We start from the raw sequence: 72,089 nt of genomic DNA, 5'->3' as shown, positions 1-72,089 counted from the left end.
AACTCAAGTTTATCACAGTGCTCCTGAGGCACTTCCATTCCATTGTGTTTATCTGTAAACTCTTCCCTATGCTCTCCTCCCCAACCAGTTAATCAGCTTTTTCCCCTAATCAGAATCTGTTAATTTGTGACGTCACATCCTTCTAGGACACTGAACTTGTATTGTAAGTTAATATTGCCTTTCTCCTCTCCTTATGTCTTATGAATAGTTTACTTTAAAGCAATGTTCTTTTTGTAGAGATACAGGAAGATAGTTAATATTATGCTTTCGTAACTTGGGATTTAATGGGCTTTGAATATTATTTTCATTCCCGGGCATCTGCTTTCTCAACTTAAGCCTCAGTTGCCCTTGGTTCCTAACACCCCAAAAGCAGGGTCCCGATGAGGGACTGAATGGACCCAGGGCAAGCAGTGAGCTACCCTGGCATCGAAATGGACCAGGCCAAAGTGCCACGATTCTTAACTATAAGTTAAGAGCTTGATCATGGACAAATGCTGTCATGATCCAAAAGAAACAATGAGACTAGGACCCTGCTAGGGATAGGAAAGACTATCCAGCCTGAGCACTGTAGTGTGAGATCGAGATGGCCCTAGGAGAGGAATTCTATAAGATTAATGTATCTCTTACTGTGCCCATAGAAAATGATTAATATTATGAGTGCTTATATATTTGTCGGACAAGGAGAGGAGAAAGACATCCATGGGATTTCGCTCTTGGGTGGGTCGTCCTGCTGAGAGGGTATTTATTTGTCCTAGAAGTATCCCCTGACGGAAAGAACTTTACCCCTATTGATTATGACCACACCTATATGTAAGCCCCAATCCCTCATGGATTTGAGATTTAACTAGACTGCAAGAGTGGGCTGGGGGATCCAGGGCCAGATTCCAGAGCTAGAAAGAGAATGAAGGGGGATCGAGAAGAAGAATGAAGTAGCATGGGGGAGGAAGAGGCAGGAGGAGAATCAGAGGAGAATGGAGATGGGAATGGAATACACTGCAACTGACACCAACCAGCCTGGCCCTTATGTCCTTCCTTCGCCTGCCCATCGCCATCAACCTCCCCAGGGTGCGGGAAGTGGCGTGAGACTACCAACAGGCAGCAGGAGAGATAGAGCGCTGCTCTTTTTGAGTTTACACACCCCACCACCAATACCCTCGGTACACCCTCCCCCTGCCTCCATGGCAGACACTATTCCCCATACTCTCTCTCTCTAATTTTGGGCATTATGGTTTGCAATACAGGCACTGAGAGGTTATCATGTTTGATCCTTTATCTACTTTCTGCACACTTCTCCCATCCCAACCGGTTCCTCAAGCCATCATTTTCTTAGTGATCCCTTCTCTATTCCAGCTGCCTTCTCCCCTTTGCTCATGAGGCAGGCTTCCAGCTATGGAGCAATCTATCTATCCCGTGTATCTACTTGCATTGAAGGAGTTGGCCAAAACTCATTCATGGGGACCCTGGGGTTCCTTGACACATCTGGAAGAGCCACGAAAAAGGGCTAATCAGAAAGAACACCAAACTACTGAACTTGTATTGCTTTCAGGCACTAGGTTTGCGATCATTTGTTATAGTCACTATAGGAATCTAACACAGTGATAAAACCAAAAGTCTATAGAAAGGCAAAATGAGAAAAAATGTCAGAGTAACTTATCAAAAGCAGGAAATAACCAAAAAAATGCGTAAAGAAATAGGAAATAGGAAATAGGAAAACAAATATCAAGAACCATAACTGTTAAAGGGCTTAAATCTTACAAAGATGTCCTCTGACCTCCATACAATTATTTTAAATCAAATTTTAAACCCAGAGTCTCCCAGTTGGATATTTGAGTTGTTCCATATCCTGGTTGATATACTAGGTAAGAACTGCAATGAACATAGGTGTGCTTGTATCTTTTTAAATTAATGTTTCTGTGTTCATGGGGCATAGATAACCTAGACAAGAGATAAATGGGTCAAACAGGACCTCCATTTGTATATTTTTTAGAAGTCTTCATATTGTTTTTCATAAAGGCTGGACCAGGTGATATTTCCACTAGCAATGAATGAAGATTCCTCTTTGCCACAGCCCCATCAACACTTGTTTTCATGTTTTTTGATTTATACCATTTTTACTGGTTTGAGATACCTCACTTTCTTTTTATTTGTGTTTCCCTGATACTTAAGTTATAACACTAAGGGAGGTAAAAGTCTGCACAAAAATCATAACTGTCAATTAACAATGAGTGAGGAAAGGGATAGGAGGAAAGGTCTGATGGGAGGTGATATAGGGACGGGCTCAAAGGGTCACGAGGATTTCTAGGGTGAGGTGTGCAGTTAATCTGTTTATCAATACCATAAACTTGAGCACTACTACAGTCCAATTACATAAACTATAGTTTAAAACTAAGTCATGCTTTAAACAACCATGAATCCAAGAAGTCCCAGAAAAATTATAAAACATTTCAAATCAAACAGAAATGTAAATGTATGAAGCAGCTAAAGCTGCACTTAGCAAGAAAATCATAGCTTTTAATGCTTCTCTGATGTCAGAACAAAGATCTAAAATCATCTGGATTTTCACGTTAAGAAACTAAAATGTAACGGATCAATTTAAATTCAAAATAAGTGCAAGGGAGAGTCTGTAAAGAGAAGAAATAAAATGAAAAACAGACAAATAATAATGAAAATTAACTAAGTTTTGTAGTTTTCTCTTAAATATTACAAAATTTCTTAACCCTTAGCCAGAATAAATAAGTTGAAAAGAATGAACAGAAGGAAAAAAGCATACACACAAATAGCCAAGTTGGCAGTCTCTAATGAAATTATTCTGTGACCCAAAATTTCCATTTCTAGATTTTCTTCTGAAATTAAAGTGTATTTTTCACAAAAAGATCTAGAGAGGGTTGATAATGTCAGCTTTATTCATAGGAGTAGGGAACTGGAAATGTCCCAAAAGTCCATCAAATGAAAAATGATAGAAAATTTCTTTATAAAGAAATAGTACAGTACTGAGCTATTAAAAAGAACAATTGATAAACACAGTAATATAGGCAGAGCTCAAAAACAAAAAGCTAAGTGAAAGAAACTAGACAAATAAAAGTACATACTACATGATTCCATTTGGATCAAGTTCAAAAATAATAACTTAGCAAGTCTATATTTAAATATTGTAATATTTAACATGGCAATTACACAAAAAGGTCTCTAATTACATAAAAAGTTGCCTTCTAGAATTTTGGTAAGAATTTAAAGATTCATTTCTTTTGTTATCATATCTTTTATACATCTAAATACATTAATTTTTAGGAGTTTGAAATCGTCATAAGATTCCATGGAACAAATTAGTTAATAATTCGTGAAAAAAATAAAAATTTTTCCTTGACATAAGTATACAAAATGGAGCCATTTCATATTATTTTGTGTTGTTTTAGAAATTCTGCTTCTTAACGAATAACGTCATGACTTAGTATTCTACAATACTATTATTTTTATTTAACTGTATCATGCCTTTTTTCCAGATATTCATGATTTTATCGGTCCCTGGTATTTAGATAATCAAGATATGTTTAACCATACCCCTATTTGAAAGAACATTTTTTCAATAGTTGAAATATAACCTCTTCATATATTTTTATAATGATAGGTGAGAAGTTTGATGGATGGGAAATTTGCTCCTTGGTGGATAAGGATGACTTAGCAAAGCTTAACCTTGTGTGAGGTTCTGAGCTTGGTTTCTGGGGTCACCCACCAGAAAGGGGCTGTTTCAGTGGCTTTGCTTTCTAAGAACCGCCTTTCTCAACAGAATATACACTCCACATGCCCATCCAGGCATGTGTGAATATGTCTACTTCACTGTCACTGTCACTGTCACTGTCCTCCCGTTGTTCATCGATTTGCTCGAGCAGGTCCAGTAACGTCTCCATTTTGAGACTTGTTACTGTGTTCAGCATACTGAATACGTCACGGGTAGCTTGCCAGGCTCTGCCGTTTGGGTGAGATACTCTTGGTAGCTTGCCAGGCTCTCCGAGAGGGGCGGAGGAATCGAACCCAGCTCTGCCGGGCTGGCTGTGCACAAGGCAAATGCCCTACTGCTGTGCTATCTCTCCAGCTCTACCTAAAAAAAAAAAATATGTGTGAGCACAGCAGCCAAGAATGAAACCCCCAGTGAGCACGTGTGCAAGTATCACAACCAAAAGTGTTAGCCTTGGGGAACTCAGCAGCCACTATTGCAAGCACCTCCACTGGGTGTCCAAGAATTGCAGGGACGCAAACCAAATGTGTGTATGAGCCTTGCCCTCACAGCAACATCATATACATATACATATAGAGATATGGCCTGGAGCAATAGCACAGCGGATAGGGCGTCTGCCTTGCACACAGCCAACATGGCCGACCCGAGTTCGATTCCTCCGCCCCTCTCGGAGAGCCCGGCAAGCTACCGAGAGTATTCGATATGCCAGACACAGTAACAACAAAGTCTCCAATGGAGACGTTACTGGGCCCGCTCGAGCAAATCGACGATCAACGGGAGGGCCTTTACTTTACTTTTACTTTATAGAGATATAGAGGTATGGGGAGACAGAAACTTTTTTTCTGTTTGGGGCTACATCTTGCAGTGCTGTTGGCTTACTCTTAACTTTGTGCTCAGAAATCATTCCTGCAGGGATACAGAAGACCATATAGGGTGCTGTGACCCTGGTTGGCCACATCCCAGGCCCTACCCACTGGGCTATCTGAGAGAGAAGCTAATTGTAAAATAGATGAAGCAGCGAGCTTACAGACTTAACACCTTAACATGTTCTGGAAACAAGGTGGTCAAAATGTCTAGAGGATTCTGAACGACGGAGTGAAGAGGTGCTACGTGAAGAAAAGAAATATGATACGATGGGTGTTAGGATCACTGTGTGGCAAGGCTAAATTGAAGACAAGCAAAGGCAAGATTAAGAAAATTGGATTAAGAGACTATTGCAGAACGAAGGTAAGTGGAGTTGTTGATCTGAGCCAGGTGAGAGGTGTTTTTGAACCTGTTTGGAAAATGGGGTCAAAGGATGTGCTTGTGGATTGTATGAAGGTTGTAGGATAAAGTGTCACTAATGACTCCAAAGTTTCCAACTGAGTAAACTGAAATTTGAAGTTGTCATTTTCTAAATTAAAAACAACTGTGGGCAAAGTCAGCTCTGGCTGGACAGAATCAGGAGACCATTTTAGACATGATGAGGCCCCTCTTCTCTATCAAAGTAGAAATGTTGGTTTGACATTTGGAGATACTTGTTGGGGGTGCAGGGGAATGTTTAGAGCTAGAGATATAAGGAGTGAATTTGAGAGTAAATATCTGACATGTAAATCCATCAGGTCAAAATGCAGCAATAAGGAATAACTGAGGTCAGATAATCAGATCCAAGGAAAATCCTAGGCTCCACCTTTGTATAAACTACAAGGAAATGAAAGGCACGACAGGAAACTTATGACAGTCAAGTGAAGAATTCTTTTCAAGAAAGAAGACGTTATCAGTTGGTGGTAATTGAAATGCTCCTGAGAAATGATTGTGCTGAAAACAATCATTTCCCAGAAAATGTAAGTCATTCTGGTTCCAAGAATTAGCAACCTGTAACAATCTAACCTAAACAAAAGCATTTTAAAGGTTGAAGTAAAGTGAGGCATACATGGATTTGAGGGCAAGTCCCATTTCTTGATGACTGTATGCTCTGGGAAAATCATGATTTCCTGCAACATTATCTGTACCATTCATGAGGAATAACAGAAATAGAGCACTAGCATAATTCCAAACAAGAAATAGGCACTTACCAGCTTCCTCTTTGTTATTTAAATTAAATTGCTGGGGTCAATGTAATGGGCAGAAATAGGGGTAGACCCTATATTATATTTTGAACTCTACAAAATTAGTCCTCAGTGATCCAATTCCTCACGTGTCCCTTAATTAACATTATTTTTGTAGTACCAGGGCCAAACTCAAGATCTCATACATGCAAGGTAAGTGCTCTACCGCTGAGCTAAACACCCAGCCCTTTATAAACTTTACCTTTTCTCAAACAAACAAGCAAACAAAAACCCAAATGAGGGAATATTTATAAAATAACTAGTTCACATTTGACACAGTTAATGTTATAGAAGCAAAGAAGTGGAACCAGAGCAATAGGACAGTGGGGAGGGCACTTGCTTTGCATGAGGCAAACCTGGGTTCAATCCCTGGCAATCCATATGGTCTCCCAGTCCCTCTAGGAGTTATCCCCAAGCACAATGACAGGAGTAAGCCCTGAGCACTTCCCAACCACCCTTAGGGGGAAAAAAAAGCAAAGATGGTCTTAAAAACTGGTCCTGATTAAAAGAAAGTAAAAGGGGGCCGGAAGAATAGTACAGCGGGTAGGGCATTTCCCTTGCATGTGGCCGACCAGAATTCGATCCTCTGCATCCCATGTGGTCCCTCAAGCACCACCAGTAGTAATTTCTGAGTGTAGAGCCTGGGATATATCCTGAGAATAGCTGAGTGTGGCCCCAAATAAAAACACCATGTGTACTTGCCCTGCACATGACCAACCCAGGTTTGATTCCTCTGCCCCTCTCAGAGAGCTCAGCAAGCTACCGAGAATATCTCTCCTACATGGCAAAGCCTGGATAGCTACCCGTGACATATTCAATATGCCAAAAAAAAAAAAAGTAACAACAAGTCTCACCATTTGTTGTGAGACATTACTGGTGCCCGCTGGAGCAAATTAATGAATAATGGGAGGGCAGTGCTACAGACTTTCCTCCCGTTGTTTATAGAAATGCAACACACATCATCATCACTTCATAGCATCTTCTGATATTAAAGTAGGAGCGATAGCACAGCGGTAGGGCGTTTGCCTTGCACGCAGCCAACATGGCCAACCCGAGTTCGATTCCTCCGCCCCTCTCGGAGAGCCCAGCAAGCTACCGAGAGTATCTCGCCCGCATGGCAGAGCCTGGCAAGCTCCCTGTGACATATTCGATATGCCAGACACAGTAACAACAAAGTCTCCAATGGAGACGTTACTGATGTTAAAAAGTTCCAAATTTTTATAAAGTGCAGTTTATTTATTTTTTTGTTCCTCACACTTTTGGTGTCATAACTAAAACATTTCTACTCACTGCAATGTCATGAATTAAAAAAAAAAAAACAGAAGAACAGGGTGTCAGGGAATAGGCCCTGCATTCACCAAGCATCGCCGCAATCAACCCCACCTCCCTGTTCCCAGCTCCACCAGACGTGGCCCCACAGGTATGAACATCAGTGCGGTCCTGAGGTTCCAGACCCAGCGGCCAGAGCAGCCCCTCTTCTTTGGACACTCACCTTGAATTGCAAAAAATTGCCACAGGAGGGGCCCCTAAGCCTCCCAAGCATAATTTGGGGCCGAAAATAAATACAAAAATAATAAGCAGCAACAATTATATCTTACTAAAGTTGTTCATCCAGATCAAGTCTGTCCTTCCATTGTTCATCGATTTGCTCGAGAGGGCCCAGTAACATCTCCATTTTTGAGACTTGTTGTTACTGTGTTTGGCATATAGAATACATCATGGGTAGCTTGCCAGGCTTTGCCACGCAGGCAAGATACTCTTAGTAGCTTGCCAGGATCTCCGAGAGGGGCTGAGAAATCGAACCTGGCTCAGCCGGGCTGGCTGTGCACAAGGCAAACACCCTACCGCTGTGCTACTACTGGATCAAGTCTATACTGAGTATTATTCTCACAGCTTTTCACTAAGTTTGAAATGTTTTCCAAATGAAAAGTTGGAAACATTTTTTTCAATGGCCAAAGAAGCAGAGACATGCAGAGGACAGATAGTTACATCACTGTCAGTGTCAGGGAAAATACTAATTAAACAACAATGCAATCTCACCTCACACCCTTTAACAACAACCTAATAAATAGGAGACAACATATGACAAGGATGAGGAGAAAAGAGTGTGTGTGCCCATCTGGCAGGCTGTAAGTTGGCCCACTCATTATGGAAAACAGGATGGTGGTGTGTTGCCTAAAAAAAATTAAAAATAGTATAAGCACCTGACCCAGCAATTTCACATCAGGCACATAACCAAATGAGATGAAGTCTGTATCTCAAAGACGTATCTGCACTCCCAGATTCAGTAACCTAATTCAATATAGCCAAGATATGGAAACAACCTAAGTAAAATAGCAGCAGATTAATGGGTAAAGAAAACATGACATATAACTGTGTCATGGAATATGACGCCACCACAAAGAAGGAAATAAATTTAAAAATCCAGGTGGTGACAGACAAACACTACCTCATATGTGGAATCTTAAGGAAAGAAGAAAGAAAGAAAGAAAGAAAGAAAGAAAGAAAGAAAGAAAGAGAGAGAGAGAGAGAAGAAGGAAGGAAGGAAAGAAAGAAAGAAAGAAAGAAAGAAAGAAAGAAAGAAAGAAAGAAAGAAAGAGGGCAAGGAAGAAAGGAAGGAGGGAGGGAGGGAGGGAGGGAGGGAGGGAGGGAAGGAGGGAAGGAGGGAGGGAAGGAGGGAGGGAGGGAGGGAAGGAGGGAGGGAGGGAAGGAGGGAAGGAGGGAGGGAGGGAGGGAGGGAGAAAAGAAACATTAAAAGATAGTGCAGTGGACCAGGCTCTTGCCTTGCATTCAACTGCCCCAGGGTTAGTCCCCAACACTCCCTATGGTCCCTCCCCCAAGGACCAACAGGTGTAATCCCTCAGCACAGAGCCAGGAGTAAGCTCAGAGCACTGATGCGTGTGGCCCCAAAACCAAACAAGCAAAAGCACAAAACAAAACAAAATTAAACTTGAATTTATTTGAATTTACAGTAACAGAGAGAGTTGTGGTTTGCAAGGCCAGGGGTATGGGGAAAATGGAGCAAGGTGTGTCAAAGCCACCAACTTCCAGTTATTCATTTAATAAGTTCTAAGAATTCAACCTACAGCAGGGGAACTGTGGTTAACAATTCTGTCCAGTTGAAATTTGCTCCAAAACTGACTTTTAAGTTTTGTTGCCAACAAAAGAGGTGGAGTGATTTTATAAAGTGCTAAATGCTAGTTAACATTTTAAATGGTTTGCACTGTTGTTTGTTAATTGCACCTCAGTAAAGCCAGGGGTAAAAGAGAAAAAAAATCTAGCAGAAATTCAGCTTACAAGTATTTGTTTCTCTTCTAGATTATAAACTTGAGAATAGTTACAATTGGGGGGTAGGAGAGGTGGGGTGGAGTGAATAATATTTAACCCATATTTTTTAATTTCTTAAAATTACTATCCTTCATTCATTTTTAAATGCAACACATTTATGATTGATTTTTATCTGTAAATAATTCTATCAAATTAAAGGGCTTAGATTTATACCTCAAGTAAATGTTATGACTTACCACACCCACCACCAAAATTCCAGTGCATCCCACCACCAATAGCCAAGGGTTATTTTTGGCATAGAAAAGTTGTACCAGGGATTGAACCCAGAATTTCAACCATTCGAAGTATTTCCTCTGCCAAAATATGAGCTACATACATAGTCTCTAGCTCATACTAATATCGTTCTGCAGGTATGAACCAAACTAAATGAAATAAGCTAGAAAAATGCAGGGGCAACTATCAGTCATTAGCAGCAGCGGTTAAGCTATTAAATGATGGTCAATACACACTTTGGAGTAAGGCAGAACCTAGATTTGCTCTTGTTCGTAGCAAGTTACTAAACCATTTTGGGATTCCATTGTCACATTTAAGATAGATATTTCAGGTGACGCTGTGGAAGAAATTTGAGTGCAGAGGAAATGAAGGGGCAGAGATTTTTTTTTAGTCAGCCAGGAAGAGAAAACGCCCTTTTCCTTTTTCAGCTGAGAAAAGTCTGGTGGTCTCAGCTCAACTATACTTCAACCCCTACAGCGCCCCTGCCCCAGACCAGCCGCAGAGCCCAAAGAAGAGGCCCTTCTGAGCACAACAATTGTGATGAGTTTGGGTCACTTCTTTAGCATCTCCTAACACGTAGAATACATCAAAATATGCATAATTCTTGTTCATCCAGGATGTCAGGAATTACCACCTGCCCTTTCAAGACAAATGCCCAGTTACTTTAAAGATTCATGTAAATTTCTCCTCTAGTGTAAGCATAGCTCATGTGCTCCAACTGTATATATATATACACACGAACCCACTGTGGTGAGGGGAAGTAGTTCGTCTGTGTTGGCTTATACTTCCTAGAAACCCTCAAGTTAAACTCTTAGAAGTAAAGATTTTCTCTTCCTTTCCTCCACGCAGAGGTTACAGAGTATTGTGTGAAAGGAACACCTAATTAATTCATAGAGCTGTCTCAGGGTGAGTGACATAGTCACCACACAGTGCTTGGCAATGGTATCTGGTTTGTGGGGGTGTCTTCATGAACCTTCTAGAGAGCATGAAATAGGTTTGCACTAGGTGGCCTGTGAGAGGTCCACACCATGTTGTGAGTCTTCAGTGAGTATTCAGTTTGTCAAGAGTGGGAAAAATAAAGGAAAGTAGTAATCTCTAGAATAGAAGTAGGTTACAGGTGGCACATATGCATAAAGTGAGAGAGAACTGTGCTCTTCTATCCTTAAGCCAAAGACCCCATTGTATAGATGAGCTAGGAGCACGGCATGGCTAAATTCGGGTCTCCTAACTTATGCCTGATCTGACTCAGTGATTCATACATCCACCTGATATTCATGACAATTTACCAAGCTCCATTGCGCCTACAGAAATAACCCAAGTTTGTAGAAGTCAGTTAATGACCAAAAAGATCTGGCCCATTTGCATAGCTAGATGTGTCACCAATGGTCCAGTCTGTCAAAATGTATCCACATGAAAGGACTAGAGCTAGGGTCATTATATGAGTGAAAGATTAATGTTGATTTTCTTGGCTTTACTTGGGTTTAAAATCAGAAGCTTAACTCTTCATTAACACAGGTGATTAAGCTGATTACACCATTGTAACTGGCAATCGGTCAGATGACTTGATTAGACTAATTCATGGTCGTTACTCAGAAAAGCATTTCTTGGAGATGTTCCTACTTCTACACAACAAAAAACAAATAGGAGAGTTTGTATATGTAGTTCACAATCCCTGATCAAAAATTCCCAGAATGGTATTCTTTGGGGAAATAAGAAAATTGAAATTTCAGAAAGAAAATTTGATATCTATGCTTTTCAGTAACTAATACTCCTACCAAGATCTGGAGAAACATACTTTGATCCAACAGCAAGACAGACAAATATGCCTCCCCCCGATGGAACCCCGGTGACCAGAAGCCTCTACAAGCATAGCTCGAGTATGCGGGAACTAGGACTTTTCCTCCAAACTGCCGGGACCATCCCGGCTCCCAGGTAACCTCTGACTCCGGAAGTCATGCCCACGGCCCGCCCCCCAGCGCCATCTTTACAGCACACTGCCGCAGAGAAGAAGGGCCACGTGGAGGGCTGGCAACACAGCTCCCGGAGAAGACACCAGGTTCCAAAAAGAGCCGAGACCACTGGGAAGTCCCAGATGGGGTAGGTGCCGCATCCCGCCTCCCCCAGATGGAACCCCGGTGACCAGAAGCCTCTACAAGCATAGCTCGAGTATGTGGGGACATCTCCGTATATACAAAGTGATCAATGGGAAGTAAATCACCCAACATTTCTCCCTGAAAATCAGAGTTAAGCTTGGAGCAGAAAAGTGAACGGACTATGCGTTAATCCAGGCCATCATGTCTGCCCAGAGGGGAAAGGGTGTTGCCCCATTCGCCCTCTCCTCTCTGGAAAGAAAGATGGCGGCCGCATGGGAGCCTTGTAGACAGCAGGTATCAGACGGGGGTGTGGGGGCGACTAAAACCTCATGGGAAGGGGGGCGTTCTGGTCCGTCCTTCATGCCCTACCGAGGTCACCAGTTGCCCCCCAGAAGCGGCTCTCCGGCACGGCCATGACTCCAGAGCACAGAAACCAATCTCTTAATTATCTGACTTTCAGTAGAAATACTTCCAGGATTAATAAGTAAAATAGCGGAAATCTAAAACCAACATTTAATTCTTGAACCCAGCTGTAGAAAGCAAATCATTTCACAATGCTTTTTCAGCATGTCTCATTTGGGGTGGGGGGGGTAAACTCTAAATAATAGTGGTGCATCTTTTATTGAAACAATGAATCTAATCAAAGCAGATAGAGTGTTAACTAGAATTCATCTGCCTCACAGGCATTGGGGGGGGGGTGGGGGGGCTTATTGGGATTCTTCGTGGTAAAAAATAAGTATTGGTAAAGGGAAATGTGTTTGATATTTGCATGACTGAGACCTAAACCTGAAAACTTTATAACTTTTCCCACAGTGATTCAATAAATAAATAAATAAATTATTTTTTAAAAAAAGACAGACAAATAATTGTAATCTTGGGTGGAGTAAGGAAAGATTCCAAAACTTCATATCCATTCAAACCAGGTTTAGTTGCTAAATGAATTCAGGCCAACTCAGGTTCTGTTGCCTATAACAAAATACCTTGGATTTTTAACCATTTTTAGGATTTTCATTTCAGTGGATAAAGGATGATGAGCTATCTTAATTTATGTATCACTGTCACTGTCCTCCTGTTGTTCATAGATTTGCTCGAGCAGGCCCAGTAACAATTGTGACAATTGTTACTGTGTTTGGCGTATCGAATACGTCACAGGTAGCTTGCCAGGCTTTGCCATGAGGGCGAGATACTCTCGGTAGCATGCCAGGCTCTCCGAGAGGGGTGGAGGAATCGAACTCCGGTTGGCCATGTTGGCCGCTTGCAAGGCAAATGCCCTACCCGCTTTGCTATCGCTCCAGCCCAATTTATGTATAAAGCATATTATATTCTTTTCTAAAGCCTCTATTGATATTTCAAGATTATACACACCAGTCAATAACAAGAATGATTGAGAAGAAGCAAGTTTTGGTACTGCATATTATTAGCCACCTACTGAGAAGGAAGAAAGGGCACCTGTAGTGCCAAGTCATGCCTCCATACCCATGGTCATTACTAGGTTAGCCGTTACTTCTGAACCTGAAGCAAAGGTTGGCAAACTGCAGCTCATGCACTAATTTGGCCCCCAACTTTTATAAAGAAAGTTTGTTTGAAACAAAGCCATGAATGTCCTGTGATTTACTTTTTAACATTTTTATGCCATAACAGGGCTAGAGAGATAGCCCAGCGGGTAAGGCGTTTGCCTTGCATGCAGCCAACCCTGCCGACCCAGGTTTGATTCCTCTGCCCATCTTGGAGAGCCTGGCAAGCTACCAAGTGTATCTCGCCCGCACGGCAAAGTCTGGCAAGCTACCTGTGATGTATTCGATATGCCAAACACGGTAACAACAAGTCTCACAATGAAGACATTACTGGGCCCGCTCAAGCAACCTGATGAACAACAGGAGGACAGTGCTACAGTGATATGCTATAACAGTAAATTGTGTACTTTCAAGAAACCCATATGGCCCTCAGCACCTAAAATATTTACTGCATGGTCATTCTGGACAGTTTGCTGACTTCTTATCCAGAGGTGACCTCATAATCTTCATCCCAGTCCACAACTTAGTCAAACTACTACAGACAAGGTAGAGTTGGTAGTTAAGATAAAATCTATTTCTAGCCCTGAATTAGTGGATTAAAGTTACTCAGAGTATCTGCCATTAATATATAATGTGCAATATCCCAGTTAAAAGAAATGCGATGAACCCACTATTTTAAGATTCATTTGTAATAAAAATTTGTTAATAATAATTACCCAGGAAACTTTTAATGTGATGTATACAAACATCTCAAGTTTCCTTACTATCATTAGAATTATTTCCACTTAAATATGAAAGGTCAAAAGTTTCTCTCAGAACAAACTGGCAAATATGCATTTCATTTTATATTTAGCCATAAGAAAATTGTTAATTCCTCTGATTTTTCTACCACAGCTTATCTTGGCCTGGTAGCTTATTACCCGAGGCATATGTACCAGCTGAGCCATAGAGTAAATATTCCTACCATTAGATTCACCTCAAAGTGAAGCATGAATTATCTTGACAAAACGGAGTTCAACATCAGTGGTTAATAGTTGGCCTATTCAAGTTTGTGTCAACATGAAAGACTTTTAATCTTGTCTCTGTTTTTATTCAATGTAACACAACCTGTAGGGTTAATTACAATGTAACGAATGAATGGATGTTCTTCACATAACCTAGAGCTGTTTCCACACATAATTCACTCTCCTCCAAGGCCACTGCTGACTGACCATCCACAGAACACAAAAGCCAATATTGGAAGAAATACAATGCCTCTTGCTCAATGATTCTGTCCACAGCCTTTCCCCTCAGCATGTGCAGAACTCTGTCCTCATCACTGAGAGATTTCTGGGAGCGGAGCCTTTGCTTCTTGGCCCCCAGAATCTCACAATTAAATAAAAGCACACACTCATAAGAATTAAGCAAGCATAAAGATCTAAAAAATTCCAGGCAATTTGTGATCATTTGCTAAATTTCAGGCCAACTTTCTAAATACTTATGCATAAATCACATCACTGCAAGAGTTCAGAACTGTCTGCAAAACCTTTCCCATTTAATATCATTAATGCATGTTTCAAACAGTGAGACTTCTATTTATTTTGACAAATACCCCCAGTGTCAGGATGTGGCAAGCAAGTATAAAAAGATGAGTAGACAGGAACTTGACAACCTAATTTAACAATATGGATTTTTGAAATATTTATGGGAGAATTTTCTCATCCTATTTACTGTATTTTCTTACAATAATTCTTGGAGTCCCCAGATATTACAGGTGGAAGCAGTTTAAATGTGGGAACACCACACCTTTATTTTCAAAACTGGAAATGAGGAAGCAGAGAATTTGGGTAGATTCTCCATTGTTTCATTTCAAGCAGCAAAATTTGGCTGGGTGTACTTGATCTTCTCCAAAATGAGAAAGGGTTGAAGGGAGCACAGCTTATAATAGTCCAGACCACATAAAATTTCAGTAATCTTCTGAATCTTCAGTAATCTGAAGACATTACTGAAAGGTCAGATTGCAGTTGAATCTCAAGAAGATAATGTTTATGAGAAACGGACTCGTTCCTGATGTTTCATTCACTCTCAATGGAATGAACATCTCCGAATGCAACAGTTATGTGTACCTAGGTCGAGAAGTCAACATGACAAATGACCTGGCACCTGAATTGCGCAGGAGGAAGAGAGCGACTTGGAATGCCTTCAAGAGTGTCGAAGAAATAGCTAAGAGAACAAAGAACCTCCGGCTCTGGGCACATCTCTTCGATTCCACTGTTATTCCTGCATTAACATATACCTCAAAGACCTGGGCCCTATGCAAACAGGATGAGAATGCTATTCGGGTCTCCCAAAGAGGAATCGAAAGAGCTATGCTTGGAATATCACGCTTCACTCAAGTGAGAGAATCCTGAGTTCTGACCTCCGTCGACGATTGAGAATCAGGGATGCTGTCTAATTTGCCAACGCATTAAAAATCAGGTAGGCTGGACACGTAATGCAGTTTGGAGACGACTGCTGGACTAGAGTCGTTACTGAATGGATTGCACAGAACGTCAAAAGATTGCATGGCCACCCACCTACAAGATGGTCAGACTTCTTCGTCAAGACCCTGAATGATGGGTTTGAGGCTCTTTGTGTTCCTGTAGTGAGAAGACAACATTGGGCTACACTAGCACACGAAAGGGACAAATGGAGATGTAACTGGTGCCTGCTTGAGCAAATCAATGAGTGTCAGGATATCACGTGATCAAGTGAATCTTCCTTATAGTGTTCAGGTCACTTATATGAAGTGGGAAGACTTCACATAAGATAGTGGCCTCATAGGGAGTCTACGACTTTCCTCTTTACCCACTCTTGTCACGGGGAAGTTCCTGGGAGAGTTAGGATGGTAAATAGCTTCTATCTGCTATTTAGATAACAGATCTCACCAGCGGGGCAGGCATCAGTCTGTGTCTGATCTTGATCTTCATGGACTTTTCAGAAATAAATCCTCACCACCAAACTCCTTAAGGAGTCATAGCCTCAAGCTGGAGCAAGGAATTAGTTCTTTTCAGGAAAAGATTGGTTCATCACCTATCCTCACAGAGAAGAATTTCAGGAAAGAAACAAATCATTAAGTAGCACTGTTGTCCCATTGTTCACTGATTTGCTCGAGAGGGCACCAGTAAGGTCTCCGTTGTGAGACTTGTTACTGTTTTCGACATATCGAATATGCCACGGGGAGCTTGCCAGGCTCTGCCATTGGGGCGGGATAGCTTGTCGGGCTCTCCAAGAGGGACGGGGGAATTGAACCCAGGACTACCACGTGCAAGGCAAATGCCCTACCCGCTGTGTTACCACTCCAACCCAATCATTAAGTAAGATAAGTTTATTTGGGAAATATGGAGAGGAGAGAGAGAGAGAGAAAGAGAAGAGAGAGAGAGAGAGAGAGAGAGAGATGCCCTTAAGAGAGAGCAAAAGCTTCTCCAAAATAGAGAAAGCCAGGTACACATCCTAAGCAGTGCTGCAGGTGACCAAAATGGGAAAGTGCCCATATTTTGGAGGAAATGACCTGTGATGGATCATTTTACATACCCTAATTTGCATCTGCGCTTCAACTGATTATCCTCCAGACTTTATTTGCATGCAGGTATAAGGGATCATTTTTCAGAAACCCATGTAAGAGCATATGTGATCTGATTGGTCACTGCACAATCCCTAAATTTCATACAAAACCAGATTGGTTTGTCGAATCAGATGATCTCATAGGGTACAATCAATAAGATAGCAGAAACAACTAATAGGCAGGGATTAGGTAATGTATCTAATTAGGTCACCTAGGTGACCATGTAGGGCTGTGCTGCTGCTCTAACAATACTACGTGGGGTTGCTGCTTTTGGCTTGAGGAGAAAAAGAGAATATCGTGTGGAAGAAGAAGAAAACTCAATGAATGGTGAGCAACAAACAGAGAGCAATGAAGCAACAAGAAGAGAAGGGATGGCATCAGAATTACTGTTCAAGATGTTGAATTTCCTGTTTGTGTGTTTGTTATAGCCTGTAGAGAGATGCCTACATGAGCTGTTAAATAAAGAACTGTTAAATAAAAGACCTGTACCATAGAAGACCTGTGGTGGACAGCATGCTAATTTTGCATTCCAGTCATAGGAAACCCAGAGCTGGTTGCTATCTACTGTCATCCTAAGAGTACAGATATGAGGCAGAGATGTGGGTGACCCAGACTGAGGAGTGAAAGAAATGATACATCTCAAGTAGGTAATCTCCATAATGGGGAAACTGTACTGAGATACACACTCAAAAGATGTAGGTGATCCCCCAAGTGGGAGGGTGGGAAATCCACATCTTTGCCTCTGCCAAGTTAATTTTTATGAAAATGACTCTCCAGAGTCTGTTGCTAGGATGTTGCTAAGGAAGAGAGCTTAGAACTGTTGATGATTTTCTTTGATAGTTTTTGCATGTCCTTTGTTCTTGCATGTCCTTTGTTCTGTTCTACTTCAACTGGTACTCTGACCCTGAAATTTTGCAACTCAGAAGTTTTCCAAGCTCTTCAGAAGGGCCCAATATTAGTTAAAAGACTTCCTGCTTTTGGACCTTTTGCTTGGAGACACAGTGCCTTTCTCAACCCACTAGCACCGCCATTACCAACATGCCCTACATCTCCTTGTCTGCAGCAATAAGAAAATAACCTATGTGGATCCCTGGGACTTTAGGTGGTAGAATACTTGATACAACTTTGGAGAAAGAGCACCTACAATGAATACTAGCTTCCAAGAAAAGATGGAGTGATATAGGGTAAACTAGAAAGCAGTGTCTGGGTTCATGAGTTCTTTTCCTATGAACAGAACTAGAAAGAGCTTTTCTCACCATAGAAAAAAAGAGCTCTACCTTTCTCTCACAAGGTAGAGTGTCAGGGGATAAACCACTTCAGCTTTCCCAGAGTCCTCCAATCTGGCACTATTCATCCTATTCATCCAGGGTATTTAGCATCCTTACCAAAACTCCAGCTATCGCTGGAGTGCTAGCACTGCTGGTAGGGTGTCTGTCTTGCACGCGGCTGACCTGGGTTCGATTCCTTCTTCCCTCTCGGAGAGCCCAGCAAGCTACCAAGAGTATCCTGCCTGGCAAGCTCCAAGAGTATCCTGCCTGGCAAGCTCCCTGTGGCATATTCTATATGCCAAACACAGTAACAACAAATCTCACGTTACTGGTGTCCACTCAGGCAAGCAGCAATGGTTGGTCAGCCTTGTAGGACAGGCCAGTGTCACCAGTCAACAAGAACACCTGTTTAGCTTGAAATTGGATAGACAAGTCTGCTACTTTATAAGCATCCTCTTTGGATATATGAAAATCCCTTTTACTCTACCTGTGGCCATTATGTTGTTTAAGTTTCTGTAAGAAAGCTATCACTACACAGCAATTCCGCATCTGGAGATAGTCACACTGGTTGTCCAAGTCACACAAGCAAAAAATCCTTCTCTGAAATAATCTCTGCATGACTCAGTCTGAGATTTGTTTTTTAACCAATTTAACATGGAAGAAAAAGATATCTTTGTTTCTCCTTCTACTATTTCTTGCTTAAATGGTACCTTTGTCAAAATGTCTGTGATTATACGGTGACAAGCACAATGTAAGTCCTTAGAGGTACTTTTCCTTAAAGTTCCTCAGTATCTTAGAAACTTTATTTTTAGCAAAGTGCTTTTAATAAGAGGTTTCTAAAATGAAAGTATCGAATGCACAGGTAAGAACAATTCTGTTCTGTGCTCTGCCTGGCTGGCCTCTTTCCACAGAAACTCTTTCCTGGGGCCATCCCCTCTCTATCAGTCCCCGTCAGGGAAACACAAGCCAATTCCGATATTGGCCTTCACCCAGCATCACCACAGATGAGATTCTTCTGCACTGGCAACAAGACTCTGTCTGCCAAAGTCAACTCGGCAGCAGCAAATGGAAGCTTGCACACTCACGGTGGGTTGATGAAATAGTTGGGTCTGGGTAAGTGTTCTGGCCCCATCTCTAACACAGGACCCCTGCATATTCAGGAGAAAGTCATTGACATATCTCTGTCTGGACCTTTCTAATGCAAGATCACTGATGCCATCTAACTTCTAGTGATCTCTAGCCAGATACACACACAACACACACACACACACACACACACACACACACACACACACTTGATAATAGGATCTATGTCGCTGTATTAAGCAGTTTGTCTTAATGATTTAAGCAGTTAACATTGGGGTATCTTGGCTCAGGTAGACCTAAACCCTGTGCTGGATGCCACTGTTGAAAATTACAAAACATGGAATGAGACAACGGAACCCACCAGTAAGACTGGAGGAGCATAGGAAGGAAATAAGTTTGAGAGAAACTAATCTAACAGTAATCCAGAGTAGACAGAGATATGTATCCACATGGGAATTATCTGTGATCCAAAATCAAGAATTAAAGGAACCTAGTCTGCTTACCTGTGGTTTTCTCCAATCAGACTCAGAATCTCAGAGCATACCAGACAACTGGGTTCATGGGGCCTAAGTTTACAGCACAGACTGGCTCTTAGAATCATCCAATCACTTTAAAGAAAAATACTGCCGAGCGCAAAAATAGCTTAACAGCAAAGGCATGTCTCTTGTGAATGGCAGCCAGCGAATTCCATTTCCTGGTGCTGCTTACCTTGGCTGGGTAGGTCCTGGTTCTTTAGCTGCTGGGAACCCCCAGCACCACAAGAGTGTGAATTCTGGCACACAACTAGGTATGTATAAGCACCACAATGAAAAAAGCATGCAACCGCTGGGGACCACTGCAACCAAAGATGTGTGAGAACCGGTGCCAGAAATGCACCCCTGGCAAGCATGTGTTGACCCCACAGTATTTCATGGCAAGCAGAGCAACCACAACATGTACGAGCACTACACCCAAACAAGTATAACCATTGCTGGGTAGGTGTTCACGGACTGCCACTAAGGCTAGAACCATCCTAGAGCAGAGAGAGTGCTTGCCTTATACGCCACCAACCCCACTTCAATCCTCAGCACCATCTATGGTCCTAAGAACACCACCAGGAGCGATTCCTGGGCACAGAATCAGGTGCAAACCTCGAACATGGACAGATGTGGCCCCAAAGCAAAAACAAAGCAAGCAAATAAAAAGCTTAACTAAAGTGTACAACTCCTGGGGAAGATCACAGCTGAGGATGCACAAGCACTGCAAGCAGATGTACACTCTCCAGCAAACTGTGCACGTACAATGAACAAGTATGTCCATGAGAAGACCCATCTGTCATCGCAATAAAGGGAAGGAAGTGGAGAAAGTACTGACCCCCAGCTTTCACTCTGAAAACTGATACCATGGACTGCAATAGAGCACGGCATGGGTGATTTTTAAAGTGCTCAGGTATTCTTGAAATTTTTTAGGAGGAGTGAAGTGTGGGGTGAAGGCTGGAGTGAGTACAGTCAGCAAGATATTTGCTTTGCATGCAGTCAACCTTGAGTTCAATACTCAGCTCAGATACAGTCTCCCAAACCCTGCCAGGAGTAACCCCTGAGTGTAGCACCAGGATAAAGCTCTAAGCACTTCCCGGTGTGCCCTGCCTTCAGAAGAAAAAAATGAAAGGAAAAAGAAACATTTTAGAGGTTTGGAAAGTAAATGACCAAAAAGAAGATGCCCACAAGAGAATATTACTGATTGGGCGAGTAACATATTGGATGAAATATATATATACATATATATATATTTTAAAAAAGAGGTTTGGTGGTAACAAATGAACGAGAAACTATGACATACAATGGACCACAATGAGGCCAAATAATTATTATAGTGGGCTAGGCTCCAAGAATGGGGATTAAAAAAAAAAAAAGCCCTTGACAGGTATGTTGTTACTGGCACTCAGACATTTAAGAGACTTTCAAAAAGGTATTGTGGTTCAGAAATCTAAGAGGTTATCATGGGGGCATGTGGCTAACCAATACAGAAAGAAAGAAAATATTACAGGTAAGGGAATCGGGCCTGGAGCAATAGCACGGCAGGTAGGGCGTTTGCCTTGCATGCGGCTGACCCAGGTTTGATTCCCAGCATCCTATGTGTCCCCTGAGCATCTCCAGGAGTGATTCCTGAGTGCAAAGCCAGAAGTAACTCCTGAGCATCACCAGATATGACCCAAAAAGCAAAATAAATAAATAAATAAAATAAAGTAAGGGAACCAAGAGGCTAGATGCAGAGCAGCTCATCCACCCGGATGCTGGTGGGCTGGAAGAGTCACAGCAGCTGAAGTCGGAAGGGCTTTGAACCAGAAATTAGATTCCTGAAGGAGATCATGGAATTAGAGCAGGTGATAAGGATATAATCAGAGACAGCACCAGTGCACCAGCAGAGCTGAGTCTTCTAGGAAATCAGGCTGAAATCAAGGGCCTCCAGAGGCTTAAGGATCCAAACTGGGTCAATAACATCCCAGACAAATGGGCTGAGGTATAGATTAATTTGAGAAAGAAGGACGGATTTCTAGCTTCTCCTTGCAGCCCTGCCCCACTGATTCAAAGGTGTGGTCAATATCTGCACTGGGTATCTAATTGCCATCTCAGCTGAACCTGTCAAAAATTAGGCACCAAGTACCCCTCTGTGTGGCTCCAGAATCTCCTCAGATCAGTTTATGACCTTTTTATGGTCCATCATTTGAGGAAACTACCCTGGGAGCACCTTGTCCCTTTTCTTTCTCTCACTTCCTGCATTCCCTTCACCACCTGAAGCCAGCACTGTCTTTTCTGCAATACTCCAAGCAAGCCTCCTCACTTTCGCTTCTGGCCTTTACTCAGTCTACTCTTCACTCAGCAGCCAGAAGAGAACTTGGAAGAGCGAAGTCAGATTGCTCCTCCTGAAAGTCCCGCCAGTCACTCCCCTGATCTCAGGGGAAAACCTTGTCCCTCCAAGTCGCTCAGAATCTCATACCCTGAGGTTTCCACCCCACCTTGAACCATTCTTAATCTTTTGCTCACTCGGCTCCAGTCAGATGTCTTCTTGTGTTTAAATTTTAATCACATTTGTGATTGCTGTTTTCTCTCTCTGACACAGAGCCACGTAGCTTCCTCTAAGTCACCTTCTTAGTGAGGTCTTCACAAGCCACCCCAGTTACCAGCAAAGTGGAAAGCGAGGAAGTCCCAATGCTCATCTTTGAAAGAACAATTTTTAAAATCACATGAATAATTTCAAACTGATTTTTAAAAAAAAGCTTTGAGAAAGCATTTCATGCAAAACAAAGCTGCCCCATAAACCCTGTGGAGCTGAGGGTGACCTCAGAGAAAACTGAAGTAGGCATTTTTGTGGAGGCCTCATGGGGTGGTACTCAAGGATAACTCCTGGCTCAGGACCAAGGATCACTCCTGGAAGGTATCCAGGGAGCATCTGTGGTACCAGGGATTCAACTCGGGTCTGTTACGTGCAAGGCAAATGCTTTAATCACTGTACCATCTTTCTGGAAGCATTTTACCTGCCTCTCCCTTTCTCCCAGTTCAGAGCAATACAGTGCCTAGAGGAATTGGCCTGGAGTCACTTCACCCTATACCCCGTGGGGTAAAAAAGGAAAGTGGTATCCCGCAAGGCACAGAGTCATTAAGACGAACAACTTCTGCTCCAAGAACCTCAGGGCCTTCCTCAGTACTCACCAAACTGATAGCATTGCTGATGGCTTCAATGTGGATTCCACTGTGGCGATTCCCTAAGGCAACTCTTTGACAGGGATAGCAAGCTGCATTTCCAGTGACCCCAGACATTGCTGTGGCCCATTCTCTGATGTCAATCTATCACAGAGCCTCATTATCTGTGGGACTGGACCTGCCTGGACTTTGTGTCTACCTCCTGGTGCTGACATACAAGCTCCATCATGATGGCCTTGCTGCTGCTTGTTCTGTCACTACCTCTGAGGCCATACTTAAGACCTTACTGTACCATCCCCATAGGAATGCTGGCTCTGTACTCATTAGCAAGCTACTACTTGGATGACAGGACCCAGGCCACGACTATGCCTGACTCCCCTGGGACCCAAGTCACTATAGTGAGTCCCAGCATCTACATTTCACTTGAATAGGCCTCCATATTCCAGCGCCCTCTTGGAGAGGGCAGTTTCTCCCTCTCGGAGAGCCCAGCAAACTACTGAGAGTATCCTTCCCGCACGGCAGAGCCTGGCAAACTACCGTGATGTATTTGATATGCCCAAAACAGTAACAATAATGGGTCTCATTCCCCTGACCCTGAAAGAGCCCCCAATACACCACTGGGCTACGCTAGCATGTGACAGGGATGAATGGAGACATTACTGGTGCCCTCTCAAGCAAATCTATGAACAACGGTTTGACAAGTGATACAAGTGATCCCAGCACCATATACACCAGTGCCACTAGCACAGCCAGAGCCTCTGCATCTCATAGAACTCAGACCCCATAGTCCTCTTTATGCCTGTTGCCTGACTTTATTGCAACTCTGCCAATGTGTCAGATTGGGTGCCGGAAGAATAGACCCACTGACAAAGAATAGAAGAAGCTCATCAACTTCACCTTTGAAGACCTCGATAACCTTAGCCATCACTAACACCCATGGAAATCCTCAGGGACCGTGGACACTGAAGATTCTCATGATCTTCACTGATACAGACTTCAGCTGATGGAGTTCTTTAGGGTCTCTGCCACCTTGTCCTTCCAAGAAGCAGAAATGCTTTCTCCCACCTCGCTAAAGCTCTCACAACCACTTTCTGTGGAATGTCTTTTCCTTACCAAAACCAGTTCAAAAGGTCTAGAATAAGAGACAATTGAGACTCAAAAATGCAGGCATCAACACAAAGCCATTCAACCCACAAAACTCAAGGAAACATAACACAACCAATAGAACACAAGTTTCTGATAATGTCAAGAAATGGGTAACTTCAGCCAGATAGTACAGAGGCTAAATTGCTTCCCTTTCATGCTGCCAACCCAGGCTTGATCCCTGCTCCTCCTGAGCACAGAGATATCCAGGAATATCCTCTGAGCACTGCTATGTTAAACTCAGTTCCCTTGAAAATTAATGGAGAGCTGTAACTTACCTAAAAAAGAAATTTGGAAAATACAGATTTGAATAAAACTTAGTGAAATTCATGTAAATACAGGAAAGCAAAGAAAGACAACTTGAGAAGTTCATTCAAAATATTATTTTAAATGAAGGGATATTTTCAAACTCTCATTTAATTTTAGGTATGATGGTTTACATCACTGTTAGTGGTAGGATTTCATGCATAAAACATTATAGCACTGCACTCTCCACCTGAATTGCGACTTTCTTCCAATATTGTCCCAATGTCTTATCCTTTCCCCTCAGTCTATACCCTCATTCTGTCCTGTGGCAAGCTTCCTGCTAAAGACTAGTTCTCCATTTCTGTTGATGTTATTCCCCTGTGCTGTTTCTTTCTTTCCCACGTATGAAAATTCTAGATAAAAGAATAAAATAAAATGGGGAAAATATGCAATAGAAAGTTTAAAGAAGCATGCTTAATCAAGCAGGAGAAAGAACATGTGAACTCAAAGACAGATCTCTTTATATTATCTATCCAGGAAAGAAAAATAAAATAAGAATTTTTAAAAAGAGTGTAGAAAATCTATATTAACTATAGGATACTCGTAACTAAAGCAGTTTTTACATCATAGAAGTTCTAGAAAAATAAGAGAGAAAGGAGCACAAAAAAGTGGTATTTTTTTAAATATGACCAAAAATTGCCCAAGTCTGGGAAGATATATAACCAACAAAATCATAAAGTTCAAACCAATTGTCAAAGGACCTTTACAGTGATATATTCTAGTCAAACTGAAATTCAAAGGTAAATATAAAGTTTTGAAAGCAATAAGAGAAAGACTGTTTACACACAAGGGGAGTCAAACATAACAATGAGCAGATTTTTTTTCAGCAAAAAAAAAAAACTGCAGGCAAGGAGAGAATGGAATAATAACTCAAAGTTTTCAAAGTAGAAAAAAATGCATACAATGATACTTAACCCAAAAAAATTATCCTTTCGGGCACAAAAGAAAGATGAAGACTTTCCAAGATAAAAAAAAAAAAAAAACCCTCAGGGAACTTAACTACCGTTGCACATGTGTGCAAGAAATTCTAAGGGAAACTTTTTGTATTGGCATTAAAGGATGCTAATTAGTATCAAGAATAGATATAGAAGTGAAAATCACTTGCAAAGATAATTATATAGTCTAATTCCAAATATTCTAATACTACCAATAGTGATATGTAAATAATTTTAGGTAATGTTAACTATAACATTAAGATAAAGACTAGAGTTTTCAAAAACACTCAGGCTATAATATTTTATAAGTGGATATATGTAGGATAACATTGTTTTGTCCTTCTTGCAAAGCCTCAGGTAGTTTAGGTTTATTGGGTTGCTCCCATTACAGTGCTCCAATTCCTCTGTGTTTATTTGTAACTTCTTTTCTTTGTGCTCTGTTGACTTGTAAATATTGTTTTTCTCTTCTCCTTAAGTTCTTTGCATAGTTTATTTAGAGAAATGTCCTTTTTGTATGAGCACAGGAAGACAGTATTAAATGCTATCCTTTTGTAATGTCATTTTGACTCTAAATGAAATTTTCCTCCTGGGCATCTATTCTCTCTACCTAAGCCTCAGTTGACCTTACTTCCTAGAAGCCCCAAAGGCAGAGTACCAACGAGGGACTGGATGGACCCAGGGCAAGCAGCGATCTATGTGCTACTCTGGCATTGAGATGGGCCTGGTCAAAGTGCCTAATGCTTAACCATAAGTTAAGAGCTTGGGCATGGACAAATGCTGTTATGATGTAAAAAGTAATAACTAGATTCGAACCCTGCTAGGGTTAGGAAAGATTAATCTGGCCTGAGCACTGTAGTCTTGAGTCTGTGGCAAAGTGTTCCCAGAAGAGCTTCCCTACAAGTCTCAATACATCTCTTACTATAACCATACAAAAATAACTAATATTAAGATGTTGATTAAGTTATTGGACTGAGGAAAGGAGAAAAGCACCTGAAGAAGTATTTTGCCCGTGGGCAGTCAGGAAGGACTTTGAAATACCCCTAGGTGGTGTTTCCGCCCTTGGGCCTGATGGGCAGTCAGGAAGGGCTTTCTGATGTTGATTTTGTACCTGACTGGGTGTGATGTCTGCCCCCAGTTCTGGAGAGTTGGAGGAGAGATGGGAGAGAGAGAGCAGGGCAGCAAGATGGAGTGTGGAGAGACTAGCAAGGAGGACACGGAGAGAAGAATGTAGAAGAATACAGGAGCAGGCATGTGGAGAGAGAGAGCCCAGACTGTGAGATAGAGCATGGAGATGAGCGGGAGAGACAGAAGGAGACAGGAATAAGGAGCAGTGTGGGAGGCTCAGAGAGACTGGGGCAGGCACATGGGGAGAATGGAATAAAGGGCAACTGATCAATCAACAAGCGTGGCCCTCGTTTACTCCTCCATCTGCCCCATGGCCTGGGCCACCCCAGCTGGCGGGATGGCCTGAGGCCCTCCAAACCCGGGTGTTCAGGGGGAGAGCCGCCAGGGCCTTCCCTGGCTGCCTGGAGATTTTAGACAGATATGCAATGTAAAATATACAAATTGTAATGTCGACAATATCCACTGAAGAGACAAAAGAAATTTCTATGAGGCTATTTTGCTGCTTAAAAGTTGCTGTTTTAAATGGAGTATATTATGAAAGCCTCATAGTAAACACAAAGTAAATCCTATAAAGTTTCACAAATAATTATGGAAAAAAAAAAGAAACTGGGGATGGAGATATAGTGCTGTCAGTTTGCCTTTCATGGAGCAAACTCAGGTCTTATCCTCGGCACCCCATCTGTTCCCCTGAGCCCACCTGGGGTGAGTCCTGAGTACCACTGGGGGTAGCCCCTTCAAAAAAAGAAAAAATTTATCTCTACAAAAACATATCAGTTAGCAGAAGAAGTAATAGAGGAATAGAGGAACAAAGGAACTCCCAAATAATCACAAACTAATTAACAAAATATAATTTTTGTTCATTTGTAACCCATCAATGATTACTCTAAATCCGAAAGACATAAAATTTCCCATTAAAGTTATATAGAGTAAATAAATGGATTTTTAAAATATTCAACTATATGTTACCTAAAAGAAACTTTTCTTTAAGGTTATATAGTATATTTAAAAATTATATACTATATATTTAAAAAATAGGGCTGAAGCAATAGCACAGAAGTAGGGCTTTTGCCTTGCACGCAGCCGGCCAGATCAACCCAGGTTCGATTCCTCCATTCCTCTTGGAGAGCCTGGAAAGCTACCAAGAGTATCTCACCCACATAGCAAAGCCTGGCAAGCTACCCATGATGTATTCGATATGCCAAACACAGTAACAACAAGTCTCACAATGGAGCCATTACTGGACCCGCTCGAGCAAAATCGATGAACAACGGGAGGACAGTACTATAATAGTGACAGTGCTATTTAAAAATATACTATATATTTAAAAATATATAGTATATTAAAAATCATTAAGGATATATAGTATATTTAAAAATTGAAATTATGGGAAATGATATTGCATGTAAATAGAAAAGAGTAGGGGTAGATATACTTTGTATATCAAAACAAAAGAACAAGTCAGAAGATTTCTATGCATCAAGGCGATATAACTATTATAAACATATTTACACACAATGTCAGATCACCCAAATGTATTAAATAAGTATTAACAAATATCAGGGCAATATTAATATGGTTCTTCAATATACCTCTTACAATATCCAGAAAATGTCATCCAGAAAATCAATCAGAGCATAATGGATTTGAATTATCCTTTAGACCAGCATTTCTCAGTCTTTTTTCAACCATGGCCCCTTTCAATTTTGTTTTCTTCCTATGGTCCCTTCTTGTAACAGTTGGCCCCCTAGTCTCATTCAGCTCCCCGCACTTATGTGCTGTTCACAGTACCCCCCCCCCCCTTGGAAAACACTGGGAGCTCAGAGAGAGGGCATATGGCCGCAGCACAGAAATGTTGCCTTAAACAGACCTAACAGACATACTCACTCCACAGTAGCAGCAAAACGTACATTCTGCTCAAGCACACATAGAACATTCGTGTGTGTGTGTGTGTGTGTGTGTGTGTGTGTGTGTGTGTGTTTATGCATGCTTTTGTGGCTGTTTGAGCCACATCCAGTAGTGTTCCTGGTTCTATCCTCGGGGTTACTCATGGGGTGGTGCGGAAAATCAAACTGTGATCAGTTACATCCAAAGCAAGTGTCTTACCTCCTGTACTATCTCTCAGCCCATCAAACACACATGGAACGTTCTCTTAGATACATCATATGTTAGTGCATAAATTCTTAAGGTAATTCTTAATTTTTAAAAGAATTAGAATAACACCACATATTTTTCTGACCACCCCGCTTCAAGGCAGCCCTGGTGAAGACAGTCTGGGGTGCAGGCAGAAGATTCTGCATCCCTCTCTCCCAGGAGCTTTGTTTTATAGTCTCTGTATCTCAGCCGTTTATGGGATTTTATGGAGCCGGGGGGCAGTTGGTGGGTGTAACACCTAGTTACTGAAAAACTGGGGATCTGGGTGGAGGAGGCCTAGTCCCCATCCGAGCAAGCGTGGAGATCTCAGACCCGGGACACACGCACCTGGGTTCCTCTGCAGGTTCCTTCCTGTGTGAGGCTCGTCTGAGCACGTGGAGAGTGGCCTTGAGCACGGCTGTGACTGGTACCGGAGGTCTGCCAGGGCTCTGCTCATGGTGGGGAGAGAAACTCAACCCCTCAAAGGGGGTTCCACATGACCTCTTATAGTCTAGTTCTCCTCGGAGAACCTGGCAAGCTACCGAGAGTATTCTGCCCACACGGCAGAGCCTGTAAAGCTCCTATGGCATATTCGATCTGCCAAAAATGGTAACAATGCTGTGTCTCATTCCCCTGGCCCCGAAAGAGCCTCCAATGCAGCACTATTGGGGAGGACAAGTAAGGAGAGGCTGCTAAAATCTCAGGGCTAGGACAAATGCAGACGTTACTGGTGCCCACTAGAGCAAATCGATGAATAATAGGATTACCAGTGAAAAATACAGTGATACAGTGATTTTTCTGACCACAGCAGTATGAAACTGGAGGTTAGCAGGTAAAGAAAGTTGGAAAACCCATAAATATAATGAAATTAAACAACACACTGAAGGAAAACTAAGAAGAAAACTAAAGTTATTTTTTTTTAATCTGGAAAAAAGCAGAAATAAAAGATTTCAAAACCTAAGGACTGCAGCAAAAGCAATTATGGAAGGGAATTTTTTAGTAACAAATCCTGCAGTAAGAAAAAAGAAAAGAAAATAACAGTCTAAATTTACGCCTCACAGAATTAGAAATAATAACTAAATATTAAGATTAGAAGAAATAAAAAAGAAATATTAGGCAGAAATAAGTAAAACAGAGACTAGGAAGACCATAGAAAACTCAACTAAACAAAAAGTTGCTTTTAAAGAAGGATAAAACTGGAAAACTCTTAAATAGACTAAGCAGCAAAGAGTGGCTATTTAAGTTAATGAAACTATAAATTAAGGAGCTAGAGAGATATTTCAAGGCACCTGCCTTGCAAATGTGAAGCCCCGAGGTCAATGACCAGCACCACTGGCTTTCCAGGCCCTGTCAGACACTGCCCTGGTGGTCCCCACACACTACTGGGTATGTCACTGATGGTAATCTGCTATGTGCTTTTGTTCTATGTGGTGTAAAAAATTATATTCAAAAGAAAGAAAGAAAGAAAGAAAGAAAGAAAGATAGATCTGAGTATTAAAAGTAGGTAAATGGATATTCTTGATAACCTTTCAGTATCAATATTGCAAACCATACCATAAAAATGCCCAAAAGGGGGGAGAGAGAAGGAGGAGGAGGAGGAGGAGGAGGAGGAGGAGGAGGAAAGAAAGAAGGAAGGAAGAAGAAAAAAAGGAAGAAGAAAGAAGGAAGAAAAAGAAGAAAAGAAGAAGAAGAAGAAGAAGAAGAAGAAGAAGAAGACGGAAGAAGAAGAAGAAGAAGAAGAAGAAGAAGAAGAAGAAGAAGAAGAAGAAGAAGAAGAAGAAGAAGACGAAGAAGAAGAAGAAGAAGAAGAAGAAGAAGAAGAAGAAGAAGAAGAAGAAGAAGAAGAAGAAGAAGAAGAAGAAGAAAGGAAGAAGAAGAAAGAAGGAAGAAGAAGAAGGAGAAGAGGAAGAAGAAGAAGAGCACTTGCCCTAGAGGCATGCAGGAGGTGGGGGGTCATGGGAGGGAAAGTGGGGAGACTGGTGCTGTGAAAATGTACACTGGTGTAGGGATGGATGTTGGAATACTTTATGATTGAAATCTAATCAAGAACTGCTTTGTAAGTGTAATCATTATCTCACAATGATTTAATAAAATAGTAAAAAAAAGGAGAGAAAGAGAGAGAGAGAGAGAGAGAGAGAGAGAAAGAGAGGAGAGAGAGAGAAAAGGAGGAGGAAAGTAGGATTATCTTAATCTTGGTAATCATTCCACAATGTATAACAAATCATGACCTTTATGCTTTAAGAATAGAAATTCCTTTTGTCAATTATTTCTCAGTAAAACAGGGAAAATAAAATATAATTTCAAGCCTTGCACCTGACATTTCTTGCGCCATTCCTTGAGCACTTATTTTGGTTTGGTTTGGTTTTGGAGCCACATCTGGCAGTGCTCAGAGGCTATGAATAACTTCTGACAGACTCATGGGATCATAACAGATGCCAGGGATCAAACCTAGGTCAGCCACAAGCAAGGCAACTGCCCTACCTACTGTACTTTCTCTCTGCCCACCCACTTCAAGCACTTTTTTGCATAGCCCTTATCACCTACAATTATTGATGCTCACATCACACCACATAATGTAACAAACACAGTACTTAAGTTTGCAATCCATATTCACACCCTAAGAGAAAACTGCTTGTAGACAGGGATTTTTGTCTGTTTGGTTCCCAGCTACATTTCCTGTGCTTGGAACAGTGCAAGACATAAGAGGTTTTCAGGACATATTTATTATACAGATACACAAATGAAACAGACCACAAAGAGAGATGGATTAATCAGTGTCCAGAGTTCACTCAAAGCATGGCAGAGCTGAGTTTTTATTGGCGATTGAGAAACGTAGGTCAAAGAACATGAGGTGGAACCAAAATTGTGATTAACATTTTTCAATCCTTGACTAGAGAATGTGACTTTATTCTGCCACCCACCAGTTGAGGGAGTGAAGAATATTAATGTGCACTTCTCCATCTGGGAGGCAGACGATGTGGGTGGGAGACAAGAGAAATCAGGCAAGGACTAATGTAGAAATCTACTCTAAGAAAAATCCGAAAACATTTGCAAGCATAATGTTGTGCCGGATGCTTCAGCAGGGGTGGGGGGAGGGAGACAGAGAGAGAGAGAAAGAGAGAGAGAGAGAGAGAGAGAGAGAGAGAGAGAGAGGAAGAGAGAGAGACAGAGACAGAGGAGTGGGGAGAGAGGGAGATGGTCATGTGAATGTTATGGTTTGCTGGATAAAATGTGGTCTCCAAACATGAGTCAGAGTCCCCTAGAAAGTCTGGAATTTCTAATAATTAAGTTTCCTCAGCGAAATAGAAAAACATGATCTCATCTCTCCCTATAAGCAGTTATGTTTTCCAGGGTAACAGAGCTCAAATTTTCTCTTAAAAGGATTTTATCGAATGAGATAAAAGGAAAGCAATGCTCATCTGCATTTCTCTGCATAATGTCATTATTATTGCTGGGTTAAAATCCTTGAATATCCATCTCCAGTTTTGATAGATTAACATTATTTTAGCTTGCAAAAATATTTTCAAAAGTCAAAGAGAGTCCAGATTATCCTCTCATGCTTAAGATTCTCATTACAACTAAGATGATATGGGTGATACTAGTTCATCACTTGGAATTTCGTGTCCCAAAGAGAAAATCCATATTTTCAATTGGTCCTTGATCTACAGCCTATAAGAGATCAGACAATGTTTAAATACAGCAAAGAAGCTTCAATATAACCAAGGCTCAAAGACAGAAAGGAAGTATTGAGCTGGTCCTCCAAGAGAAGGTATTTTTTGGGAATAAAAAAAATAAAAGAGTTTGGGGTTTAGGAGTAGATGAATTAATATTTGTGTTTATATAGAGGAAAGTATACATGTTAATTTTTATTTATTTGTTATTTTTTTTGTTTGGGGGCCATACCTGGCAATGCTCAGGGGTTACTCCTCCCTCGGTACTCAGGAATTACTCCTGACAGTGCTTGGGGATGAGATGGTAGAGACTGAACCTAGTCAACTGTGTGCAAGGCAAACACCCTATTCACCGTCCTATCACTCCAGCTCCCCGAGAGAGTAGCACTGTAGCACTCTTCTCCCATTATTCATAGAGTTGCATTAGTGGGCACCAGTAACATCTCCATTGTGAGACTTATTGTTATTGTTTTGGGCATATCAAATATGCCATGGGGAACTTGCCAGGCTCTGCCGTGTGGGCAGGATATTCTCAGTAGCTTGCCGGGCTCCACATGTGTTTAATGCAAAGTACAATTGAGCTACTTTCTGCCAACAACACCAATAACACCAATGCAACAACAAAATCTGAAAGTACAACCAATGTATGAAATGTGTGTGTTTTACTTACATGTGGAGCAGCATAACTATACCATTTTATAAGTCAATGCCGGTACTTAAAGTGAACGATAACTACGGAGAATGAGGGGAATGGGAGATTGTGATAAAGCAGAAAATTTCAAAGATCCTGACAGTTAAAAAACTGAAAGAAAACGAGGATAAAAGGGGCCAGTTTTAAAAAGAGGAAAAAATGGCCCCTATAGTAGAGAACGGAGAAAAGTGATTTCCTGCCAGACATGAATAAATCTGCAGGAACCTGTAATTAAAGGAAGAGTTCCTGTGTCTCCATGGACAGGTCAGGGAACATAAAGCCACATCAGATGCCTCAGGGGTTGTAGCACGGGCCGTTAATGTGGACCAACTGTAGACCCTTGTCCTATTTCACCTGTTAGGTTTGGAAGAGAATGATCTGGGGAAGGGGCATGAGTTCATCCCTTCATCCCTGCACACGCTCACCTGCAGTCACAGCAGACATTTAATTGCTCTTCTGCAATAAGTCATTCCCCTGCCTTCATGGAACCCTCCCAAACTGATCCTTAACAGTGCTGCTGGTTTCGGCCAAAAAGACGTGGGCAATTATGATATAGAAGAGACTCACTAAGCTCTATCCTCAGAGAGCACTCTCTTCATCATCCTGGGTTGGGTACACTAGAAACTAGACCATATGAAAAAGGAGAACTGCAGGAAAAAACTGAAGAGACAACTGGGGAGAGCTGGGTGGGGGGAGGCAGAACCAAAGACTGAGAAGTAGGACATCACTGGAGCACATCTCTCTGCAGCATTGGTCTAAGAGTGCACACAAGCTGGGCATCCAACCTCTGGAGGCAGGAAGAGGGCGAGGTCTCACTTCCCGGGATTTTGAAAGAGTAAGAATGACATAAATGGCCACAATCAGGGACCCACCTTATTATGAAGCCTATGAAAACAGTCTCAGATCCTCCCTCGCTGAACACCTATGTGCACTTCATCCCATTAGGAGAGTTTAATTTTCTCCTCTCCGCATGTGGCAGAGCTCTGTGCTTGACTAGTAGATGCAGCCCAGTTGACATTCTGGGGCTTCCACCCTCAGGTTTGAAATGTATTTGTGGAATCTACTTCCTTCCTTCTTAGAAAGCTTGCTCTTGGGATACTTCCTCTCAGAACCCAGTTTCCACACTCTCCGGAGCTCAAGCCACATAAAAAGAACATCGAGAAGAAAACTGTGGGAATGGGGCCAAAACTGTGGGAAAGGGCTACACTCCTGGCTGACAGCCACCATCCACCGCCAGTCTTAGAGGCAAGTTGTCTCAGAAGTTCCAGCCTAAACAGCCCCCAAAAGACGGCAGCTTCTGCCAACATGAAGCAATGCCGAAGTACTACCCTGCTGAGCTCAGTCAACCCAGAAAACTGATAGAAAAAAAAAGGGTGTGATTTTAAGCAACTAATTTTGGGGGTGATTTGTTGCAGAGCTTTGAGTTTCCAAAATCATGACATATTCATCCTTGGGATTCAGAAATGGGAATTTGGACTTCTTGCAAATTCCTTGAGATTATTTCTAATACTCTCAATATCCTTCATCATCTCTGTTCATTAGCATAGTTTAAAGATGTTTAGTAAATGAGAAATGAATTTAGTAGTATTTTTAAAGAGCTACAGCATAGAAAAATATCCAAATACAGAAATTTGTCAGCAAACATCATTGGGTTCTATTCAAATAAATATAACATTCAAATCTAGCCAGCACTAACAGAATCATGTGTCTAAATAGAAAATTTGAAGCTTATATTACTTCCAAAATAGGGTTTTTTTCCTTGGAATACTTCTCATAGGACTTGTAGAAAATATACTAGCATATAAACATTTTGCATTTCATTTTTAAGAAATATTCACCATTAAAAGAGTTGGGCTATAAACACACATGGCTTCAGTGCCTGCAAGAATGACTGATTAAGTTGTGACCAATTACCACACAGCCACATTCGCAGCCTCGAGACACTTCATAGCACACACCCTACCCATACTCCAAGAGTACTGCACCACATTTGATGGAGTTCAAAGTAGGAGGCAACCAATCATAGAGGGAAATATTTTTCCTCCAGATATACATTTATAAAAGCACACAAGACTCAACTCCTAACATGTTAGTGATCTCTTATAGAAGGGCTTACTGACTCCTGGGTGGAATGCAACAATCCTCACCCTCTTTTCTCTAAGGGTACATTTTTCTGGCATTTTCAGCATTTTTTTAACAAACAATACAAAGTATATTATTTCAGTTCTGCTAAGGGGCAGGGATTGGGGTTCAGGATGGAAATACCTGATATACAGTGGTGGGAAGGTGTACCCAATATATGGTGGTGGGAAGGTGTAATGGTGATATGATTGGTGTTTGAATATTAAATGTAATAAAATATTATGAACTACTTAATTTTGCTCGAGCGGGCCCAGTAACGTCTCCATTGGAGACTTTGTTGTTACTGTGTTTGGCATATCGAATACTCTCGGTAGCTTGCCAGGCTCTCCGAGAGGGGCGGAGGAATCGAACTCGGGTTGGCCATGTTGGCCGCTTGTAAGGCAAACGCCCTACCGCTGTGCTATCGCTCCAGCTCATGGACTACTTAATAAAATTTAAAAATTATAAAAAGAAATAAATAGAATAATTGTGGCCAATTATCTTCAGTCTGTCCATGTCCTAGCTTCCTCTGATGCTGACCTCTATCATCAACTCCACACATCAGAGCTTTCTGCTTCCACCCTCTTTCTCTGGATTCCTTCAAGACAGAAACAGTCTCCATTTTATGTTGTGTCAGTCTTGCTAAATCGCATTTCCCTGATGATAGGAATGATTTGTTTTAGGATTCTTGACTCAAAAAAAACCATGTCTAAGTGGGAGATAGTACAGGGGTTAAGACGTATGCCTTGCATGCAACACATCCCAATTCTATCCCCAGTTTGATTCCTGGAACCACATATGGTCCCCTAAACCCACCACCCTGAGCACAAAGCCAGGAATATTCCCTGAGCACAGTCGGGTGTAACCCCAGAACAAAACAAAAACACAAATTTCCCCGGAAATACCAGGAAACCATTCTCCCATGCAAACAGCTGCAGTAGCATAGAACAGCATCCTCCATCAGCCTATGTTTCTGGGTAGCCAAAATGTCAACAAAACAAATATAGTTCCTGCATCACGGAGCTTCCAGCTGAGCAAGGAAAAGACGTGAAACAAATGAAGCAGAGAATTAACTCTATGATCACAAACCACCGCAGACTCAGTAAATGTGTGAAATGTCAGGTAAAATGGTAAAGATTGGATATTACATAGATGGCCTTAACAACAAGTCCACAAATCTTTGTAGTGATCCAGAAGTTACTCAGAAGAAGCAACAATAAGAATTTAGTTAAGAGGACATTTTTTGCTGAGAGCTGCTTTGCCATGGAGAAATCCAATATGGTCACCAACCGGAGCCAAAAATTCTGGACTATGGCAGCCTTTTTAGAAGTGGAAGAGTCTGTTCAATGAAATGTGACAGTGAATTCCTTTTCCACATTGTTACTGTAGGGCCTCACAATTTGCACCTTTTTGGTTGGGCCATTTCCTGTTTCTTTAAGAACACAATGCAGTATCATGATTAATGCTACATTTCCTGTAATTTGTGGTCATTTCTCATAAATCTTCAACAGATACTTCTGCTGCTACTAATAATTAGTCTGGAGGAAAAGACACGGCATATAACACCTTCTTTAGAGATGCTCCTTCACCAAGTTAGTCTCCAGTGATTCATTCCACTGCCTGATGGCCTCCTGAGTTAATGACCTGCCTAACAATAGAGATGGCACCTCTATTACCCCTAAGGACCTGAGTAGGTTCTATCTTGTGAAATTTTCTAGAAATTTTCTGAGTTTAATTAAGTCTGAATATAAAGTATCATAAGAAAAACACCTAACTAATTCTCCAGATGGGATAGATGCTGTCTCCTCGCCTTCTCCAGACGGAATCCCAGCAATCATGAGCTTCACTGGGATTCATGAGAATGGCTCCTGTATGCGGGTACCAGGACTATTTTCCGAACTGCATGGGGACTGCCTCGATTCCCAGGCAGCCTCTGATCCTGGAAGTCACACCCACAACCCGCCCCCAGCGCCACCTTACAGCACACAGCAGCAAAGGAAACAGGCTGGCGGGCTCCACAACTCCCAGAGAATTCTCCGGGCCCCCTACTGAACCGATATCACTGGGAGGTCCCAGATGGGGTAGGTGCTGTCTCTCCATCTTCTTCAGATGGAATCCCGGCGACCATGAGCTCTGGTATTCAGATACCAGGACTATTTTCCAAACCGTGTGGCTGCTTATGTGGCCATGTGACATTTCCTGCAAAGTGATCAATGGAAAGTAAATGATCTAGCATTTGTCCCTGAAAAACAGGCTTGAGTGGTCGTGGGGAAAATCTGAGCAAAATATAATGCCCAACTGAAATACATCTGGACTGTGCATTTTATTATGGTGCTATGCTGCTCTGGGAAGGGAAAGGGTGTCTCTCCCTCCACCTGCCCCCTCTTGTGGTGGTGGCATGGTGGCCTGTATCTTTTAGAGCCTAATGAACAGCCAGGTATGAGACTGCGTTGACTAGGCACGTGGGGCCTCATGGTATAGGGGTGGAATCGGCCCTGCTCCCCACCATAACAATGCTCCAGGTTGCCACTTTCAAATGCCTCCTCTGGTTTCTGAACGACCATGATCCCAGAGGTACACAAACCAATCTCGGAAACCAGGGGCTTTTGGCAGTAATCCCTCTAGGTTAATTACTAGCATATAAGAAATCCAAATTCGCATGGCTGCCATTGTGGCCACTGGACATCATATGCTCTTCATAATCAGCAATAGAAAACAAATTATCTAATGATGTCTTTTTGGCAGGTCAGAATGTTGGGGAAAATTCCAAATAATAATGTTGGGTCTTTTGTCGTAATATTTAATATTTAATGTGATCAACATAGAGAGAGAGAGTAAAGTGGAAATCTGCCACACAGGCGGGGGAGTGGGCGGGAAGGGGGTATACTGGGTTTCTTGGTGGTGGAAAATGTGCACTGGTGAAGGGACGGGTGTTTCATCATTGTATGACTAACCAAGACTTGAACTGAAAGGCGTTGTGACTGTTCTCACAGTGATTCAATAAATTAAAAGAAAAGAAAGTTTTGTAACTGTATCTCATAGTGATTCCATAAGGAAGAAAGAAAGAAAGAAGAAAGAAAGAGAGAGAGAAAGAAAGAAAGAAAGAAAGAAAGAAAGAAAGAAAGAAAGAAAGAAAGAAACCTAACTAATTTAAGAGTTTCTTGAGTTTACACTATTTTGACCCATATTAAAAAAAAAAAACCCTCTTCACCATATGATAATTTCCCACGACAGACAAAGGTCTCATAGTGACCAGAGCAGGACTTAACACCATGGAACAACCTATTCTGCCTGGTCCTTCACTCATTCCTGTAGCTAAGCCTTGTTCTCTCCTTGTCCAAAGCTACATAGTAGCCATGAGAAACCACAACATTGGGCCAATTTTGAGAGCCCCAAACTGTCAGTTGAATTGATGGTGAGGAGGATGAATAGAGGAAGTGAAGGAAGTGGACAAAGAGAATAAAGGTCAGGAGTTGATGATGTCCACAATGGCTAAGAACTCAGACTCAAGTCAGGCCCATGATTTAAGGCTGGCATGGCTTCATAAAAATCTCTCCAATTTCTGACAGAGCCAATAAGGACGCTGTGACTTTATACAATGAATTGGTTCCCAGGAAGCCAGATGATTTCCAGCTGAAGGATCCCAACATCTTGCTATGGCAAGAGACCTGGGTCGGAACCTACGGCATTAGGTTGGCAGGCACTTGGTCTCCAGCTCCATCTTCACCATCTGCAGTGCCAAGCGCAATTTTCCTACCACCTGGCTCTCCACCACAAAAGGCAGTTCCGAACTAATGAATCCATTCACCTCTCACTTACTCACTTATCATGTTGGCCTGTGATTCAAGAGATCCCTCTGCCTGCCTCTCCTGACCCAACCTCACAACATTAACCATGATCAGAGACTAACCTGAGAGTGAACTTTGAGGAGGGACTTTCAGGGAGTCCGTTTATTTGAGATTTAACCAGATGAATTTCGATTTCATTAGGCATCTTGAAACACAATGTAAAATTTTATATGGGTTATTCGATCCTCACACCTCATAAATTGAATGGAATGAATTCTGATCTGCCTAACTCCTCTGGGGGAGAGACTGCTGAGAGTGGTCAAAGGGGCTCCAGAATGTTTGGTCTGCGTGTCCCTCTGGGAAAGCTCTGACAAGCCTGCTTACAAACACTGGGAACAGCGGGATTGAAACTGTGGACTGTGTCAGATAATGTCTTTGAAGCAGCCAGAAGGAAAAAGGCACAAGGATTTAGTTCTAACCTCCCAGAATCATCTGGAATATCACAGTTTCCTCAAGCACTATAGCACTGTCCTCCCGTCGTTCATTGATTTGCTGGAGCGGGCCCAGTAACATCTCCATTGTGAGACTTGTTGTTACTGTGTTTGTCATATAAAATACATCACGGGGAGCTTGCCAGGCTCTGCCGTGCAGGTGAGATACTCTCAGTAGCTTGCCGGGCTCTCCGAGAGGGGTGGAGGAATCAAACCCAGGTCGGTCGGACCAGCCGTGTGCAAGGCAAACGCCCTACTCACTGTGCTATCACTCCAGGCTAGTTTCCTCATGCTCCTTGCAAATCCATGAATCCATGTCTGCGCCCGGCTTGGGGATTCCTTGACCTCTGGTTTTCCCTATCAGTATTTTGTCTTTGCTCAATGATTCTCTCTTTTCCCACACTCCATTTATTTGGGCTCTTTGATGCAACCAAGCCAACTTCTTAGCCCTTTCTCCATCTTTTTTGATGCCTTAAGAAAACCTTGGTAAGAACCCTCCCAAATTACATTGCACAAAAAATATGAATAGTTCAGAGCCAGAGAGGTAGGTCAGTAGTTAAGACACTTGCCTTGCACGTAGATCACTCCAAGTTGAATTCCAGCACTGCAGATAGTCCACCGAGCACCACCAGGAGTGCTCCCTGAGCACAAAGCTAGGAGTAAGCCAGGAGCATTTCAGTGTGAGAAAAACGCAGCACACACACACACTTTTTAAAAATTCCACATGACTACAGGAGAGTGGTGACAAGAGAACGACATTTCTTGGTGCAGAAACCTGTGTGATTGCAGGCCCACACAGCCCATACAGCTGCCGTTCCCGCCTCACCCAATATGAGAAGAAAGAATCTGCTCCTCTATCTTCATCACTTAAACCCAATCTCCACTAGATCAGAGAGCAAAGGTGACATGTTGATGTTCACATGTAAGTATTTCTTTGCCAATTCAGGGGTTGGGGTGGAGCCATTCCTTTTCCTCTCCTGCCCCAATGAGACCCCAAGATGCTGCCTACAGATGGCCTTTCTGGCTGCTTCTTAAACTCCGTTACAGTTATGATTTCCCCAGAGACACACAAACGAATCTCGGAATCTCGGCTTTTGGCAGAAATCTCTCCAGATTTAATTATTAAAATTTCAGAATTCCAAGATTATGCAGCCGCTAGCACAGCCACACGACATCATATGCTATTCATAATCAGCAATAGAAAAAAAGATTGTCTAATGTTCCCTTTTCAGCAGGTCTGAGCTTTGAGGGGAAATCCCAAATAATAATGGTGGGACTGGTGTCGAAATATTGAATGTAATCTAAGTAGAGAGAGAGAGAGTAATGTGGAATTTATCTGCCACACAGGTAGGGGGAGGGGGTGGGATGGGGGTATATTGTGGTTTTTGGTGGTGGAAAATGTGTACTGGTGAAGGGATCGGTGTTTGATCATTGTATGACCAGTACTTAAACCCAAAAGCTTTGTAATTGTTCTCACGGTGATGCAATAAATAAATTTATAAAAGAAAAAAAACTGCTTTCTAATCTTTAATCCCTCAGTAGTCATAGTACAATGCTTGGTTTAGAGTAGGCATTAATAAAAATGTTGCTTTTTAGAATTCAACCTCGGAATAACTGTGAACTGCACTCTTCAATAGCGCTTCTATGCTTGGCTCCAACTCAAGATGCAGTGCTGCTTCTGTTTAGCAAGTGCTACTACATAACTGGATCACAGGGAGAGCTCCACGAGAGGTTAGGATCATGGGCGGAGGGCAGGCTGTAGAGTACACGTGCACCTGGACTCCATTTATTAGGTGAGCAGAAAGGATAGTCCCTGCCAGGAAGTCAAACATCCAACCTGGTTTGAACCTGTAGCAGTAAGAGATGGGGCTGGGGGCCGTGAACTGACAGTATGGCTCCTCAGAGGCCAGCTGCAATGCCCCAGGGGTCCAGGGGGATGGACTGTTGTCCACAAAGTATTTTTCTTTTAAGCCTATGTGCATTCTTGTTATCACAGGCTGGAACTTCCCCATTAAACAACATGGCCAGGTCTCATCAGGGTGCATGTCTGAATGCAGCTGTCAATCATCCCCTCTCAGTGCCCCTCACTGACTGCAGCTTACAGGGTGGAGGGGATGCCTGCCCCCAGCTCTATTGATGCTGGTTATTTTTATTATATTATTTTTCTCTCATGCCTTGATACCTATCAAGTTCTCGAATCTGTAGTGAGCAGGGGTTATCCAAGCATCAAAGCACAGAGTTGGTGCAGTTGAAGCGATGTTGATGGGAACTTGTGTGATTTAGTTCAAAGAGATTTACCATCATCCCTCATTCCTGGAACAACAAGGGCGATGCTGTGCCCAATGGCACCTCGGGTGGAGAGAGAGCCAAATCTTTGCAAGCACAACTTCCCTATTCTCCATCTGAAAGGAGTCCTGTTTTAATTTTTGATGTTCCTATTTGGCTTTAGACAAATAGAGAGATGCCTCATTTTCCTAACAGTCCTTCTCTGCCATCCTCCGCTACCCAATATGAACAGAAGAAGCAAGAAGACTTGAGCTGGCCAAAACATATGCACCCCCCCTCCACACCTAATGCCCGATTCATGGAGGTGGTCTTTTCTTTGCAACTGATTATTGTTATTTTAAATGCTCTTCTGTCAACTTTAGATATCTAATTTCATAACCAAGAGTTGAAGGGCTTTACTACAGAAAGAAGAGGTGGCTATGGGAAGGCCAACTGACAGCAAAGTCATATTACCAGTTAGAGTCCTGGGGCAGAGAATTAGATTCTCATCTCTCAGAATCTGGGGCATATCCAGCCTTCCAGGAATGTGGATCTTTGCTCACCCTGGCCATGGTTTTTCAGGTCCATATACCTGTGAACTGACTAGATTAGGTACCTGAAATACCCCTTCTGGGGACATCTGCTGGTCATCCACCTTTCTTCCCTCATCCTCCAAGACCTAACCCAATGGCCAGGCTAGGGGAGACCTTCCCATTACACATTTGTCCTGCCCCACCCAACATCACAGGAGTGAAAAGTCTTAATGGATGTGTCCACTTCTGGGCCAATTCCTGATGGCAGAGACGGTTCTATCTCTCCACCCACACAGTAAGCCCTCCATAAATATTTGCTAAAGGAAAGATGGGATTACCTGTGGAGAGTGGATGGAGCTGACACAAGTCCTTGGAATTATCACCTGAAATGCAGCCACTAGACTAACTGACAGTCACAATGATCCCAATCAATTATTTAGAAAAGGCTCAGAAATTTTCCATACCCTTTGTGTTAAAAGGCAAATAAATTTGTGGCCTATTTTTGGAAAGATTTTATAATAGCTATAGAAAACTCATTTCTTTGAAACACCCCACCTGAGTTAATATTTAATAAGTGGAGAGCTATGAGCCAAGTTATTTACTCAGTGTTTTCACTAAAAGGAATTGATGTTTCTGAGACAGGAACTCTGACCCACAATTTCAAGTTTTTGCTTCCCCAGTCTGCCTTGGCCATGGCTGGCGAGGAGGCATCTGCTCACCTCCACAGGGAAAGAATGCAGGTACCTCTTTTTCTGCAAGAACAGGACTGTTGTGTACGAGTATGTCAAGGTATCCATGCATATAGGTGGTCTCCACAAACAAATGGAGCTTTTCTGCTCTTGGGGTGAGGAGATTGTGTTCCTTTTCTTTCAACACTAGGCCCATTTCTCTTTACTGTCTATGCAGTTCTATTTTATATTCTATAAAAGCATATGGGGCTATTGAAATATTTATTCTAAGCATACTTGTCCGAACAAAAAGGTCTTTTATGGGGCTACAGAGAGAGTTCGATGGGCTGAGTCCTTGCTTCATAAGCAGAAGGCCGGTTCAGTCTCAGGCATGGCCTGATCCCCTGAGAACTGCTACATATAACTCTCTGAGCACAGAGCTAGGAGCAGTTTTAAAATGTTTGCTAGGTGTGCAGCTTTCCAGACAAACAAACAAACCAGCAAGTAGCTATTTTGTGTCCTGCTTTTCAAAAGTCAAATGTGTGTGTGGGGAGGGAGGGTGAGTGGGGCACTTGAGGCCACCTGTCCCTTCATCCCTTCACCCATTCATGCGAGTACGCTGGGCACATATTTCAGAGTTATTCCTCCTCACCTCAGTGGCAGCAGATTTTGAAATGGTAATTCAGTCCCTTGGGGGAGGTGACATCACCTGAGCACAGCTGGGGTTTGGCACCCTTCTGGATTGTGGGTCGCTTTTTGTTCAGCAGTAAGTCACCTGGGGAGCATAAAGTAACAAAATAGGAGACTAACATCCAAGAATGGCCGAGATTAGTACCAGGAATTTTGCTCCATGGCTTGGAGGCCAGCCACACATGCTAGGGGAAAAGGGAGCTCAGATAGAGAAGGAGCACCAAATAAAGAGTGTTGGGAGGATCCTCCCACGATGGGAGAACCATGCTGAAAGTAGACTGTAGACCGAACATGATTGCCACTCAATGCCTGTTTTGCAAATCACAACACCCAAAAAGGAGAGAGAGAACAAAAGGGAATGCCCCACCACAGGGATGGAATGGGATGGGGAGGATGGGGGATGGGAGGGATACTGGGACCCGTGGTGGTGGAAAATGGCCACTGGTGAAGGGATGGCTACTTGATCATTGTATAACTGAGACCCAAGCACAAAAATCTGTAAGTCTACAACTGTACCTCACGGTGTTTCACTAATAAAAAAAAAGTCTGTCGTTCAGAAAGACACCCAGTGGGTGGGAGGGCGTTTACCTAGCAGGGCGTTTACCGACCCGGGTTCGATCCGCAGCATCCCATAGGGTCCCCCAAGCACCACCAGGAGTTATTCCTGAGCGCAGAGCTAGGCATAAACCCTGAGTATGGCTGGGTATAACCCAAAAAGAAAGGAAAGCAAAACAAAACAAACAAACAGAAAACCAGAAAGATACTCGGATGTTGCATGGGACCCTGTCTAAGTGAAACAGGCCACTGTAACTGCAGGAGGGACTGGCCTTGTCCACAGTCCACGTGACTCCAACCTGGACACCCTGATCCTTGGCCTTCCCTACAGCTGTGGTCCAAAAGCAGGGGAGATGGTGGAGAGGATGGCCACGCAGGGCAGAGAAGTGGAACACCTGGCAGTGCCCCACTTGCCGGTGGCCAGCCCCACCGATGCTCCAGATGAAAGCACCGCCCCCTTATCAACCCAGGCCCTGGGCAGACTGAAGGCAGCTCTGACCAACACACTCCAGTCCTGACAGTCTGCTCGCTGCCCCCACTTGAGAAAACGGGCCGCTTTCATCTCCGGGAGATTGGCAGGCCCACAGCGAGTCCCAGCAGGTTGGAGCAGAGCCCAAACCTGCGGGCTGTGTTTATCAAGAGGCAAACACCTGGACCCCGAGCTGAAAGCAAAAAGCTGAAACTGGGAGAGGAAGAGGGCTGGGAGCAACTTCCCTGGGCCAGGAGGAGGGTGACTCTCCGTACCTACAGAAAGCACCCCAGGGGCTCCCAGAAAAAGCTCTGGGCTGGAACCAGCACTGCTGATGATGCTGGAGGAAGAGGCATTTCACGCAAGCCCGTGTAGAGGAAAATGAAGAACGACAACGGCAATGCTCAAAACCTTTCCCCTCTGACCAAAACACCAAAAAGACAAGAATGAGGGAAAGTCACCTCGCAGTGCCAGTTACCCCACACCCTGAAACAGTGGAGACTTCTGGGGCTCCGGGTGGGGTGCAAGGGACAAGCATCCCTGAACTGGAGTGTGGGCGGGTGAGCACTGGCTTTCTAAAACACTCCTCGCCTGGGAACTGGCACAGACTAACTCTCAGGAATACTTAAAAGCCATTGACTTAAGCAAAAAACAACAACAAAAATAATCTTGGGACCAGAGCAGTATAGTACAGCGAGTAGGGTGTTTGCCTTGCACATGCCCAACCAGGGTTCAATCCCCGGCATCCCATATGGTCCCCCAAGCACCGCCAGGAGTAATTCCTGAGTTCATGAGCCAGGAGTAACCCCTGAGCATCGCTGGGTGTGACCCACAAAAGCAAACAAAAAACAAAACAAAACAAAAAAAGCCATCGACTTGCCTGCCTGGGTCTGACCTGTTTGCTGCCTTTGAAAGGAAGTTCAGAGATGATCTCACCCAGGGTTCGCTGCCCATGGGGTACTGGAACAATCCTGCTGGGGGTGGGGGAGGGGAGGATCAATAGTTGCCCAAGCAAACTTGGGCATCACTTTTTTATGTGTCCTAAAGACACTTTGATGTGTCTAAGGAGCTTCCTGGATCATTTTGTTTTCTGAAAAGAGGAGCATGGGGGGGCCTCTGAGGACCACTAAGGACAATGTGCAGGACACACCCGGGCTAGGCTTTGTTCTCTGGTCTCGGCCTCTGAGGCCAGGCCTGTAGGTGAGCTAGTCAGCCGAAGTCTGAGAGGATCCGAGCTAAGGAGAGCAGGGCCAGTGTGGGCTCTTCTTCGCCTCAGTCTGTGGGAGGTCTTGGCAGGGGCCGCGTTTCCTCTAGCACTCAGGCCTGGGCAGGGCCCCTTGGCGAGGCGAGGCTCCCTCCGGGCACCTTACTGCAGTGTCAGCACTGGTCAGAACCATCTGCTCTGTGTCTGGGCCCTGAACCCTCCATCCCCTCCATCCCTCAGGCTAAAGGAGGCTCCTTCTCTTTTCATTCCAATCTCCAGATTGCTTTTTGGTCATTTTAATTTTTTAAAAAATTTTTATTCTGTAATGAATCACCCTGAGGTACAGTTACAGATTTACAAACTTTCGCTTTTACGTTTCAGTCATACAGTGATCAAGCATCCCTCCCTCCACCAGTGCCCGATCTCTTTTAAGTCACCATGAGATGACAAAGTTACTCACAATAGGGTTTCAAGCTTCCATCATTTCAACACCCTTCCCTCCACCAATATCCCCCTTTCCCCCTGTTTGCCTTCAACCCACCAGTCGGCCTCAAAGAGAAAAACAATGAATTTATGTCTTTTTAAACGTATGTTTTTCTCCATGGTTTACAGTCTTGTTGCCAACAGGGTTTCATCCTTGACACTTGACCACCTTTTGGCACTTCCTGAAAATATCCTTGGCCAGGTTGATGTTCCCCTAACCATAGCAGCTGCCCACTCCTAGTCCTGCCCCCCAGCCCACTCGGGTGTGGTATGTCTCTGGATTGCTTTACTGGCCAGCGTCACCTGGTCTGAGTGTCCCCCTGGGTACAATCCCTCCCGTGCGTGTCCTTGGCCTCCTCACTTGGCAGATGATGTTTCTCCATTTCATTCTTCTCTGGGAGCTCCTGAACTTAGTTTCGGCATGTCCCGGGACCGACCGGGAGCTCAGGACCAAAGCAAGCCCTCCTCAGTGGGCTGAATCCCCCTTTCATGCCTTTGCCAACACCACGCAACCCCCAAGCCCCACCCAAGTCTCTTGCTGAGCTCCCAGCAGCCCCAGGCACACAGATGAGCCTTAACTTCATGACCAGTTTTGCAGGCCACTCGGAAGAGTCGGTCTCTGTGCTCAAGGCGTTTCTAAAGGCTGGAACTGAGGCAGCGGGAGCAGGAGACCCCGAGTCTCCCCAGGCTGGACAAGAGCCCAGCACTTTGGAAATGAGGTCTGGATGAAATGAGGCAAGGGTTTGGGAGAAGTCAGAGTGTCTGGGTGGAGGCAACATGGGACAGGGCCCCAGGCAGGGACTGTTGGAGGGCTTGAGGCGGAGTGGCCAAGGAGAAGCAAGGTCCTTGGAGGGAGAAATGAAGAGAAGAGGCAAGGGAGAGAGAGAGAGAGAGAGAGAGAGGCCACTATGACTGTGTCGTCTCCGCCTCAGCCACTCTCCAGCCCACTGATGCCACCTGAGAGCAGCAACAGCCCGACAGCCATGCCAGCTTTGGCTCCGACAGGAAAGAGGAACGTGCCAATAAAATTATTATTTGCATTTATATGTGCGGTTTCTGCAAGTTTTTGCCTATTCCACCGGTCGCACTACAGGACATTAAAAGTACGGAGCTCGGAGATATTTCACCAGCTGCCCTCTTCCCGGAAAGTAAACAGATAATAAAATAAATCTAATCAGCATTCCTTTTCACTTAGCTGAAATTAAATTTTACTCATCATGGGTAAGTGGCTAATTACATGTTTAGTGTAAAGAAAATTCCGAGGACATTACCTTATTTACTTTCTTCTTGTGTCAATAGGAGAGAGGACATTGGCATTCCAGTGGAGGTGGAAACATCTGGCTCTGGATGCCAACTTACCTTTTACGGCCCGGTTCAGAGCAGGACAAAGCAAACAGCAGAGACAGTGGAATTAAATTGCCTTCACCCTCCAATCCAGGCAGTCTGCCCGCTGACTTATAGCAAGTTCTGATGAAATTGCTTCCAAAACGGATTGATCCCTGAGGTCCAAGAATTCCTTAAAAAAAAAAGAGGCAGAGAGGAGAGTGGAGAACCAAATTTAAGTGATTACTATCACTAGGCATTTTTTTATAATGTAGGAGTACTGCTATTTATTCAGCGATTGATTAAGCTGATCGAACTGGACATGAATTCCACATTACTTATTTTTTTATTCAGAATGTTAATTTTATTTTATTATTTTATTATTATTCTTTTTGTCCCCAGTCTTCCAGTAGCTTAGCACTCATACCCACAAACTGCCCCAGGTGCCATGTAATCTCATCAACAGCCAAGACTCAGAAACTATTAACTGAAGTTCCCAGAAGAAAACGACACAGAATTTCCTGGACATTATAGTCTATCCATAACAAGCAATATAAAACAAATTGTCTAGCACTGTTTTTTCGGCAGGTTTAAATAATGGTGGGACTGGTGTCGAAATATTGAATGTAACCAAAGTAGAGAGAGAGTATGGGGGAAATTGTCTGCCTCGCAGGCAGGGGAAGGGTAGAAACAGAATGGGGGGCAGGGAGGATGGGGGGAATTCTGGGGATTTTGGTGGTGGAAAATGTGCACTGGTGAAGGGATGGTGAAGATGATGGCATTTCTTATGCTAAGATTCTTCATCATAACCCCACGATGTAGGTCATTTATTTTGCTTTGTTTTTTTTTTGGACACATCTGCTTGGTTCTTGGGGTTGCACCTATGAGTACTCAGAGGTACATGCTGGGGACTGAATCCAGGTCTTCTGCTTGAAAACCATGTTCTCATCCGCTGAGCTCTCTCTCCAATCCAGTCAGAAATATTTTCATGCTCCTTTTGCAATAGCAGAAACCAAGATTTCAAAAGCTCAGTGGAACACCAAGGTCAATGATCTGAGAGCAGGCTCCCCACCTCTGAGATCACGCTTCTGACTGTGACATGCCAAGGAACTTCTTTTCCAACAAGCCACGATGACCGCCCTTTCTCATGAAGGGGTCCCCAAAGTTTGGGGCGCCTCTGTCACTAGTGAAAGCTCCCTAAAGGAAAATCCCAACGGAAGAACTTCCGCACAGTCCAGGCCACCTCTCAGGCGCACAAACTTCCTCATTTGGCCTTGTCCCAAGAAAATGTCAAGCTCCAAAACCACCTCTGGGGTGAAAGACCTCCCATACGGTGGCTTGCTCCTGAATGCTAGATTAAGCACTAAATTTTGCGATCTGGAAGTTGCTGTTGTATAGGGCTGTCAGAGAAACCCTTTCTGGAGAACGTTAGAAAACCAGGCGGACGCTGCAATTCACGGGTTTATTAGTGAGAACTGTATGTTTAATTCCTGTGCTGGAAGCGAAACCCAGCGGGGGATTCTTTTTTAACTCAGGAAAAACATAAATGCAAATAATCCCATACAAATAGAACTGTCCTGAATTAGTAACACTCAAATGAGGCTAGGCACAATTATTCCAGCTCCTGATCATTACTAATCGAAGCTTATGTTTATGTCATTACATTTTACTTATAACACACTGCAAACTAATGTGCTCTATCTGAAAAAGGGAAACTTTGGTACACGTGCTCTCTCTCTCTCCTCTGTCTCTGTCTCTGTTTCTTTCTCTGTCTCTCTTTGTCTCTGTTTCTCTGTCTCTGTATTTTAGACATCCTAAGTCACTGTCACCCTTCTAGCAGCTATTAAATTCTTTTCACTATCTTCTGTAACCATTTTTGCAAGCCTACTTCAATAAAAGCTGCTTAAACTAAAAGACCTAAAATTTGTTACATGCAACGCCTAGATAACAACAAAAAAAAGCCCAGTCGAATCAGAGTGCCTTGGTGGTAACTTTTAAAATGCAGAAGTATGGGGCTGGAGAGATAGCACAGAGGGTAGGGCGTTTGCCTTGCACGAGGCTCACCCGGGTTCGATTCCCAGCATCCCATATGGCCCCCTGAGCACTGCCAGGAGTAACTCCTGAGTGCAGAGCCAGGAGTAACCCCTGTGCATAGCCGGGTGTGACCCAAAAAGCAAAAATAATAATAATAATAATAATAAAATGCAGAAGTATTTTGACCCCATTATGAAAAGTTCTTTGGTTGGCAGTAGATGGTCTCATCAAAACAACCCCCTCAATAAATTTCCCTAAAGTTAGCCAAGAGGACATGATATTTTTATTTATTTATTGTGAACTGGGAGATAGATGAGCTAATTTAGAGGATACCAAAGACCAAAACATAAGCCATCAACTTTGGATAGTACCAAATGCCAAATTCTCCCTGGGGTAAAAAACAAGCCATTTGAATCTCTCCTTGTGATGCTTCCGGAGTACAACCGAGACACAGGAATCAGAAGGTGCTGTCCCCCACCCTACCCTGCCACTGGAATTTCAACAGCATGAAAACGGAAAGAGTGATTCTACTGAAATCCTGTTTTTATGAATGACTTATGTGGGAGAAAGGAACTGGGTGATGAGGGTTCTGTTTTGAGTGCTGATCCAAATGGCAACTTAAGAGTTTCCGTGAAAGTACATTCTGTTGCCTGAGACCACAAAATCTGGTGAGATACACAGATGCTGGGTGAAGACTTACAGATTTCAGCTCTCCTGGAAATCTCTGCTCGCATACCTCAAAGCCTCCTTTCTTGTCCCCGCTGGCACCTGTTCCCACCTGGAATCTGTGTGCAAAACTCCCACACCTCTCTGAGGGCTGGAAGGCAGCCCTTTGACTTCCTTTCATCTATGTGATTCGGTTAAGATTTAATGGCCACAGAACTGCAAGCCGACTCTGTTCTTTCCTTGTCTTTTTGACTCCTGAGTCACCTGCCACTCCACTTGGCTGGGTCTGTTTTTCTTTGGGTGACACTCAGTCTCTTCCTGACGGCTTCCTCCATTTCCCTCTTGCTTCTTAATCCTCCCATTAGAACAGAGAACGCAAGATGGCTTGTTGTTCAATACTTATGAACAACATGCTCCCCCATGCTCCTTTCAAAGTTTCCACTGGGGTGGGGGGAGAAGTGATTGTACCACAGGGGTGTTGCCTTACACGCTGCTAGCCTGGGTTCAGTCCCTGGAATCCCCTATAATTCTCTTAAACTGCCAGAAATGATCCCTGAGCTTTGAGTCAGTAGTAAGCCAAGACCACTGCCAGGTATAGCACAAAAAAATAAAAGCTGCCATTATTTATATATATATATATATATATGTGTGTGTGTGTGTGTGTGTGTGTGTGTGTGTGTGTGCATATATATGTTTGTTTGTTTGCTTGCTTTGTATGTGTGTAACTGTTTAAATTTGAGAAAGCCAGAATTCCATTGCTAGTACTTCCCTTCATTTTATTATTTTATTTTATTTAAATTTTATTTTATTGTCTTTAGATACCCCCAGCAGTCCTGGAGGGTAGGGTGTAGGACCACTCCAGATCTGTTTGAGGACCACCAGGGCTATCCTAGGTAGTGCTCAGGGAGGGCATGCAGTTCCAGGGATAGAACTCAGACCTTCTTGGTGCTAGAGATGTGCTCTGCCACTCGAGCTATTCCCAGCCCCTGATGTTAAAAATGTCCCAGAGCTACCAGAAGTGAACCTTCAGCCCAAGAATTAGAAGTTCCCAAGCCCTCAGAACTGATTATGGGCTGACAAATCCGTTTCCTAAATCCTATCCTACAAGAAGAAGAAAGAAGAAACAGCATTGTAGGATGTACCGCAACTGGGCCTGAGAGATAGCACAGGACTTGATAGCTCAGTGTGGCTGGCACACTGCTGACTTCGATTCAACCAGCAGCATCCCACGTATGGTTCCCTAAACCCTGCCAGAAGGAACCCCTGAGCACGAGCACAGAGCCAGAAATCAGCCCTGAGCACTGCCAGGTAAGCGCCCCCCCCCAAACAAACAAACAAAAATACCAGCTACCAAATAGTGGGGAAAAACAGGGAATGGAGCAAGAGAGGGACTAGACTAACCTAAGGGCAGAGGTGGAAAGTCTTGGGCACTTTGTGGGTGGTGAACTGTGAAACATGCAAACACTATTGCAAGCACACAACCGAAACTGTAATGAATAAATGAAACTTAGTCTGCATGTCAAAAAAATACAATATAAATGAACCACAGTAGTAAACATTATAAATTCTTAATAAATAAAAAAATAACATATTATTCAGCACATTAGCTCGACAAATAGCATAAATTTTGCTTAGCGGAAGTAGGAGTGTGAAATGTTGTGGCTTTTGAATTTTCAAGAAGAGGTGGAAGAAAAGACATGCTAATTTCCAGGATGAAATGTTGTGACACCAGAGGTGGAGAACTATGGCTCACTGTGTTATTCTTCTTTCTTTTGCACTGACTTAAACTGGAAAACTAGCTTTTGGATTGTTGCCAGTTTCCTCCCTTTTTGTGGCACAAAGTGCTGGCTTGCTGTATCTGGCATTAAGTCATCATCTTTGATCCACTGTTGATACTTTTCAAACCTCCGTCCAGTAGCCGATTAGGAGGGAGAGTTTAATCGAGCGGATTGGTTATGTCAGGGGGCAAGGTTAGAAAGTGTCTGCCACTCTCAGAGGCAGGGACAAAAAATACCCACAAAGCATCACCAGGAGAGGGAGCACAGGAGGGAACTGGAGTCCTGGTGAAAGGAGGGTGAGCACCAATACCAGAGTCCCTGGAGCACAGACTTTCTGCGCTAAAACCAGTGGGGATTCCAGGATGGTCAGTGATCCTACGGGAAGGAGGAAGGCCTGGCTGGTGGTGATATTTTGGTCATTTAGACAAATCACCCCAAGAACTAGAACTCGGATCTCGGATCAGGAGAAAATTGCCAGATAGTTCTGCTATACATCTGTTCTGATAACATGGATCTGCTTTCAGAAGAGCAGAAATAGACTTGAAACCAGAGCCAGTGCAACTTGTCCAGAAGCAAGACTTCTTCCCAGGTCCTCCCTCAATAGAGAAACTGCAAAAGACGAAGCAGAGAAAAGGGTTTGCCTCACCAGGCAAAGGGAAAAGGTAGTTCTGAAAAAAAAATTGTTTGACCGTAAGCTGCAATTACATATTTGTCTCAGTGTGTGTAACTGTCTCTCTCTCTCTCTCATTCTTGCCTTCCCTTTCTCTCCTCTCCTTTTCTCTCTCTCTTCCCTAGTTCTGTTTTTCTTCTAGCATTTTTCGAAAAATATTTCTTCAGGTAGATTACTTGCTTCCTCCCCACATCTTTCCAACATTTTAAGTTTCTCCTTCACAGTTTAGTCCTCCCCTTGTTTTGCTCACTGCGTGGATTTCGGTCATGAGAACTCTTACTTATGTTTTGGGTGGTGTGTTAAATAATATTTTTAACAAAACATGCAAGGTCAGAACAGCATGTCATCTACTTGTAGGATGATGCATGAGGGTGAACTGGGTTCAAGAGAGAGCACGGGGTGTGTGTTGAATGTATATGACATGCTCTTCTGGGGTTACTAAAACTGCCTGGGTGGTATTACTCACCCTCACCTCCTACTCCTTGGTAGTGCAAAGTCAAGCCTCCTTGTGACAGAAAAAAAAAATCTTAGTGGAGTAAACATGTTTTTAGTGCTTTGGGGAGATTTTATTCTGTTGTAATGGAATTCGCCTAATCAGTCATACAGAAACCATATTTAGGTGAGATAGCAAGGAGATTTAATTATTTAACATCAAGACAAACTGCAACTAGGAAATCTCCTGAAACTGTGGCCCTGAGCAGGGGAACAGAGCACTTTTATAGGAGTTTTGTGGCAATCAGAGCAGTGGTGAAACAAAGAGAAACAGAGCACATGAATGGAGTTTCTCAATTGGCTTCTTGGGCACAATCCACTGAGATACAAAGAGGCAAAAGGAACAAGATGAGGCATGATAAGGAGGCTCCTTGGTGCTGGGAATCTGTGGTGGGTGCATTCTATTTTAGATCCCATCTAGACTTGTTACTGTGTTTGGCATATTGAATACGTCACGGGTAGCTTGCCAGGCTTTGCCGCGCGGGCGAGATACTCTCGGTAGGTTGCCGGGATCTCCGAGAGGGGCGGAGGAATCGAACCCGGCTCAGCGGGGCTGGCTGCGTGCAAGGCAAACACCCTACCACTGTGCTATCCTCCATCCCTAGAGACATTTATTAATTTATGGTTTCAGTGACCCTGTTCTGCTTCCCACCTAGGTAACAGGTGGGTTTGGGTCCTTCTGTTCTGTTCTGAATCATAGTTTGTAATTTATGACCTATTCATCTCTGCCCAGTTCCCAGAATGGGCTGTTCAGAGCCACCTTTGGTTGCCTTCCTGAATACCTGTGCTTAGTTACCTGCTTATGTTTCTAACTTCTCATCACTATAACAATAAATCAAGATAAGGTGTGTTTTTCTATTGAATCACTGTGAGAGACACAGTTACCAAGTTGTTCACGATTGGGCTTCAGTCATACAATCAATGTTCCAGCACCCCTCCCTTCACCAGTGTACATTTCTCACCACCAATGTCCCCAGTTTACCTCCTGCCATCCTGCCCAACCTGTCTCTATGGCAGGCAACTCTCTCCATCTCTCTCTTTGTCTGTCTCTCTATCGCTCCATCTCTCTGTGTCTCTGTCTCTCTGTGTCTCTCTGCCTCTCTGTCTATTTCTCTGTCTGTCTCTCTGTATCTGTCTCTCTCTCCTCTCCCCTCTCCCTCTTCCCTTCTCCTTTTGGGCATTATGTTTTGCAATACAGATACTGAAAGATTATTAGGTGTGTCCCTTTACCTGTTTTTAGTACTCACTTCTTGCCAGAGTGATCATTTCCAACCATTATTTCATAGTGATCCCTTCTCTATCTTAATCACCCCCACACCCCACCGACTTGTGGCAAGCTTTTGACAGTGGACCAGTCTTCCTGGCCCTTGTTTCTACTGTCCTTGGGTATTAGTCTCATACTATGCTTTTTTATATCACAGAAATTAGTGCCATCATTCTATGTCTGTCCCTGTCCTTCTGACTCATTTCACTCAGCATGATGTTCTCCATGACCATCCATACGATAAGGCATTTCTTTTTTTTTTTTTTGTATCACACCCGGCAATGCACAGGAGTTGTTCCTGGTTCATGCACTCAGGAATTATTCCTGGAGATGCTTGGGGGACCATATGGGATGCTGGGAATTGAACCTAGGTTGGCTGCATGCAAGGCAAACACCCTACCGGCTGTGCTATTGCTTCAGCCCCAGATAAGGCTTTTCTTAACTCAAAGGACACAGGGAGTATAGAGTAAAAAATGCCATTGAACCTTTACATATCACAATTCTCCCATGTCTCTGTCGCAAAAGAGCCAATCCATGCACTTGAGACAGACATAGGAGGAGCATAATTAGTATCAGAATCGAGCCATTTCCTAGATCTGAACAGAGAAGAGCAGGTCCCCCTGCATATGACACCTGAAGCTCCTCAATGTGTCTGTCTAGTCGTTCTTAGCTTTTTTTGTGTTCATACATAAAAGAGAGTACTAAGCAAAGTACTCTCAGGATTGACGTGGTGCCTGTTCTACCCCTGCAGTGACTGATTCTGTGTCAATATGCAGGATTTGTATTTTGGATGCTTGTTCTTTCATTTCTAGAACTCCCAGAGCACTTCAACTACAAACATATCCAGTTAGTCTAGTAGGAACAAAAGCTCATAGCCCAAGAAACACCATCAGGTACCCCTCGAACCCACCTGACACACCTACTCCTGCCACTCAACCTAATCCTCTGTTTCTTATAAGGCTCTAGGAACCAGTCAATGAAGCCAGAATCTTTCATTTTTTTCCCTCAAACTACTTTAAAACACGACACATTGCAGTGAAGACTTTTTAACAATTTTCATCTTCAAAGCAGTACCAAATTATGCTCTAATTTATCTGAGGCCTTAAATTCTTTCTGGGTCTGTTTCATGTTCTCAGTCTCTTGCTCCACTCGCATTACTCACAATTCCTGTGAGGGTCTTGGATGTGAACTTGGCAGAACAAAATAGGTCTCTGGCGTGCTCAAGCCTGATTCCTGACACACAGAACCACTTCTATTCCAAATGGAAGCAACCACAAACTCTTTTAAGAGACTTTCTCTGATTGTTTCAAGAAATCTTCATGGTGCTACTACTACCCAGGGTACCCCTCCATGGCACAGAGGACCAGGCATATCAGGACTACCAGAAGGTATAACATAAAACATTACCTTCCACTCCATTTGCATTTAGCCTTTAAGTTAACTGTTCATGTAGTGAGGCAAAGATAGCTCTCCCTTGAAAATAATCTGCAAGACTTTAAATGCTTATTCCTAAGAATCCTTCCATTATATTCTAGTGAGGAATATGTTTCTGTTGCTTCACAAAAGGGATTTTTCTCTATGGCTTTGGGCTTCTCCAGCTTAAAATCTGGCAGTCAAAAGCCCAAACTGTAAGGTGAGATTGAATGTAAGTGAAAACTATTCATTAACCATGTTAAAACATAAGGCTTAAGAATTGCTCATACCCAGTATGTGACCCTGGGTCAAAGACAAACTGTTGGTCCAACCTATTCTAAGTTCTTCTAGATAAGACTAAGGACTCATCCCTTGGCCATAGGTCTTTTCAGACAAACTTGATTTCTAGTTCTTCTAAAGGTGGCAAGAAGGGGCTAATGAGATAGAAAAGTGGGTTGGGTACTTGCCTTGCATATGTCAGACCAGGAGTTGATCCCCAGCACCCCATATGCTCTTCCAAGTAATTTCTTTTTCTTTTTTTTTATGTAAGAGTACTGAAGAGACAGGGTCCACCACCCCTAGGGCTGCCTAATAACCATTATACCCCACTTTGATTCCATTCTAGTCCCTGGCATCAAAATTCTTCCAAGAGGTAATGTTTCTGAAATTTTCCTGAGTAATTACATTGGATGGGCTGGAGCTATAGCACAGCAGGTAGGGCATTTGCCTTGCATGCAGCAGACCTGGGTTTGATTCCTCTGTCCCTCTTGGAGAGCCCAGCAACTACCGAGAGTATCTCACCAGTATGGCAGAGCCTGGCAAGATCCCTGGGGTGCATTAGATATGCCAAAAACAGTAACAAGAATTCCAACAGGTACAGCCCGCCCCCAAGGGCCTGGGTTCCTCTCTGGGCACGCGCAGCTAGAAACAGCCCCGAGACAGCCGGTTTTCAACCCCTGAGCCGCGTGGGACGGGCACAGAGGCCCAGCTCTGGGCAACAAAGCTGAACGGCTCCAATTCCAACAGGTACAGCCCGCCCCCAAGGGCCTGGGTTCCTCTCTGGGCACGCGCAGCTAGAAACAGCCCCGAGACAGCCGGTTTTCAACCCCTGAGCCGCGTGGGACGGGCACAGAGGCCCAGCTCTGGGCAACAAAGCTGAACGGCTCCAACTCCAACAGGTACAGCCCGCCCCCCAAGGGCCTGGGTTCCTCTCTGGGCACGCGCAGCTAGAAACAGCCCCGAGACAGCCGGTTTTCAACCCCTGAGCCGCGTGGGACGGGCACAGAGGCCCAGCTCTGGGCAACAAAGCTGAACGGCTCCAATTCCAACAGGTACAGCCCGCCCCCAAGGGCCTGGGTTCCTCTCTGGGCACGCGCAGCTAGAAACAGCCCCGAGACAGCCGGTTTTCAACCCCTGAGCCGCGTGGGACGGGCACAGAGGCCCAGCTCTGGGCAACAAAGCTGAACGGCTCCAACTCCAACAGGTACAGCCCGCCCCCAAGGGCCTGGGTTCCTCTCTGGGCACGCGCAGCTAGAAACAGCCCCGAGACAGCCGGTTTTCAACCCCTGAGCCGCGTGGGACGGGCACAGAGGCCCAGCTCTGGGCAACAAAGCTGAACGGCTCCAACTCCAACAGGTACAGCCCGCCCCCCAAGGGCCTGGGTTCCTCTCTGGGCACGCGCAGCTAGAAACAGCCCCGAGACAGCCGGTTTTCAACCCCTGAGCCGCGTGGGACGGGCACAGAGGCCCAGCTCTGGGCAACAAAGCTGAACAGCTCCAACTCCAACAGGTACAGCCCGCCCCCAAGGGCCTGGGTTCCTCTCTGGGCACGCGCAGCTAGAAACAGCCCCGAGACAGCCGGTTTTCAACCCCTGAGCCGCGTGGGACGGGCACAGAGGCCCAGCTCTGGGCAACAAAGCTGAACGGCTCCAATTCCAAACAGGAGACATTCCCAACTCCTCGCCCAGTGCCAGGGACTCTTTCCGGAGCCGCGGCCTCTAATGCGGCCGCGAAATATTTTCCCACTACGTATGCCATAGGAATCATAAGCTACCTTCTTAGATGGAAACTTCTCTATTTTAGCTCAGCCACTAGAAATACAGTTGCCAATAACTCATAAGCCTATCTTAACTCACACTGCATATCAAGCAGAATAGTAACACTGAACGTGAAGGACTAAACCACACCTCTCACAATGGTAAAGCAACGCAAAAGCCCACCAAACATTCATATTGAAGAGTCTAGCCCAGATGACACCAACAGTACTGTAGTGTTAGACAACCTCTCTGACAAGGAATTCAGAAGGGAGCTACTTAGGATGCTTAGGGAATTAAAAGAAACAATGGAAAGCAATGCCAATAGAAGACAAGAGGATCTGAAGGCAGAAATGAGGAAAATGCAATCAGAAATGTCAGACCTGAAAAATCTCGTAGGCGAATTGAAAAGCTCAGTGGAAGGCCTCAGCAGCAGAGTAACAGCGGCTGAGAACAGAATCAGTGAGCTCGAAGATGAAGTTCAGAGACTCTCCCGAAAAGAGCAGAAAATGGAAAAGAGACTCACAATTCGGGAACAGATGGCAAGAGAAGATCGTGATGAAGCCAAGAGGGGTAACATAAGAATTATTGGAGTCCCAGAGGGACAGGAAGAAAACCTCGATGAAGAAGAAACTGTCAAAGACATCATTGCTACAACATTTCCAGAGCTGAAGAAAACTTGTGACCACATTCAGGAGGCCCGAAGGGTACCAGCTAGAAGAAATCCGAATAAAAATACCCCAAGACACATTCTGATCAAAATGACCAAAACCTTAGACAGAGACAAAATTCTGAAAGCAGCAAGATCGAAGAAAGAAATCTCTTACAAAGGAGCATCCTTAAAATTCACAGCTGATTTTTCTGATGAAACCCTCATGGCCCGAAAACAGTGGTGGGACATAGTAAAAAAACTCAATGAAATAAATGCCTCCCCCAAAATACTTTTCCCAGCAAGACTCTCATTCATAATAGAAGGAACAACACACAGTTTCACAGACAAACAACAGCTCAGGAACTTCATAGACTCAAAACCATGGTTACAAGAACAACTAAATGGGCTACTTTAAGGCAAGAAAGGCCCCTCAAATACACCCAATTTTAACATAACAATGGGACAAAATCCCATAACAATAATCTCTCTCAATGTCAATGGGCTAAACGCACCAATTAAAAGACATAGAGTGGCAGGATGGATTAGAAAATTGAACCCAACATTCTGCTGCCTGCAAGAAACGCATCTCAATAGTCAAAGCAAACACAGACTCAGAGTCAAAGGCTGGAAAACAATCCTACAGGCAAACAGCTCCCATAAAAAAGCTGGGGTAGCCATCCTTATATCAGACCACATTGATTTCAGAGTGAGGAAGGTCATAAGAGACAGTGAAGGCCATTACTTATTGATCAGAGGATCTGTACAACAGGAAGAACTTACAATAATAAATGTATATGCACCTAATGAGAGACCAGCAAAGTACTTAAAACAACTACTCATAGATTTGGAAAAAGACATCAATAGCAACACAATACTAGTGGGAGACTTCAACACTGCTTTGTCACCTCTTGATAGATCAACCAGACTCAAGCTTAGCAAGGACATACTTCATTTGAGGGAAACAATGGAAGAAAGGGACTTAGTAGATATATACAGGACACTTCATCCACAAAAAGCTGAATACACATTCTTCTCAAGCGTACATGGAACATTCTCCAAGATAGACCACATGCTGAGCCACAAAACATGCCTCCATAAAATTAAGAAGGTAGAGATTGTATCAACAATCTTCTCAGACCATAATGCGCTGAAATTAGAAGTAAATCACACACAAAAACAGAAAACTAAATCAAACACCTGGAAATTAAACAGTGCACTATTGAACAACGAGTGGATTAGACAGGAAATCAAAGAGGAAATCAAAAGATTCCTAGAAACGAATGAAAATGAGAACACGAGTTACCAAAACTTATGGGACACAGCAAAGGCTGTGTTAAGAGGAAAGTTTATAGCTCTACAAGCATTCCTCAGGAAGGAGGAGCGAGCACACATAAGTAACCTAACCTCACAGCTTAAGAGCTTGGAGAAGGACCAAAAAAAGGAGCACAACCCGAACAGGAGAAAGGAAATAATAAAACTCAGAGCAGAGATTAACGAGATGGAAACCCAAAAAACAATCCGAAAGATCAATGAAACCAAGAGCTGGTTCTTCGAGAAAATTAACAAGATCGATAAGCCTCTAGCAAAACTCACAAAGAAAGGGAGAGAGAAAACCCTAATAAACCGAATCAGAAATGAAAAGGGGGTCATTACAACAGAAACCACAGAAATTCAGAGGATCCTCAGGGAGTACTTTGAGAAGCTTTATGCCACGGAACATCAAAACCTCGAGGAAATGGATAAATTCCTAGACTCCTACAGACTCCCAAGGCTGAACCAAGAAGACCTGGAATACCTGAACAGACCTATCACCATCAAGGAAATTGAAATGGTAATAAAAAGTCTCCCCAAGCACAAAAGTCCTGGCCCGGATGGATTCACTAGTGAATTCTTCCAAATCTTTAAAGAGGACTTACTCCCGATGCTCTTTAAGCTTTTCCACGAAATTGAAATATCAAAAACACTTCCAAACAGTTTCTACGAAGCAAATATCACACTGATACCAAAAGCAGACAGAGATACCACAAAGAAAGAGAATTACAGGCCGATATCCCTGATGAACACAGATGCAAAGATCCTCAACAAACTACTAGCAAATAGAATCCAACTACTCATCAAAAAGATCATACACCATGACCAAGTAGGATTCATCCCAGGGATGCAAGGATGGTTCAACATTCGGAAATCAATCAACATAATCCACCATATCAACAAAAGAAAAGATAAAAAGCATATGATCATATCAATAGATGCAGAGAAAGCATTTGATAAGATCCAGCACCCCTTTATGATGAAAACCCTAGCCAAAATGGGTATAGAGGGGACCTTCCTCAACATAATTAAAGCCATCTACCACAAGCCTACAGCAAGCATCATCCTCAATGGGGAAAAACTGAGAGCCTTCCCTCTAAGATCAGGGACGAGACAGGGATGCCCACTCTCTCCACTGCTGTTCAATATAGTACTGGAAGTACTTGCAATAGCGATTCGGCAGGAAAAAGATATTAAGGGCATTCAGGTAGGAAAGGAAGAAATCAAGCTCTCACTATTCGCAGATGATATGATACTCTACTTAGAGAACCCAATAACTTCCACCAAAAAACTCTTAGAAACAATAGACTCGTATAGTAAAGTTGCAGGTTATAAAATCAATACCCAAAAGTCCATGGCTTTCCTATACGCAAACAGTGAGAGAGAAGAAAGCAACATGAAAAAAACAATCCCATTCACAATTGTGCCCCAGAAAATCAAGTACCTAGGAATCAGCTTAACTAAGGAAGTAAAGGACCTGTACAAAGAAAACTACAAAACGCTACTTCAGGAAATAAAAGAGGACATGAGGAAATGGAAAGATATCCCCTGCTCATGGGTCGGGAGACTTAACATTGTCAAAATGGCAATACTACCGAAAGCATTGTATAAATTCAATGCAATCCCTATAAGGGTACCCATGACATTCTTCAAAGAAATGGAGCAAACACTCTTGAAATTTATATGGAACAATAAGCCCCCACGAATAGCTAAAGCAATTCTTGGGAAAAAGAAAATGGGAGGAATCAACCTCCCGAACTTCAAACTGTACTACAAAGCAGTAATAATTAAAACAGCATGGTACTGGAACAAAGGCAGAACTGCAGACCAATGGAACAGGGTTGAATACACTGACATCTCTCCTCAATCATATGCTCATCTAATCTTTGATAAAGGTGCAAGTAATGTGAAGTGGAGTAAGGAAAGCCTCTTTAATAAATTGTGTTGGCATCACTGGACGGCTACATGCAAAAAAATAGGCTCAGAACTCTGCCTAACACCATGTACAAAAGTAAGATCAAAATGGATTAAAGACCTCAACATCAGACCAGAAACCATAAGGTACATTGAAGATAAAGTTGGCAAAACCCTCCATGACATTGAAGCTAATGGTATCTTCAAAGATGCCACGCCACTGGCCGAGCAAGTGAAAACAGAGATAGATAAATGGGACTATCTTAAGCTAAGAAGCTTCTGCACCTCCAAAGAAACAGTGACCAAAATACAAAGACAGTCTACAGAATGGGAAAGGATATTCACCGAATACACATCTGACAAGGGGTTGATATCCAGGATATACAAAATACTGGTTAAACTCCACAAGAAGAAAACATCCAACCCCATCCAAAAATGGGGCAATGAAATGAACAGAAACTTTCTCAAAGAAGAAATCCGAATGGCAAAAAAGCACATGAGAAAATGCTCTACATCATTAATCATCAGGGAGATGCAGATCAAAACCACAATGAGATACCATCTCACACCTCAGAGACTGGCCCACATCAAAAAGAACAAAAGCAACCGATGCTGGCGTGGATGTGGCGAGAAAGGGACACTCCTTCACTGTTGGTGGGAATGTCCACTGGTTCAGCCCTTCTGGAAAACAGTATGGACGATTCTCAAAAAATTAGAAATTGAGCTCCCATTTGACCCAGCAATACCACTCCTGGGAATATATCCCAGAGAGGCAAAAATGTATAGTCGAAGTGACATCTGCACTTGTTTGTTCATTGCAGCCCTCTTTACAATAGCCAGAAACTGGAAGAAACCTGAATGCCCAAGAACAGATGACTGGTTAAAGAAACTTTGGTACATCTACACAATGGAGTACTATGTAGCTCTTAGAAAAGATGAAGTCATGAAATTTACATACAAGTGGTACAATATGGAAAGTATCATGCTAAGCGAAATGAGTCAGAAAGAGAGGGATAGACATAGAAAGATTGCATTCATCTGGGGGATATAAAGTAACAAAGTATGAGATTAATACCCAAGAATAGCTGAGATCAGCACCAGGAGGATTACTCCATAACTTAGAGGCCAGCCGGGTATCCTAGAGGAAAGGGCTATTCAGATAGAGAAGGGAGCACCAAATAAAGGATGTTTGGAGGATCCTCCCAGGAGGGGAGATGCATGTCGAAAGTAGACTATGGACTGAACATGTTTGCCACTCAATGCCTCTTTTGCAGACCACAACACCCAAAAGGAGAGAGAGAACACAGGGGATTGCCCTGCCACAGAGACGGGGGGATGGGGGGATGGGGGTGGGAGGGATATTATCCATGGTGGTGGAAAATGGGCACTGGTGGAGGGATGGGTATCTGATCATTGTATAATTGAAACCAAAGCACAAAAAATTGTAAATCTACAACTTTAAAAAAAATAAAATAAAATAAAGGGGAAAAAAAAAAAAAACAGTAACAAGTCTCAAAATGGAGACGTTACTTGTGCCCGCTCAAGCAAATCGATGAAAAATAGGACGACAGTGCTATAGTGTACTGCTATTTATTCAGACACTGATTAGGCAGGTTGAATTGTGCATGAACTCCATCTTACTTTTTTTTCCATTTTTTTATAATTTTATTTATTGAATCACCATGAGAGCAGTTACAAAGGTTTTGGGTTTAAGTTTTGATCATACAATGAAACACCTGTACCTTCACCAGTACCTTCTCCACCACCAAAAACCCCAGTATACACCCATCCTCAACCATTCCCCTACCTGTGGGGCAGATGATTTCCACATTACTCTCTCTGTACTTTGATTACATTCAATATTTCGACACCAGACCCACCGTTATTATTTGGAATTTTATCCCAACACTAAGATCTGCTGAAAAGGCAACAATAGGCAATTTGTTTTCTATTGCTGGTTATGAATAACATATGATGTTGTGTGGCTGCAGTACTGGCCACACAATTTTGAAATTCTGAAATTTTAACAATTAAATATGGAGGGATTTCTTGCCAAAACCTGCCAGGTTTCGAGATTTGTTTCTGAGTCTCTGGGATCATGGCCATATAAGCAGCTCGATCAGGAGCCAGAGAGGCCGTTTGTGGGTGGCAACTGGGGGTCATTGGGATGGAGAGGAACGGGCCGGCTTCACCCTCATCCCGTGAAGCCCCGCATGTCGATCACTGTGGGCCCAAACCTTATTCAATGGCCTCTGGAAGATGGGCCACCAGGGGGAACAGGCCAAGGCACAAAACCTATTCCTACCTTGGGTGACCCATTGCCGGTAACCCACTGCAGAGATAGGACGCATTTCTGCCAAAAGCCGCAGGGTTTCGAGATTTGTTTCTGAGTCTCTGGGATCATGGCCATTAAGTGGCTTGATCAGGAGCCAGAGAGGCCTTCGTGGGCAGCGACTCGGGGGTCCCGTTGGGGTGGGGAGGAAAGGGCCAGCTTCACCCCTACCCCCAGATTTAACCCCCTGAGGCCCCATGTGTCTTGTCACTGAGGGCCCAAACCTGACTGTCCAGTGGCCTCTAGCAGATGGCGGCCACTGAGCTGCCAAGGGGTAGCAGGCGGAGGGACAGCACCCTTTCCCCCCTGGGGTGTCCCAACGACAGTAACCTACTGTGTGGTCTAGACGCATTTCTGCCAAAAGCCACTGGGTTTCGAGATTTGTTTCTGAGTCTCTGGGACCATGGCCACTAAGCAGTTTGATCAGGAACCAGCAAGGCCATGCCTGCAATTATATAGCTGAGCCGGAGGTGGTTTGTGGGTGTGTCTCCCACATACCTAACTTTTGGCCATTTACTTTCTTGGTAAACTTTGCTTCAAGTTTTTGGGATATGGCCAAAGGCACAGCAGCAATTTTGGGGTATCTGGAAGTCTGAAGGTCCCATCAGGCTGCTGATGCACTCGCCTCACAGGTACAGATTGACCTGCTGGCGGCACCATACTCCCATCCAAATAATTTCTGAGTGGGGAGCCGGAAGTCAGCCCTAAACACAACTGGATGTAGGTCAAAACCCAAGCCCATTTGTAAAGGTGACAAGAAATTGCAATCATCCTTGGTCTGGAATCTTGAGAGTGGGCTCCATGCCTTTCAGTAGGAAATTCACAGAAATAATATCTAAATGGGGTGCTGACAACAGAACCCAATTCCACTCCTAAATCGGCCCTCCATGGTTATCCTAGACCCCAAAGTAGCATGAACCAACTATAGAGAGAAAAAAAAAAAGCTCCTCTCCTGTATGGTCACAGAGACATGTACCTCTGGTACTTCTGATTTCAGTGCAATGATGTTCAGTGAATAGACGACTACTGTGCCCACGCAGTTAGTTCTGTCTGGATCCCTCCCTGTGAAATACCTGAATCCTCTATCATTGAGATGGAATCCTCTTCTGCCAGGGCTAGGTTATAATACAGAGGTGAATTTCATCCCCAGCACCACCTAGTTCCGTGTGTAGCCCTGTAGGTCCCAGAGGACCATTAGGTGTGACCCTTGAGCACCTCAGCATTGAAAAAGACCCAGTTAATCCCAGCACCACACGACAGTGCGGTGTACTTCTGCAGGCCAGTGCAGTACACACCCACAGACCCTTACATTGAACAGTAGCCTAGTTGGCCTTGAATCTGGTGAGGTCTCCAGCTATCCTGAGCAACACTGGGGAGACCGCCTTGCCCCCCCCCAATTTTTTTTTCCAAAAAAAATCAGAAATGAACTTCTCTTTCTTATTCTTACTTAACACATGGTTTGTACCTCTCAGTCATTGATCTCCTAGATGACAGTCGAAGTCCAATATTTATATTTGGCATGAATTGAGGGTAGGGGAGTTGTTGGGAACATACTCAAAGGTGCTCAGGGAGTTTTCCTGTCTCTGTGCTTAGTTATGGCTCTTGATGGAGCTTGGGGGACCAAAGACAGCTTTGGGTTTCAAACCAGGGTCACAGCCAAATTACCACTCAGAAGGCAAATATCTTCCCTCTCATAATATCTCTCCAGCTCCCATTTTTAGGTTTTTTTTAAATTTACTTTGCAGAACTAAATATGGTACTTTGAATATAAAAGAGGTTTTATAATATAACACTTTTAGAAACTTACTCTAAATGATTGATCTTTAGCTATTCTAAAAGTTATACAAGTATAAACTCCCATAATCCTCAACACAGTCCTGTAAGGCAGTTGTCATCAAGACTCCAAATTACGAGAAAACTGTAATTCATAAACATGCTTAATTACAAGCCAAGACCCAAATCAACACATTTGACTCTGAGCCCATCTTCCTTAATCAGAATCTACAAATCCCACTAGGTAATCATTGGCCCATCAAGGCTAGTTGACAACCTGCATGCCCACAGATTTCCAAGAATATGAAACAGCAGTGAGGATTGGAGAAATGGTGCAGGAGTTGAGGCACTTGCTTTCTGGTAACCACCCCGATTTCAGTCTCCAGATACCAAAGATGTCCCAAGCATCACTAGGCACAGCCCTGCAAGCACCACCAAGTAGAAGCTCCAGAGTACAAACTGAGCATGGTCCTAGAGGCGCCCCAGTCTCGTAGGACCCCAACAGTATCTTATCCTAAGGCCTTCACTTTTGAACTGTTGAGTTTGGCAGGGGATCAAGAATTTCCCCAAAGCTTCTTGTCTTCTTTCTGAGTCTTCTAAGAACCACTTGGGAGCCATCGTCCCCTTATCCCTCCGCAAAACCAAAACCAAACCAAACCAAAACAAAACAAACAAACAAAAAAACAAACAAAAAAACCACTAAGCATACAGGGCTATAACTTGAATCTCTTTGATAATAAGGAAAGTAATATGCCTTCATGGCTTTGGGGGGAGGGGCATTGGGGCATCCAGGAGAAGGTTTTATAAGCTAATGAAATATTTTCATTAAGCATTCTCTGCTCTTGTCTACTGATATGGGCTATACCCAGGCACAGTGGGACATTTTTCCTACATTTATCAAAATACAGTGCACTGTCAGATATTTCAATTTCAGTTATTTTAACTCGATACGCAGTGCTTCTAATAGCCCAACAAGGAGTAAATAGTAAGTGCCTTTGAACACTTTTTATTTTTTTAACAGACTTTGAAGCTAATCGTGCATTTTGCTCTTCTTTGTCAAACATGCTTTGCCTTCTTTAAATAAAGGGAAATTGAATAGGTCACACATTTGTATTAAACCTGAACTATGCTCTAAATGTCTCCAATTTATACACTCTCTGTCTATCAGGTCCTCAAATGGCATGGAAATACAAATGTGCTGCTTCCAAATCCTTTCATTTCCAGTATTAGAGAGACACATAATGATGGAATTTACTTTCTGAGAGCCTAGAATGCTCTGTGTAAGCAATGCGCACTATTTCAATTACAAAGAGACCCTTGGCAAGCACATGTTGAACATTCACATTTTCATTTATTTTGGACTGATCTCAAATATCAGCGTCATGCTTTAACTAATAATGATATAGCATGTATTCCCTAGATGCATTGTAAGGATTTAAGAAAAATGATATGTAGAAAGCATGTTACATGAATTTAAATCACTTATGCTACAAGATTGATGTTGAAGAGTAGAGTCAGGCAACCAATGAGAGATTTCCCTACCTTACTTCCCATCCTCATTCCAGGAGCAATTATTCTCAGATTTGGGGTACACATGTGTCTCTATGTGTACCTGTGAAATGAGCAGAGTCTACAATCATTGGGGGAGGTAATTCTTAGTACTGATGAAAATTAAGAAGGTAGAGTCCCTCTGATCAAATGACAAGTCAACTTCTAGTTGATTTGTGCTATCGACTTGTTCATGCCTGTGACTGTGTTGGCAGTGAAGGGCCCAGCAACAGGAGATGGGTTAAAGGAAGTCGAGGCACCCACAGAGCAGACAACTCTCCAGCCATGGAAAGAATGCTCAATTGATTTGGAAGGTTACCAAGGAAAATTGAAAAATGAAGTGAGCCAGGTGCCAAACAGAATAGAGAGGCCTCCCCAAGAGTGTCTTTAGAATAAGGAGAGCCATATAACAGGTTCTGGTTATGTTCAATGTCATTTCATTTTAACATTGATGAGAAGAAGGAAAAAAAAAGTCCTGGCCAGCATTGACCAAAATGATATTACTTGAGGACTTGCTTTCATGAGGCGTCATTTCACTATGAGGCTGTTTCCAAGAACACATTGATTGCGCTCAAAGAAGACTCACTATTCAGGTAAATTCATTACAGGTACATACTGGCACAAAAAAAAAAGTTAGTCCCTGAAGAATGAGGAAAGCAAGGTGACTCTAGAGAGGAAGAACTGGAAAGGGGAAGTGTGATAAAAGGGTTCTGCTTTCACCAAGGGACCATTGGCACTGTGTGGGTCATTGCACACAATGAAGTGTCTCTTTCTCCACTTTCAAGCAAGACCATGTTCCTCTTAGTGATTAAGATCAGCATTCACCAATTCAAAGACAATATTTGCTCCCTGGCTTCTGCTTAGGTTGCATAAAATGCAGACATAGGAAATAGACAGGGATCCAATTTGGTGGGATAAGGAAGACAAGCAGGCACACATACACATATATATGCAGACACACACACATGCACACCACACACACACACACGCACACCATAAACACACAAATATGCACACCACAAACACACACACACATGCACACCACAAACAAATACGTACTGCGCACCATACACACACACACACACACACACACACACACTTCAACTCATTTGGGCAAAATCACTCTCCACAAGGTAGTTTGCTGATATAAGGAATCTTAGGTTTGGGTGAAGTGTGCACATCAGGAAAGAAGTTAAAAAACAGGTTGATGAGGGACAGGATTTGTCTCGATTGATAGACTACATACCAATCTCTGGATTCAATCCCTGGTAAAGTAAAACATGAATAATTAATTGTTAAAGTAGAACCTGGAAAGAAGTTTTAAGAGCCTAGAGTTTTGGAGTCAGGAAGATAGCCAAGCAGTAGAGTATTTGCCTTGCGTATCTGAAGGGCTGGCTTCAAGCTCATGAGCATCATATAACCAATGGAGCACCACCAGGTGTAATAACCAAAAATAATAATGGCAATAGGGGCCCCTTGGAGGGGAGCGGATTGAGTTTCCCTCCCCGCCCCGACCAGGGCTCCAGCAGCCGAAGATCTCCAGAACCAGCCACCACCATGCTGAGACCACTCTCCACACGCATGAAGGTACCAGCAGAGGAACAAAGGCATGTGGGTCCCGGGGCTGAGATCTCCAAGCCTGCTCGGATCGCGGCTGACATCCTCCACCCAGATCCTCCACATTCCAGTAGTCAGGGATCACACCCACCAACTGGCCCCCTGGCGCTGTGTAATCCCATCAACGACCAAGACCCAGAGACTACAAAACCCAGCTCCCGGAAACATGCGTCCGCATTTGCGGCCGCCCAACACCTTATTACCTCATTCTTACTTTGGACAAACTGGCAGGCTACCGAATGTAACCTGCCCACACGGCAGAGTCTGGCAAACTCCCCGTGGCGTACCCAATATGCCAAATACCAGTAACAATGATGGGTCTCATCTTCCTAACCCTGGAAGAGCTTTTAATATGGCACTTTTTAAAAAATCTCAGGGCTAGGATGAAGGAGACGTTACTGGGACCTGCTCGAGGCCATCAACGAACAATAGGATGGTTGTGATCGTGAATAATGGCAATAAAATAAGTTGATAAGATGTCTCTGAAGCAGCCTGGATAGGAATACATATATGTTTGATAGTCTGGGAAACTGGAATTTGTATTACCACTCAAACCATACCTCACTAATTCTGCCTTGGGGTTGGGCCTTGCCAAATAACAACACTTTGCCTCTAGAGTATTTGATTTTTAATAATATGCATTTTTTAAATGTTTCATCCCTTATAATGGTGTAAAACACTTAAGAAAAATGCTCATATTTTAAAACATAAGTGTGTGCGGCATAACTTAAGTCTCTCATTATACAGGAATGAATTATTAAATGAAAAATGTAATTAGATGTTTAAAATGTTACTGATAGCTCACACTAACAAAACAAACTGTGAATTATACTTTTTAGCATATGATTCAGGCAAAAGTTTTATAGATTTAATGTCCTTGAGGGATATCAGATGTCCTCGAGATTTGGAATTTAATTTAACTGAACGATAGAAGGGGAAACTTGGTAGCCCGACAATTCCCCACTGGCTCCATATCTAAAGAGGATTAAAAGCATGCGTTATTCCAGCTAAGGTTAGCAATAATTTATGCTGAATAAATTATCCATAGTTTAGCTTCTTTCAGCCAAGGGTACTAGAAGTTACGCAATGTAAGAGCTATGTACATGCTAGCCAGCAAGTACCTGCATGCTGGAACCAAACCAGATTGAGGTTGTGAAACTGGATCCCAAGCCAGTTTGCTTTAGGCTTGGTGCAGAGCCAGCATGTTGTCTCAGCAAAGAGCAAAACGTACCTACCTTCCCAGTCTCCACCCACTCACCTTGCTTTACCTACCCTCACCTTGCCTGACCTGCTATAGCCCAGTGGCAAAAGCACATGTGAGAAAGAAAATGGGATCAGGCTGCTCTATTTCAAACTAATAACAAGCATGCCTAGATCCGGGGGTACGAGATCAAAGAGATGGGATTGCCAAAGGTTATAAAATGCAATTAATTCTCCAAACCTGAATGAATCTAAACTCACAGACTGCCTAAAAATGCTGAAGCAACGTTTGCACACAGAAGTGCACTCAGCATGAAAACAGTACCGGAAAGATCCTTCCTGACCATCTCTTTCCAGGAGCTGTGGTTCCATGCTAACTAAGGAGGTGGGTCTGACTCAGGGTCTCTGTCACTTCTGAATGCACCCAGCCTGTACACTCCATTCAAGACTGAGTCAGACAAAACTGAGAGGTCATTAGGAGCCTAGTCTTCAACTGTCTAAAAAGAATGGCGCAAGTTCATCGCCTTGCCTTCTAATAACCAGACATTTAATGTAGAGATCATTATTTCAGCATTTCACCATGGAAGGTTTCAGAAATGCTCATTAAAGGATCCATTAAACGGCATCCTAGAAAGTGAAGGCTGATCACAGACTCTTCTTCACGTTTGAAACATTTGAAAGATTTTCACCTCAACAACTCCTACTGCCTTTTATTATTATTATTATTATTATTATTATTATTATTATTGCCTGTGATCTTTAAAGATGGACAAAGCAAATTAGAATAACTCTTCTCTTCCTCTGTCCAAAACACTGTCCTCCCGTTGTTCATCGGTTTGCTCGAGCGGGCCCAGTAACGTCTCCATTGTGAAACTTCTTACTGTGTTTGGCATACTGAATACTCTCGGTAGCTTCCAGGCTCTCTGAGAGGGGCGGAGGAATCGAACCTGGCTTGGCCAGGCTGGCTGCATGCAAGGCAAACGCCCTACCACTGTGCTATCACTCCAGCTCTCTTCCTCTAACTTGAGTATTTCACTATTTCCCCCTTCTCTGACACACTCTACTAGCATTCTGACAAGGTAGCCCCAAAGTATCAGAGATTGAATTATGCCAAGCAGATATTCCTCTGTTTTGAAATTCCTCCTTTTTCAGAAATGCCCTTTGGGGCTAAAACCTAACAGCTCGTTTCACATCAGAAGTTGTTCTTAAATCATGTTGATATCGCTCAAGAGCCTCTACTCTAGTTTCTCCAAAAGTAGGGTACATACAAGGTAGAAAATATGGGAGGAAAAATTCAAGACCTTTCCTCCATCTTAGGGCAGTTTACACTTTCACATATGTTTTTGCATAAACATGACCCAATATTGATGGAGTCCTTGTACAGGAAAGACTAATAGGATTTAATGAGGAAGTGAATTGGAAAAGGTTTCACCGATGAGGAGGGCAGTCAAGGATTTTCTCTAGCTAGAAAGCATGAGAGGTTTCTGCACCCCAGGAACCAGGAAACACATGAGAGCAGAAGGAGAAGCATTTATTCCTTCTTGTGAGCTTCCAAAGCCATGGAGATGAAGGATTATCCATCCCAAATTCAGACTCTGAAGTGGGGAGAGAGAAATGCTCATGAGATCCAGAGAAGATTCTTTCCCCCAAACAGGGAACAACACAGCAAACACACAGAGAATGTCAAAGAACCTGCAATTTGTTTTACTGTGCACAGGGCTCTTTGTGTCTCCTTTATCTTTCTCACCCTAAAAAAGATCCAGACGAGAGCCGCCTGTTCCCTTTTAATGGTTAGGCTTGTTTGTTGCCATTTTTCAGTTGTAAAATAATAATAAAATAATTTCAATTTTCTTATTCTGAAAATAAAGATTAAGGAGGAAAAGTGTCATTTGTGAGGGTTTGAGGAGATAATTCCGGGGCTGAAACACTTGCTTTGCATGCAGGAACCCTGGGTTTAATATTCAGGCCCAGGTGGTTTCCGGAACATCAAAGCATTGTGAGGAGTGTTTCTGAGCACTGAAATAAGAGTAGTCCCCTCATACTAAAGGGTGTAGCCCAACACACACCCCAAAAATGTTAAGGAAAGTTCACCTAAGTGCCCCTTTCCTACCTCAATCCCTGCACAAGAAATGCTGGTTGGTAGAGCCAAAACACAAGTGTGCATCCATCGGGACTTTCTGGGAGAGAAAGACAGTGG

The sequence above is a fragment of the Sorex fumeus genome, unplaced genomic scaffold (assembly GCF_029834395.1).
Source record: "Sorex fumeus unplaced genomic scaffold, SorFum_2.1 ptg000061l, whole genome shotgun sequence".
Classification (NCBI taxonomy): domain Eukaryota; kingdom Metazoa; phylum Chordata; class Mammalia; order Eulipotyphla; family Soricidae; genus Sorex; species Sorex fumeus.
Note: the sequence above shows the minus strand (reverse complement) of the source record.